Source organism: Lacerta agilis, chromosome 4 (assembly GCF_009819535.1).
Source record: "Lacerta agilis isolate rLacAgi1 chromosome 4, rLacAgi1.pri, whole genome shotgun sequence".
NCBI classification, from domain to species: domain Eukaryota; kingdom Metazoa; phylum Chordata; class Lepidosauria; order Squamata; family Lacertidae; genus Lacerta; species Lacerta agilis.
In genome coordinates this window covers 27,600,532-27,672,107 of record NC_046315.1, presented here as the reverse complement: position 1 = coordinate 27,672,107, position 71,576 = coordinate 27,600,532, and the positions used below count along the sequence as shown (strand labels likewise).

Genomic DNA, 71,576 nt, shown 5'->3' with positions numbered 1-71,576 from the left:
TGAGACATGTGATAAGGGGGAATAAAAATTATGTTACCCAATTGTGGACGTACTGAAGCGCGTGGCAAGGGCAGGTGTTTGTTTTCACAAGCGTGGTGACATTTTGCTGAGTGGCGTCTGTCACCACACCCACTACTTCCATGGGTCAGATGCACCTCTGGGCTACTGATGGGACCAGGTACGATACACATCTTTTAAAAATAAATAAATAAAATTAACCTGTTGTTTTGTGTAAGCTTGGAAAACTTGTATCTCAAAAGCAATTTTTAAAAAATTGGCTCGAAAAACATGTAAACAAATACCTGCCAGCATAGGCACAATGGGCCTAAGGTTTCCATAACTCTGGTCCTATTTCTGTAAACATAAACCTCCTCTAATTGACATAAACCTCTTCTAATTATGTAAGTTTAAGTGAAACAGAAAAGCTCTGCCCTGAATCTAATCAGCAGTGTGTGGAGCTGCTAACACAGCACAACAGCCCTTCTGGATCCGACCAATACTCCATCTCGTCCAGTTCTAAATGATATTTATCACAGTGGTCATCCCATGAAAGCAACTTCCCATGTTGTGTTTTATTTCTCCACCCCACTCCAATCATCTGCTTCTATAAGGGAGGAATAGAAATCAATTGCATAGCAGACAAATTCATAAAGGAAAAGCTGTACAGTAAGAAGTGTCACAATCGATTAAAAAAACGGACCAATGCATTTATTCTGCTTTCTTCCATTGCTCCTGCCATCTTCTAGATACATTATGAAAGCTTATAACCTTTCAACCTGGGGATATTTTAGGAACTTAATAATGGATTCCCCAGAATCTATGTCTGTTTGGGCCACAGTTATGTCTGAGAGTGACCAGTACCAGATGCTTTAGAAGATCTCCTGCAAGCTCCCTACAGCCAGCAGATGGGGAATAAATTGCTCTTACAAGGAGTCAGATCTTAATCTCTAGTAGTTAGAGATTGGATTTAGTCCTGAAGCATCTGTTTTTATATCCTTTTCAACATTTGGTAGCATTAAAACTCTAGTTGTCATTATTCATAGAGATGTCTCATACGTGTCCTTAAATCACAGTAAATTTTTGGCCTCAGCTGCATCCTGTGGCAATGAGTCCCAGAAACCATTTTATTTTATTTTATTGCTTTCTTAAGATGAAACTCCTACTAGAGGCCAGAGCTCTTAGCTAGGTATGGGAGATAAATTAAATTCAGTGCAGCTTCCCACTTTCTAAAACAATGCAAGGACTGAAACACAGTCCTCTCTTGAAATTCAGAGTTTTCTGAATTTTGCAATGCAGTTTGCTAGCCAAAATGCACATGCAGCTGTACCTTGGTTGTCAAACGGAATCCATTCCGGAAGTCCATTCGACTTCCAAGACATTTGGAAACAAAGGTGCAGCTTCTGATTGGCTGATTGGCCCCGGAAACAATGCCGACAGTTGAAACGGCTATTCGGCTTCCAAAAAATGTTTGCAAACCAGAACACTTACTTCCAGGTTTGTGGTGTTCAGGAGCCAAAATGTCCAAGTACTAAGACGTTTGGCAACCAAGGTATGACTGTGCTGGGTTAAAGTGTGCATATAAATGCACATATTAGTGAAAATAGCATATACAAAGATGCATTACGTCAGGGAAGATTGCTCTGCAAAAAAAAAAATGTATACAGTGGTACCTCAGGTTACAGACACCTTGTGTTACAAACACTTCAGGTTACAGACTCCGCTAACCCGGAAGTAGTACCTCGGGTTAAGAACTTTGCCCCAGGATGAGAACAGAAATCATGTGATGGCGGCACAGCAGCAGCAGGAGGCCCCATTAGCTGAAGTAGTACCTCAGGTTAAGAACGGTTTCAGTTTAAGAACAGACCTCCGGAACAAATTAAGTTTGTAACCAGAAGTACCACTGTATATTCAGAGACATTTGCACTAAAAATGATGGTGAATTTTCATGGCAACTTACAAAAAAATCACAAAATTATGTTGCTATTTAGAGAATTAAACTTAAGGATGGAAAAATGAGGAACTGATGAAACCTGAACTGGAAGATTTGCCCATCTCTATGCAGGTGGCACTGTGGGTTAAACCACAGAGCCTAGGGCTTGCTGATCAGAAGGTCAGCGGTTCGAATCCCTGTGACGGGGTGAGCTCCCATTGCTTGGTCCCTGCTCCTGCCAACCTAGCAGTTCGAAAGCATGTCAAAGTGCAAGTAGATAAATAGGTACCGCTCCAGCGGGAAGGTAAATGGCGTTTCCGTGCACTGCTCTGGTTTGCCAGAAGCGGCTTTGTCATGCTGGCCACATGATCCGGAAGCTGAACGCCGGCTCCCTCAGGCAGTAACGCGAGATGAGCGCCGCAACCCCTGAGTTGGACACGACTGGACCTAATGGTCAGGGTTCCCTTTACCTTTACCTTTTACTCCTCCTCAAGCTCTGCTTTGTGTTCCTTGTTCCAAAACATTTTCCAGCCTGTTGCTATTTTCAGGTTTCTAATTGAGGTTTTACATTTTAAGCTGATTTGGCATTCTTGCACAATACCGCCACCCACCCAAAAGAAAATCTGGAGGGCATCAGATTGGCAAAGGCTGCACTGTGGTTTTCACAAAACACACTTGACATCTCATTTGCCCTCTTTCTCATTTTATTACTTCTTCCTCTACATCAAAGCCTCCTAGCATGGCCACTGACCATCATGGAGCACCATTTTGGTGCCAGATTGATGGGCCAAGGAAGAAGAGCCACCACCCTTGTCAGCTGGTTCAGTGGAAGCTCCTTCCATTTTTCTTTCCTCCACCCTTCCCTCTCCCCTTTCACCCGCTCCCTGTGAGCAGCAGGGAACCTTTCCATTAAGAAAACAAACCCATCACATGTTGAAGACACAACGCCGGAGCAAGGAGGGAGGTGACGGGGGCCGAGACAATGTATTTTTAGTCGTTTTGATAAATTATGGAGACATGAAGCTGATAATTTATTGAAGAAGGGAAACGGGGGACTCTATGTAAATGTTTTCGGATGAATAATTAATGTGGCTTTCTAACATCAGGGGGTCTTTAATTAAGGCCTCTCCTCTGTTAAACAAGGCAAAGCAGACACACTTGGATATGTACGGCGGCTAATTGCACCTTTCCCATGTAAAGAAATGCGGCATCTTAGAAAGGAGGTGTGGTCTGCATCCAGAAAGCAAGACAGCTCCTACCCAGGGAGAAGGCTGTGATGCTCTTGTTTGGTCTGGTAGGCCCTGGGGTTGGCATTAAGTGTAACCTGCCTAGTGTTGGAAAGAGGCCACAGAGGAAGGCTGGGGAGGGGAGGGTTCTTTTGAGCACTGTTGGAAGTCAAGCAGGAATCTTTGCAACCCAGCATGTTATCTGAGCCTCTGCTGTTCCATCGCTGCTGGTCCCTGTGGATATTTCCCTGGTTTGACGGCTCCTCCTCATATTGACTCTGTCAGCACCTCCCTGTGCAGCGGCAAGGGAGGCAGATCCCATTAGGAGTGGATCACAAGGATAAGGCAGGACCCGGCAGTGGTGGCAAGAAAGGCAGGCCAGGCTGGCATTAAGTCTCTTCACAGAGCTACTGCAAACACTAGCTGAATACTTTCCGAAGTTCACTTGCTGAGGAAGTGATACTGTGCTGGCCCCAAGGGTTTGTCCATGAAGCGAGGTCCAAGTCCAGTCCTGGGTCTAGGGGTCCAAAGGAGGTCAATCCGGCGGGGAGCAAGGCAGGGAACAGGTCAAGGTCCAAGGCAGGTTCAGGCACAAGGTTGCAGGTTGAGCACACACTTGCAACTAAGTTGCTCACGCAACTTGGGCTGGGTCTGGCTGGCTTTTATCTGGCCCTATGCTTAGGGCGGTCCCGATCCTCCGGAGACTCGCCTCTCCTCCGGGCCTGGAGGCGAGCACTCCTCCTGCAGACACTTAACTCCCTTCGCCTCTCTGCCCTGAGCCTCTGTAGCTCAGGAGAGGCTGGTGGGTTACTGGACCCAGGGGATGCCTCAGCTTCCTCTGAAGAGGCTGGGAGTGGAGCACCTGCAGGCAATGGGTCCTCCCTCCCATCAGGAGCCAGAGCAGACTCTGCTGATGCCTGCACCTGGGGATCCAGCACAGGTGGGGATCCTTCAGGCTCAAGCCCTGGCCCCGGCTCAGCTGGTTCTGGAGGCGGGGAATCCTGTGCAGGCTGGGATCCCTCAGGTTCAGCATCAGAGTCTGACTCCCAGGCCATCACACCATCCCCCCTCCCAGGCCTCCCCCTCAACCGAGGGGCCGGACCAGGCTTGCTGGGGTAAGTTGCATGGAAATCACGGAGGCAGGCAGGTGCGTGGACGTTTCCCGCTGGTTCCCATGAACGATCCTCAGGCCCATACCCCTTCCAGTCGATGAGGTATTGGAGCTTCCCCCTGCGGTATCGTGAGTCGAGAATGCGCTCCACCTCGTACGCAGGCTCCCCCTCAACCAAAACTGGCTGCGGTCGTGGATTGTCCGGGTGGAACTCGTCGGGCGGGGCGACTGGACTAAGTAGGGACCGGTGGAATACTGGGTGAACCTTGAGCGATGGAGGTAACTGGAGGCGAAACGCCACCGGCGACACCTGCGCAGTGATGGTGAATGGGCCGGCAAACCGTGCATCCAGCTTTCGTGAGGGCCGAGAAGGATGCAGGTGATGGGTAGAGAGCCACACCCGATCACCAACATGGAGTTCTGGCCCCTCCTGACGATGTCGGTCAGCCTGGGCCTTGTATGCGTCCTTGGCCTGGCGCAGTTGCTCCATCAATAATTGTTGCTGGGACTGAAGCTCCTGAAGCCAGTCTGTCACTGCGGGGACCGCGGAAGCTGGCAGCACGTCCGGGAACAAACGTGGATGGTAGCCGTAGGAGGCCTGGAACGGGGTCTGCTGGGTGGAGGCGTTCACTGCATTGTTGTAGGCGAACTCCGCCAATGGCAAGTGATCGACCCAGTCATCCTGCTGAAAGCTGCAGTAACACCGGAGGTACTGCTCCAGCACCGCATTTGCCCTTTCCGTCTGGCCATCGGTCTGCGGGTGGTGGGCCGAAGATAGACAGACCCTCCCAAGGGTCTGGTGCAGGGCTCGCCAGAAGTGGGATGTGAACTGGACGCCGCGGTCAGAAACCACACGCTCGGGCAGGCCATGCAGGCGGAAGATGTGCTGCAAGTACAGCTGAGCCGTTTCCTTAGCTGTGGGTATGGACGGGCAGGGGGCACAGTGCACCATCTTAGTGAAATGGTCCGTGAAAACCAGGAGGCAGGTACAGTGACGAGATGGGGGCAAGTCCACCACAAAGTCCAGCGAGACCGTGTGCCAGGGACGCGGTGGGACTGGTAATGGCTGGAGCAGACCGGGGGGTCGCCCGGTAGGACCCTTGGCCCGCCGGCAGACGTCGCAACCAGCAACATAGCGTGCCACATCAGCCTTCAGGCGGGGCCACCAGAACTCCCGGCTTACCAGATGGGTGGTCCGGTACCGCCCAAAGTGCCCTGCTGCTGGGGCATCGTGGGACCTCTGGAGAACCTCAGCCCGCAATGGTCCTGGTGGGATGTATAGATGACCCTGGTGCAGCAGTAGGCCCTGGTGCAGGGCCAGCCCCGGATATCGAGGGCATGACCCGTCAGACAGTTCCCGGAGCCGTTCCTGTGCCCAAGCATCGACCCGTTGCTGTTCTCGCACCCGAGCCTGCAGCGGCTTGGCCTCCTGAGTGGCCAGGAATGCGGCTGGTGGTAAGATAGTCGTCGGTACTGCCTGCTGTACAGTGTCTGCGACGTCCTCAGGTTTCCGGGACAGGGCATCCGCTTTCCGGTTTTGGGAGCTAGGGATGTAGCGGATCCGGAACTGGAACCGGGAGAAAAACAGCGCCCACCGGATCTGCCTTTGGTTCAACTTGCGGGTGGTCTGGAGGTACTCCAGATTCCGGTGGTCCGTTCTCACTTCCACCGGGTGTCGTGCCCCCTCCAGATGATGGCGCCAGACCTCAAAGGCCACCTTGATGGCCAGTAGTTCCCGCTCCCACACGGTATAGTTACGCTCCGCCGGAAGGAGCTGCCGGGAGTAGTAAGCGCAGGGTAACAGTGGCGCATCGGGTCCGTGTTGCTGAGACAGGATGGCACCGAGAGCCGTACTGGAGGCATCAGTCTCCACCACGAAGGGACGAGAGGGATCAGGGTGCTGTAAAATAGGCGCCCTCTGGAAACAGGCTTTCAACCCCTGAAATGCCACTTCAGCCTCCTCATCCCAGGAGAAGGGTGTCTTGGGGCGCAGCAGTCGGGTTAATGGGGTGGTGCGATGAGCATAATCTGCAATGAAGGTCCGGTAATAGTTGGCGAACCCTAGGAACCGCTGTAAGTCCTTGCGGTTCCGGGGCGCTGCCCACTCTCGAACCGCAGCCACCTTCCCAGGGTCCATCTGCACCCCGTCAGGGGAGAGTCGGTGTCCAAGGAAGTCCACTGACCGCTGGTGGAACTCGCACTTGCTGAGCTTGGCGTACAGGCGGTGCTCCCGCAAGCGCTGCAACACGGACCGAACATGACTCTCGTGACGGGCTGGGTCACGGGAATAAATCAGAATATCATCTAGGTACACCACCACGTATTTGTCCAGCAAGTCCTGGAACACGTGGTTGATGTACCGTTGAAACACGGCGGGCGCGTTGCATAATCCGAACGGCATAACCAGGTATTCAAACTGCCCATACCGGGTCCCGAATGCAGTCTTCCACTCGTCCCCAGCACGGATCCGAATCAAGTTGTAGGCCCCTCGGAGGTCCAGTTTGGTGAACATCTGCGCCCCCTGCACCCGCTCCAGCAATTCTGCAATAAGGGGCAAGGGGTACCAGTCTGGGATGGTGATCTTATTCAGGGCCCGGTAGTCATGGCAGAGGCGAAGCTCCCCACACTTCTTCTTAACGAAGAGTACAGGAGCGGCAGTGGGTGAGGTAGAGGGTCTAATGAACCCACGTTCCAGGTTCTTGCGAAGGAAGTCCTGCAAGGCTTCACGCTCTGGCTCCGAAAGAGAATATAGGCGGCTCACAGGCAGGGGCGCCCCAGGCTGTAGGTCTATGCCGCAGTCGAAGGACCGATGAGGCGGCAGCTTGTCTGCTCCCTGTTCCTCGAACACGTCTAAATAGTCCTGGTACACGGCAGGGAGCGTTGACACAGCCTGCCCCATGGGGGCAGCCGCTACTAACTCGGACTGAGCACGGGAACCCGGGTCTGGGAAGCGTACAGTCCGATTGACCCAGTCGATCTGAACATTGTGTGACTCCAGCCAGTCCATCCCAAGCACCAGGGGAAACCGGGGCATGGTGGCAATGTCCAGGGTTCGCACCTCCCGGTGCTGCTGGTAGCACAGGACCAAGGGCTGGGTCTCCCGAGTAACAGCGCCCGAGCGTAGGAGCCGTCCGTCAATTGCCTCCACCTGTACTGGTTCCGGCTTGTTCTGAAGCGGCACCTGATGCTGAGTGGCGAAGGCAGAGTCCATATAGGAGCGGGTTGCCCCCGAATCCACCAGAGCGTGGGTGAGAATCCAGGGCCCACCGGGGGGGTATAGACGCACCGGTATCATGAGGTGTTGCAATTCCACTGGTGAGGGCCCATCATGCGATGCTTGGGTCCCCAGGTAGCCTGGGCCATCGGCTACTGGGGTTGGCCGTTTCACCTGCGGCTGGCGTTTCTCAGGGCAGGTTCGGGCGTAGTGTCCACTCCCACCGCAGTAGAGACACAGGTTCCCCTCCCGACGCCGAGTCTTTTCCGAGGGGGAGAGGCGAGGCCGCGCTGCCCCGAGCTGCATCGGCTCCTCCAATGACTCAGCTCTGGCCACGGAACTGCAGGGAAGCACCGGCGCCGGGAGCCCGGAGTGCCGGCGGCCCCGGGCCTGGCGACGGTCCTCCAACCGATCGTCTATCTGCAGACTCCGTTGGATGAGGGCATCCAGTGTGGCAGGGCGATCCAACGTGGCCAGCTGATCCAGTATCTCATCTGAAAGTCCCTCGAGATACTGGTCCCGCAGGGCAGAGTCGTTCCAGGTCAAGTCCTGCGCCAGCAGCCGAAATTCCGTGGCGTAGGTGGCCACTGTGGACTTGCCCTGTTTCAACCGCCGAATTGCCCGATTGGCTTGACTCCCCTTCTGAGGGTTGGCGAACGTGGTTTCCAGATGATTGCAAAACCCCGTATAGTCTGTCAGCAAGGGGGAGTCTTGCCGGAGCAGCGGCAACGCCCACTTGGCCGCCTGGTCCTTCAGCAAGCTGATCAGGAAGTGCACCTTGGTGCGGTCGTCAGGGAAATCCCGAGCTCGCCCCTGAATATACAGCTTGGCCTGGGCGAGAAACATGGGAAAGCTGGCTGGGGACCCATCAAATTTCTCTGGCAGGGCCACTGGGTACTTGCCAGGAGCTGGGGCGGCGGCCCCAGGAGCCGGTAGGGCATCCAAACGCTGCTGAAGCGCCGTAACCGCATTGCTTAGCTGCTGCACGGTGTGGGTCAAGGCCTGGTTCTCCTGGGCCAATGCCACTAGCGCAGCCGCCTGGTCAGCCATGGCTACTAGTTCCTCCCGAACGCACCCCAGCGAAGGGGGAGTGCGGGTGTGGCGTGAGCAAACTGTGCTGGCCCCAAGGGTTTGTCCATGAAGCGAGGTCCAAGTCCAGTCCTGGGTCTAGGGGTCCAAAGGAGGTCAATCCGGCGGGGAGCAAGGCAGGGAACAGGTCAAGGTCCAAGGCAGGTTCAGGCACAAGGTTGCAGGTTGAGCACACGCTTGCAACTAAGTTGCTCACGCAACTTGGGCTGGGTCTGACTGGCTTTTATCTGGCCCTATGCTTAGGGCGGTCCCGATCCTCCGGAGACTCGCCTCTCCTCCGGGCCTGGAGGCGAGCACTCCTCCTGCAGACACTTAACTCCCTTCGCCTCTCTGCCCTGAGCCTCTGTAGCTCAGGAGAGGCTGGTGGGTTACTGGACCCAGGGGATGCCTCAGCTTCCTCTGAAGAGGCTGGGAGTGGAGCACCTGCAGGCAATGGGTCCTCCCTCCCATCAGGAGCCAGAGCAGACTCTGCTGATGCCTGCACCTGGGGATCCAGCACAGGTGGGGATCCTTCAGGCTCAAGCCCTGGCCCCGGCTCAGCTGGTTCTGGAGGCGGGGAATCCTGTGCAGGCTGGGATCCCTCAGGTTCAGCATCAGAGTCTGACTCCCAGGCCATCACAGATACCTAGGACACGGAAGGTGTGGACAATTAGTGTTCTGGTTCCCGCAGCAAAAATGACAGTAGGTGCACCTACTTGTAAGTGTGAGGTACTTTATTAAAGCAGATTAACAGTGCAGACTCAGTGGCATGAAGAGTGTCAAATACAGGTCAGGGGCTCTTACAAGGCAAAGGGTTAACATGTGTAAGTCCAGTCTAGGACAAGGGTCAAAAATCAGAAGTCCATGATCAAACACAAGAAGGTCTGCGCAGGAGCTGCATAGTTGTTCCAATAAGTTTCCCTGCCTACTAGCCAAGCTTTTAAGCCAGGGGTCGGCAACCTGCGGCCCATGAAGACCGTTTTACCAGCCCATGAGCTGCCTGCAATCCGAGCCACCCGCTTGGCAAGTCTTCCACGCACTGCACTAAACCAGCGGAGTGCAGAGATTCGCCGAGTGGTGCTGGAAATGGCATCTGCGCATGCACAGATACCAGAAACCGTGTCTGTGCATGTCCAGACGCTAAAAATTGCTTCTGCGCAGGTGCAATTTTCAGCATCTGGGCATGTGCAGACGCAATTTCTGGCATTGCGCTGTGCCAGTCCGCCCCACGGACGATCTCCGTGGAAGTGATCCGGCCCATGGCCGGTAAACCTTGCCGACCCGTTTTAAGCAGAAGATGTAGAAATACTCACAACTGTCCATCTCCCTGTGGGAATTCCTGGCCTGAAGGTGGGGAATACGCCTCCTCTTTTCTTTTGATGTGCCACCTCTCCCTGGGAGACAACAGCAGCACATCAGGCTGTGCCCCAGAATGCCCATGTCCTCTGATGGAAGAGAGGCCTCCACGGTTTCTGGCAGCACCCTCTCTTTCATGGGCAGGGAAGAAGTTGCCTCAAGGACTCTTGCTTCTACAGCACAGTCAGACATGTCTGGAAGTGGCAGAGGGTCCCATCCACCAGGCTCTGCTCCATTAGCTCACCTCCCTCTTCTTCTTCACCCTCTTCCTCAGGTACCTGTCACTCCTGATCTAAATCCAAGTACCGGTACTCTGAGGGCAGATACCTATTTAGTCCAGGATCCTGTTTTCCACAACGGTCAACCAGATGCCTATGGTAATCCCACAAGCAGGACATGAGAAGAACTGCCTTCTCCTACTGTTGCTCCCTGACCGCTGGTATTCCAGGAACGTGTTGGATCCCAGAAAGAGCATACAGCTCTTTGTGACTAGAGGCCATTGATAGCTTATCCTCCATGAAATACTCTAGAACTACCCAAGTTGGTGGCCATAGCCACATATTGTGGCAGTGAATTCCATAGTTTATAGCTAGGTGGGTAAATACCGCCTATTGTCAGCCCCAAATTGCCCAGGGTTTTAGCATCATGTTCCTATCCAATTTCTTCACACTATAAGGTGAGAAAACGCAAATTCTTTCCTGATTCTTCCAGGCCTGTGCACAATGCTTCCTACCTATATTGTGGCAAAGGTGAATAAACAACAACAACAACAACAACAGGATGTAGCTGGCAGAGAAGTCATCTACAAACATACATGCCCTGTACTTGAGCATTTTCACACCTGGCCGGAGGCAGATCAACAGCAGGAATAGCCATCCCTGGCACTAAGCACATCTCATCACATGCTTTCACTTAACTAGACACACCATGAAGCTGCTATGCAGGAATAATTACATGGAGGAAACTATGATGGACCTTTCTATCAGGAAAGAAGCTGCTTTGGGGTGGGGTGATTATGAAAGAGGTGTGGGAACGGTGCCGCTTTTAAATAAACGGACATTTTTGCACCCCTGAATATTCTGGATTTCTGTTCTTGTTCGTTGTTTTCTTCAATGTGTGTTTAATGCCTGCATTTTTCAGAGATTTTTTTTTTACACCCATGCTTCACTCACAGACACACACACAGAGTGTAGCTGGACATGGGGTATAGAAAGGTGAGATTTTGGAGTGTTTGAAGATAGGGGTTTTTATATATATATAAAAGAACCAGAATGGCAAGTAGCTTTTATGACACTGCCCTGTGTCGAGCACATTTTTTTTACTACTGAAACATTTAAAAAAATCAAGACAGGAAGCTACAGGAACATGGCTCCTGTCAGTTTCAGTTCATTTCAAGCACAGCTCTTGGAAATAGTCCTGGCTAGAATAATGAGCATCTGCTGCTCTCTACCGGTGAGCTGGAATGATACAGCAAATGAAGTTACTATGGAAAAAGGTACGTTCAAACTCAGGTTAGTCAAGTAACCAGTCAAATATTCATATTGCCTTCCAAACATTGCTGGAGTAGAGTTGCCCCAGCCCCTGCTGGCTGGAGCTAATGGGAGTTGGAATCAAACAGCTTCTGGAGGGCTGCAGGTTAACCACCTCTGCTGTAGAACACCCCCAACAGAGACAAATGACACACCAGGTGAGGAAGATCTAACACCAAGTGTGATCTGGTTATGTGAAATGCCAAGCACCTTCAAATCTTTGTGATGCTTCAGCATGACTTCGCTCTATGACAGCATTGTGCCTCACCTGTCTTTCCCCTTTGTTCTACCACAGTGTTGTAGCCTTTCGAAATCTGAAAGGTACAGTACAGCCTGAGAGTTGGTGTGGCTGCTGAAGCTCTATACAATAATAGTTAGTGAAGCTGTTGGGAATTTGGTTAAGGTAATGATGACCCTCTCTTTCTCCTCCGCCTCCCCCCTCCTTGCTTTTGTTTTAGTTTCTTGGGAGGGGGGTGTTCCCCTGTGTTTTTTGTCCCATCCTCTCCATCTAAAAATCTGTCCTCAACCTTTGTGTTTCCCACGTCTATAAATGTTGTGCTTTAACCCCCAGAGACATCACACAACTCTTGCCCACAAGGCAATACTACTGAAATGGGTGGCACACGGTGTGTGTGTGTGGGGGGGGGGTGATCTCTGTGATGGCACATGAGCTTTTCACAGATATTCCTCACTCTCTCTCTTTCTGGTTACTACATGCAAGCCTAAAACTGATATTTCACACAGAGACATACTTGCTTTCCTGCCATGCAGAATCCTCTCTCTTTTTTTCAAACTGTGCCACATTCCCTACCATTCAGAGATCTAATTTTAAAAAATAATAATTCCCACCTAACCTATATAGTCCCCTAGAATCAACAGAATATAGTGATTGCAAGTAGGCCTAAGGTTACAATTCTAAACACCTTAAACACAACAAACGCCTTTTCACAAAACACTCTGGAACAATTTAAATTATTATAATGAAACAATGTTCCACTAAAACCTGGCACTCCCTCACCCACAAATCCAAGTTACTAGGGACTAAGCTCCACCACATGCAATCAGTGTGGTGTAGTGGTTAAGAGCGGTAGACTCGTAATCTGGGGAACCGGGTTCGTGTCTCCACTCCTCCACATGCAGCTGCTGGGTGACCTTGGGCTAGTCACACTTCTTTGAAGTCTATCAGCCCCACTCACCTCACAGAGTGTTTGTTGTGGGGGAGGAAGGGAAAGGAGAATGTTAGTCGCTTTGAGACTCCTTTGGGTAGTGAAAAGCGGGATATCAAATCCAAACTCTTCTTCTTCTTCTTCTACTCAAAAGAAAGCCCCACTGAATTCAGTGAGGCTTACTCCTAGGGTAGATGCCTAAGTTCACTGAGCTTTGTTCTTACAGAAATCAGTGTGGCTTTATTAATAACTAGCTTGACATCAGTGGGACCTCAGCTCAATGATGGCCTCATTTGCACTATACAGTTAAGGCACTATGCTACCACTGTAAACAGTCATGGCTTTCCCCAAAGCATCTTGGGAATAGCATCTTGTTTAGGGTGCTTAGAGTTGTTGTTAGGAGACACCCTGTTTTCCTTCACAGGGCTACAATTCCCCCAGTTCCCTGGGGAAAGGGATTGTTTTTTAAACCACTCTTCCTAGAACTGCAGTTCTGTGAGGGGAATGGGGAGTCTCCTAACAACTCTCAGCACCCTTAACAAACTAGTGTTTTAAATGTACAGTTGTACCTTGGATCCTGAATGCCTTGCGAGTCAAATGTTTTGGCTCTAGAATGCTGCAAACCAGAAAGTGAGTGTTCTGGTTTGCGAATGTTACTTGGAACCCGAACGTCCAATGCAGATTCCATGGATTCCAATTGAGTGCAGGAAACTCCTGCAGCCAATCGGAAGTTGTGCCTTGGTTTCCAAATATTTTGGAAGTCAAACGGACTTCCAGAACGGATTCCATTTGACTTCCAAGGTACCACTGTATAGTGCAGATTGGGTTTAACGGAGTCTAGATTCAACCCAGTGGCAACCTCCCTTATTTTCATATTAGACACAGTTAAACCTCACACTGTAGTATGGAGATGAACAAGGTTTCCCCCCCCCCCCGGGTGTCCCAATTCATTCCCTTTCAGTCATGAATTCATTTCATAGCCCTTTGCACCTCAGTATCTTTTCCATGCAAGTATCTCTCTCTGTCTCTCTCTCTCTCTCTCTCTCTCTCTCTCTCTCTCTCTCACACACACACACACAAAGCTTTGCATATCTGTAAGAGCTGAGGAAGAATGTCAAACCTCTGCACGCAGCAGTGTATAATAAAGCATACATTCAAACTCTGAACTCTGTTACTCCCACAAGCACAGAACAGGGATGGGACCCTGTACACAGTTAAAGCACATTTCTAGATATGGAGAAACTTACATGGTGACCACATGATTGGGCACAGAAATCTGGCATGGAAGATCTTGATGCTCCATAAATATTTAATTTTATCTATTTATTTTTTAAAATCACATTTCTATCCCACTTTTCCCCGAAGGAGCTCAGAGGCATATATATGGTTCTCTCCTACCACATTTTATCATCACAAATCTGTGAGGTAGTTTAGGCTGAGACACAGTGACTGGCCCACAGTCACCCAGCATGCTTCACGACAGTTTGGGGATTTGAACCCTGGTCTAAAAGTCCTGGCCCATCACTCTAACTGCTAACAGTTCACAATGTGGTATGGAGGTGAACTTATGAGTGGCAAAGCATGGCTGCTACATCAAAAGTGTAAATTGAATGTTCCAGTGCATGCCTACGCAGAAGTAGGTAGGTCCAACTGAGTTCAGTGGGGATTACTCCCAAGCAGCTGGATATTATAGTGACAGGATTGCAGGGTTAGACATGGGCTCCTCAATTCCTTCACCAGGAACAAGTACAGAAAGTCAGTTAATTCTAGGGTGCAGTATCGTAGCTAGAGTCCAGGCATATAGTTATGCAGGAGTGATATTGTTAAAGAGAACCTATTAAAAAAGGTAAAGGACCCCTGGATGATTAAGTCCAGTCAAAGGCGACTATAAGGTTGCAGCACTCATTTCGCTTTCAGGCCAAGGGAGCCAGCAATTGTTCACAGACAGCTTTCCAGGTAATGTGGCCAGCATGACTAAACCACTTCTGGTGCAACGGGACACCGTGACGGAAGCCAGAGCACACAGAAATGTGGTTTACCTTCCTGCCAGAGCGGTACCTATTTATCTACTTGCACAGAAGTGCTTTTGAACTGCTAGGTTGGCAGGAGCTGGGACAGAGCAATGAGAGCTCATGCAGATTCGAACCGCCTGTCTTCCAATCAGCAAACCCAAGAGGCTCAGTGGTTTAGACCACAGCGCCACCCTATAAGCAGGGGTGGATGATTCACTTTCAGTAAGCAAGTAGGAGGCAGTGTTTCACGTGAGACATTTCTTCTGAAATTCTCCCTCTCTCGCTTTCTCTGCACTTTACAGGGCACAAACCTACTTTCACTGCCTTTCATATTTAAAATGCTATACCTTTTAGCTTTCATCAAAATGACTACTCCATTCTTTTGTGTTCTGCCCCTAGATTTCTTCTCTCTGTAGGAGTATGAACACTATGACTTCAGACAGTTGGTTTTTATAATAACAAAGCAGTGCTTTTATCTCTGATCCTTTCATCTCTCTCTCTTCCTTTCAAAATGAAATTGGCAATCTGTTTACTCATGCCTTGTGAAGTAAACTGTCAGGGAGACAACTATCATCTCATCCCCCACCCAGACAAAGAAATATATTAGTTTAATAAATAAAATAGCTCAAGTATGGGTTTCTTCCCAGGCTTTAGCTACCAAAATGGCTTGTAACATAACACTACTAACAAATTTACTGCAGCATAACATGCAAGCAAGGGGCAACTGCTGCATGTTACACACCCAGAAATTGTGAGATTGATTGAGATCATATGTAAGGAGTAGGTTTAGGAAATGTACAACTAGAAAAACTAATTTGTGTTTCCTTTCTGATACCCCCAGCATTTCCCCCATTTAAATTTAGAAATCATTTGATTAACTTGGTCTTTTCTAAAGCTTACACTCTTTTTACAGGTTCCAGCTATTGACATTTCCTATCAGCCTTTTCTTAACGTTGGCTAAATGTTATAGAATTAACAAGAGTTCTGCTGAATCAGAACAAAGGCCTATATTGTCCCTAGCAGTGTGTTTTCCACAGCAACCAACCAGATGTTCACAAGCAAGACAACAGGGGGATAGCCCTTTCCCACTCTTGTTCTCCACAGAATGGGATTGAATTGTAAGGGGATCGGGCAACTGGACCTTGCCATTCAATAGCCTGCAACAAAACCCTTGACTCTGGGGCTGTTGCTAAAACCCTGAATTACTGGGCATTGTAACAGCTGATTAAGTATTCTATTCCTATAGTGCTCTCTCTCTCTCGCTCTCTCTCGCTCTCTGTGTATGTGTTTCACACACACACACACACACACACACACACATATATATATATATACACACTGTATATGAAAAGAGAGTTGAAAATTGTGCCTTCCAACTTAAATTTCACTCTCTCCTGGTACCAGCAGTGAGATTTTACTGTTGGGAGAGTAACAATAGGATACCATTTAATAGTTATACAGACCTGTTGCAGGTTACCCCATTTCCATAGGTAAACATGGTACCATCCTGAGCACTACTACTTTGTCTCCTATATGCTGTGCTGGATTGCCAGCTGCTTGAAATATTGGTATTTTGTCCTTTATTTTGTGTCTTTGGTTTATAATAATTGCAAAAAAAAAAAATGTTTTATAACACAGCATTCATGAACCTGGTGCCCCCCCCCCCCGATGTTTGGGTCTCAAAACAGCTGTGGAGAAGGGCACAAGGCTGGGGAAAGGTGCTTTGTAGGCACCACTGCATCACACAGTCCAGTCTGGTATGACACAGCTTCCCATGTTCCCTATGTAGCTGCAAAGCATATGCCCACATTATTTTTTACAGAAAACCTTCAGCCAAAATTTTATTTCTTAAAATGGCTACTACCATAAGCAGTAATTTAGAAGAGGGGTTTAGGTTTTGGTGACTGGGGCTGATGATGGGAGTTTCAGTCCAAAATATTTGGCAGGCACCAGGTTGGCGAAGATGCTTTTAGAACATTAGCAAATGCCCCTCCACGAAATAAACTGATCTACTGTTTTTACTTGACTAACAGACAAATTTAAAAAGTTAATAGCAAGTGCTCAAATTACAAGGGAACGTGGGGAGGGGACCCCTTTCTATTTTGCTGTGTCCTCCCTAGCTATTATTTTTAGCATTCCTACATTGCAGAGGGTTGGACTAGGTGACCATGGGCGGTCTCTTCCAATTCTACAATTCTAGGATGAAGCAGGAGGGCAGTGCTTGGAGGATGATCGAAAATGGGTAAGGTTTCAGAGACAAACTAATTCCCAGTCTTCCAGGGCAGCGCACTTCCACCCTCAAAAAATGTGGCCACCCTGTGTACCAACTGCCCGGTCGCCAATCAGCTGGCCCGCTCGGAATGCCCGCGCCTCCCTTCCGGCACGAGCGCGCAACCGAAAGGCCGAGGGGAGGGGAGGGGCGAGAGCAGCGCTTGGGGCGGTTGCCATGGTAGCTACGGCGCTCCCTCCGCTGCCTGTAGGGGACAGAACGCATAAGAAGCGCACGGAGCGCGCCGGGCAGCAAAGGATGCGACGCGCCTTGGCTCCAAGATGGCAGAGCAAGGGCCGGAGCAGGAGCGGGGCTCGCCGGAGGGGCAGGTGAGGGCGGCAGCCGGAAGCGCGAGAGGAAGGGAAACGGGAGCAGCCTGGAGAGGCCCCCTCCCCAAATGTGACCGGTGGATGGATTAACACGCTCCGTTTACAAAATTACCTGGGCTGCTTTGCTTAGAGGGACATTGGAAAAGCCGCCTTTCTCCGCTGTCCAGTATTCAGACACACTCGCCTCTTGGGTGGCCCCCATCCACACCTGCTCCGTGGTAGCTCAGGGGTCTGCAGTAGCTTCCCCACCCCAATAACTTATCGATATTTCACAAGTGAAATATTGGGGAAGGGGTCACTCTCCAACCCCCCCTTCCGTCTCCAAAGCTGGCCCTCCAGGTGTTGAGGGGACTACAGAACCCACCATCCCTGAGCGCTGGTCATTCTGACTGCAGCAGGAAGGCAGGAAATGTTGGACTGAAAACAAGACCCCCTGTGCATGATTTAAAGCACTCTGTTAATAGAATGCTTAATCTCACAGTGGATTCGGTTGCCCAGTGTTTGTTTCTTTAATTCACTTTACCCTGCTTTTGCTGGAGCTTGGGAAGCATGCATGGCACCCTCTCCCGCAGCTGTAAAGAAGACAAGAGGTTTGTTGAGAAAATGTGTGAAGTAGATTAGGCTAAGAGAGAAATGCTCACTCGCAGTGATCCAGGGAGTTTCAGCACTGAATAAGGTATTAACTGGAGCAGCTGGGATGAGGATGGATATAATTCAGTACAATGTTAATATTTTGAGCAGGTACTGGGTATCTGTATATTTACATGTATGTGCACTTGAGTTAAGATGCATTTACGTACCTCCCCTGTTTCGTCTTTGCTGTTCATGTGTGAACTCACTATAAGCGTTATGAGTTATTTCCATCGAAGTCTGGGAGACTGTGCAGAGTAGTAACTCCTCCAACCAAGCCACAACTCTGAGTCGGCTCTGTAAGAGCTGACTTCCTGCATCATAGCATTTTCTCTTAAAAGGGCCACATGTCAGATATTTAACTGATAATAGAAGATGAAGTGTTGGAAAAATTCAGTTACTAGATTGAATTGCGATAAAGAAATTTGATGCTGTCATTTAGGACTTTGTGTCCCCCCCCCCCCAGTCTGTGTAGGGTTAGCTCCTGTGCATTTGGCCTGCAATCCTATGCACATTGGCCCAATGGAAACTACAGAGGGAATTACTTCTGAATAGACATGCATAGGATTGCTCTGTAAACATATTTTCCCAGGGCCATTGAATGACTGATAAAGGGTCTCCAGTATTTCTTACCTTGGGTATTTGGATCCAGCATGCCTCTTTCCAAACTGATGAAAGTCAGTTGCCATGCTTTGTGCTTGACAGCCAACAAGGATCTTCTGTCTTTCATCTTGTAGCTTTACTGTCTCTGCCTTTTGTATTGTGCTCTGTGACAGGTTCTTAATGATAATATAGGTAAAGGTAAAGGGACCCCTGACCATTAGGTCCAGTCGTGTCCGACTCTGGGGTTGCGGCACTCATCTCGCGTTAGTGGCCGAGGGAGCCGACGTACAGCTTCCGGGTCATGTGGCCAGCATGACTAAGCCGCTTCTGGCGAACCAGAAACACCGTTTACCTTCCCACTGGAGCGGTACCTATTTATCTACTTGCACTTTGACGTGCTTTCGAACTGCTAGCTGGGCAGTAGCTGGGACCGAGCAACAGGAGCTCACCCCGTTATGGGGATTCGAACCACCAACCTTCTGATCAGCAAGCCCTAGGTTCTGTGGTTTAACCCACAGCGCCACCCGCGTCCCTTAATGATAATATACCAAGAACTAATAAACTGGGAGACAGGCTTGTGCTATTCCAAAAACGAACACACAAACTTAGTTTTATCTCTCAGCCTGTTCCAGCCTTTCACACCTCACATGCTCCTATCAGCTTGCTCCAACTCTGTAGTTCCCCAGTATCAAGCTTCTCGTAATGTGAATCCCTGACACTAAAATGCCACATCTTGGCATACACACCCTTTTCTGCTAGCAGAGACCACCTTTGTCTTCCAATGTTTAAAGCAACAGGTACCTATCTGGGTGTGTCGGAAATAACCCTTGAATATGTTGCAGTGAGCATAGCAACGCACAATTGTAAGAGATTCAGGCAGGTAGCCGTGTTGGTCTGACACAGACGATATATATATATATATATATATATATATATATATATATATATGAGAGAGAGAAATTGTCCAGTAGCACCTTAGAGACCAACTAAGTTTGTTCTGGGTATAAGCTTTCGTGTGCATACACACTTCTTCAGATACACTGAAACAGAAGTCACCAGACCCTTATATATAGTGGGAGGGTGGGGTGGGGTTTTTCTCAGGAGGGTAGTAGGAGATGGGTGATTGACTCAATGGGTATGGAAAACCTGTTGATGACTATTAACGACTACAATCAGTCCTACAGGAAAAAGCAAGGGATAGTGTGCAGATGATTAGCATATGTAATGAGACAGGAATCCAATATCTCTGTTAAGACCAGGTCTCTCCATAGTTTTCAGTTTAGTGATAAGTTGTAATTCAGCAACTTCTCTTTCAAGTCTATTTCTGAAATTCTTTTGTAATAAGACAGCTGCTTTGAGATCCTGTATTGAATGTCCTGGGAGAATGAAGTGTTCTCCTACTGGCTTCTCTGTCTTGTGATTCCTGATGTCAGATTTATGTCCATTTATCCTTTGGCATAGGGTTTGGCCTGTTTGTCCAACATAGAGAGCTGAAGGGCACTGTTGGCATCATCAATGCTGGCCATTCTCCTCCAGCTGTCCACATATTTGGCTTTCATGTGAAGGGATTTTATGTGTGTACAGCAGTTCATGTGTGGAGCCCCTTCACGAACTGGCCAAATGTAGTGTGTGGCAGTTTGGCAGCTGTGCTTACTGGCAAGGGAAAGGATTAACCTTTTCAGTCCCACAACTCTCCTCATGTATTTTTCCTCCAAGGGTAGGATTACATCTAAGGCCTACAGAGTGCAAGAACTATGTATGCATGTGCCTCTTTTCTGCATGGTAACGTCTTGCTTGTTATGTATTGTAGCTACAGCCAGAAAGAGTTTCGATTACTAAGGGGCAGGAGCATCCTGAACCACCACAATCTGTTGCTGAACCACAAAAGAGAAAACCCCAAATTCTTGAAGTGGTATTGTCCATGGATGAGACACAACAATCTATCATGGAGGAAACACCAGAACCTATCGTAGAGAAAGCACCTGAGCCTGCCGCGGAGATAGCAGCAGAATCTGACATGAGCAAGGCACCAGAAATTGCCACGGAGGAGACACCAGAACCTACCCATCCAGGATTTCATCCTGTTTCATCTTTGGAAAGTCTTGGCTCTATACTCACTCAGCAACATCAAAGGGGAATTGTATTTCCACATGGTTTGGTCAGATCAGCAGAAACCATCGTGATCCCTGAAGAATTGGCCTCTCAACAAGTACTGTCTCAGGAAATGGTGCCTCAACAAGTGGAACCTCCAATAATAGAAGAGCAGCCTGCCCCAACAGCTGTTCCTTCTGTGGACTTTTCCGAGGAGATGCCTGTTGTGTATCAAGATCCCTTTGAAGTTTCACTTAGGTACATGGAGAAGCATAATATTCTGCAGATATTTCAGGTGAACCACTCCCTTTTTGCCCTTTCTGTCAAAGCTGCCTTCACTTAGGCATAAGTGTGCACAGTGATTGTTCTGAACCAGGCTTCCACAAACTAAGGCCCACGGGCCGGCGACCCCCACCGCCTGCTGCTGCCTCCTGCTTTTACCGGTGCGGCACAGCTGCCCACTTTCGGGTCAGCGGAGCACCAGAAATAGCTTGTGCACATGCGCAAGCGTCATTTCTGGCGCACTTCCCGGTCAGTGGAGCGCCGGAAATAGCTTGTGCGGTGCGCACGGCCTGTGCAGACCCGAAAGTGCGTTGGAAATGACGCATGCGTGCGCACAAACTATTTCCGGCGCTCTGCGACCTGAAAGTGCGCTGGAAATTGCGCATGCTCCCCGCCTTCTGGTCCGCCACATGATTGGCGCTGGAGGAACTGACCTGAGGCCAGGTAAGTTTGGCGACCCCTGTTCTGAACCAACCCAGCCAGTTCCTTTATACACAGTTGTTTGAGGGAATCTCTTAGAATTTGGGGGACGTTACTAGCCCCTATCCTCTTTTGAGAGTACTCTGCATTATATTCCAGCCACAAGAATGATGGTGGAACGCTTTTGTCTCATAGATGCCTAACTGGGTTTTCTCAAGAGATTACAAGCTTCATATAGTGTCCCCTTCACATAGTGTCCCTCTCAAGATCTCTTGAGATCTATTCCTTGTCTTTAGGACATGTGAGATCTAGTCTCTGCCTTTAGGAATACAGTGACGGAGCATCTAGCTCAATGTTTCCCAAACGTGGGTCTCCAGCTGTTTTTGGTCTACAACTCCCATCATCCCTACCTAGCAAGACCAGTGGTCAGGGATGATGGGAACTGTAGTCTGAAAGCAGCTGGAGACCAACGTTTGGGAAACACTGATCTAGCCCTTCAGCTATTGTTGGACTCCAGCCATGAACAGCTCCAGCCAGCATGGCTAATGGTCAGGGATGATGGGAGTAGTAGCCCAGCAACCTCTTGAGGGCAACATCTTGGCTGTTCTTGACCTCGCCATTTGTGGTTTCCTTCCAGTGGGACCTGGAATATTGGTGGTGTTGCATTCCTAGTTGCTGTACCACATTCTGCTGCAGGGGTGGAGAAACTATGGCCCTCAGGATGTTGCTTGGTTACAGCCCCCATCATCCTGGACCATTGGCCATGCTGGCCAGGGCTGATGGGACTTGGAGATGAGCAGCATCTGGAGGGCCATGTGTTCTCAGCCTGCTGTACTGCATCACACACACACACACACACACACAGAGAGAGAGAGAGAGAGAGAGAATCTTATAAAATGACCCCTGTGAATTCACATAAGAAGATACTTATAAAATTTATAGGAATGGAACACATTCCAGTGGTGCGACAGGGGGTTGCTGCCACTAAGAAAAGAATAGAAAGTCTACCTTGTTGCATGAGTGCACATTTCCCCCCACACTTCTCTGTACAGGGGCATCTCTCTCTCTTTTCCTTGCTATTTTGGTGGTTTAGTAGTCCTAGTGCTGTTGCTTTTAAGTGCAATTGTGGTTTTTTTATTTAAAAAGAAAAGAAAAATGAAGAGATTGACCTAGAAACCATTCTGTACATCAGTGCAAACCAGTATGTCAAGTACAATAATTGGATTAGTTTCATCACAAAGAAATACAACAGTATCAATTTTACCAAATCTAATTCAACGTTTCTTTATTTTTAAATTCTTGGTTGCCTTTCCTGAGAGCAACCCAAAGGTAACATACAATGATACAAGACATAGAAGACCCACATTACAACATACACTAATACAAATGATAAAACACAGAGAAAAATGATCCAAACAGCAAAAAAGCCCCAAACACAACTATGCCAGGCATTGCAATCATCCTAGATGGCAGCAAACCAAAACCTAAACAAGCCTTTTCAGAATAAAATGCCTGAAGTGTTGGCCTGCAATGAAAAGAAGCAAATGGAAAAAGAGGAGTAATGCAAGTTAAAGATGCTCTGTTCTCCAAAGCAAAGCATGCATATTTGTGAAAACTGAAATATATTCTTGAAATGTAGTTGTTCCCAGCATAGTTTTCTTTGCAGAAATTCATATTCCTGTTCTCCAACTTTCCCTTTCAAAACAAAACAGCATTCTCAATTTTTAATGTCATTAACTGGTCTAGAAAAGCCAGCTATCGTATTTGGTAAGTTGGCAATTTATTGTCCAGAACATTGTCCATAACCCCCTTTTTAAAATGCTATCCTTGAAAATCAATTTTAAATACAAAAAAAAAAAATGAGAAAGATGCCCAGTTGCACTTCAGCTGTGGTATCTGCACCATTGGACACAAATCAGTCAAAAGTGTCCAGATATCCTTACATCTGCCAAGAATGGTATCTCTCCACCCATTTCTGTTGCATTGAATATAGCATATGGGCTCCTTGATGAATCATTTTGAAAGGCTCAGAGTTTGCATATACTGGATTTATTTTTGCTTATGGGCCTGTGATCTTGGTTAGTTCACTCAGTATAAACTCAAGTTCAGACATAACAGGGGACTCTGGTTTAATATAAGCCACCAGTGAAGCGCCAACAGAGGAGGAATGTGCGAGCCTGGCAATTTGGAAAATAGTTACAAGAGCAGGGAAAGGAAAGGAGGAAGAAACCACAGGACAGTGTCATTAATAATCACTGAACTGGTCTAGGACATATTTTCCCAGATTCATAAAACATGTCAGAAAAGATGATCCAAACCAGCTCAGTGACTGTGTACTGTATCCAGATAGGCTCTACTTGGAGTAGACCCGATGAAATGAAGGCACTTAAGTTAATTTCAGCAGGTCTGCTATGAGTATGACTGATATTGGACACAACCCATAGCACTGGGTTTGGGGTTTTTTTTGCCCTTGTGACTTTGGGTTGTTGTTTTTATGCTGTTGCTATGATAGTTATATCTGGTCTGCTTGATTGATAGTAGTTTTTCTAAAGTTGTAAGTCACTCTGGGGACCCTTGGAGTTGAAGACGCAGGATAAAAATAACTTAATAAATAATTACAGGCAATTAGATATACCGGTATATTAATATATTTCAACTTCCAAATGCAATGTGCTTACCATTATTGCTTGATATATTGCTTTTCTAAATATTCATCTTCTTAAACAGTTGTGCAATTGAGGAAAGCAATTGAAATTTGAAATAATCTGAAATGAATTGTGTAGATTTCTAAATACTGTGTTATTTTATCTATCTTTCTAAATAAATAAATTGCTCAATAAACAAATCCTATATTGGGCCCGTAATAGATGCACTATGTAACTTGCAACTTGCAGTTTTCATAGAAACATAGAATTGTAGAGTTGGAAGGGACTCTGAGGATCTTCTAACCCAACCCCCTGCAATGTAGGAATCTCAACTAAAGCATCCATGGCAGATGGCCATCCCACCTTTGCTTAAAAACCTCCAGTGCAGGAGAGTCCAGCATCTCCCAAGGGAGTCTGTTTCACTGCCAAACAGCTCTTACTGTCAAAATGTTCTTCCTGATGTTTAGTTGGAATCTCCTTTCTTACAACTTGAATCCATTGGTTCAAGTCCTACCCTCTGGAGCAGGAAGAAACAAGTTTACTCCATCTTCCATGTGGCAGCCCTTTAGATTGATTAGTTGAAGATGCCTATTATATCTCCTCTCAGTCTCCTCTTTACCAGAAGAGGAGCCCAGAACTGTGGCGCCCAGAACTGGACACTGTACTCCAGTTGTAGTCTGACCAAGGCAGAATAGAGTGGGACTATTAGTTCCACTGATTTGGGCACTATACTTCTGTTTATACAGGCTAGAATAGTATTAGCTTTTTTATTTTATTTGCTGCTGCATCATACTGCTGACCCATGTTAAGCTTGTGGTCCACTAAGACCCCTAGATCTTTTTTACATGTACTACTGGCAAGCCATGTGTCCCCCCCATCTTGCCTAAGTGCAGAACCTTACATTTGTCCCAGCTGAGTTTCACTTTGTTGGTTTGAGCTTAGTTCTCCAATCTGTTAATGTGGGAGTGTGTGAACATTTCAGGTTATCAAGCATATGTGTTAGAGCACCCAAGATTGTGCTGTACGGTAGACATTTTTCAGGAAAGATAAAATGACACATCATGTCTGTATTTGTAAATAATACATATTATGTATATCCCATACCTTTCCCATCCTTAAAAACAGACAAGCCATTCTTGCCTCTGGCAATATAATTTTGTATCTTTTCATTGTTTGCCTTCGGGAAAGAAGTGTAATGACTTCTGTTTTCTCACTCAGGAGATCACTGAAAATCTGGTGTATGAGAAGCCTGAGAGGCCATTAGAATTCATGTTGAGACAGGTATGTCTTCCCTGCAAGGCACACAGTGCTTGACAGTTACGCCTCTCTGAAGAAGCAGAAAAGGGGCATTGGAGCTGAGAAATATATTTTGCTTGCTTTAGGCTGGGAAAAGAGAGTGGGCAGTTACAGAAAATGAGAGCCATAAAACCCTAGTGCTTATAAGTACAGAATTGTGTTCTGGGAGGAAAAGGCACTGGGGGGTGGGGTGGAAGATGCTATAGAAGACATACCAGATGCCCCTCAGTTTAAAGAAGAGATGACTTGCTCTTTTGGGAAGATGGACCGCTCAGTAGCAGAGCACCTACTTTGCATGCATATGGTCTCAGGTTCAATCCCCAGCATCTCCTGGTAGGACTGGGAGAAATCCCTGCCTCAGTCTCTGCAGAGCTGCCACCATTCAGTGTAGACAATACACAGGTGATCCTGCAAGCTTGGTGAAACTTCCACAGAAGATGGCAGTATCTAAATGTACTATGCAAAACCACCTCCGCCACCAGCTCCCCTTGTCTTGTGCTTAGGTTTGGGGAGGTGAATCTTGTCTGGACTGCGACAGAAAGAAAGAGCGAGTTAAATTTCCCAGAGATTTAAATGGCCAAGGCTTCCCCCAGCAGTTATGCACATAACAAACATGGGCATTTGTTTTCATTCACATCTAATTTGGCCGTCAGTTGAGGATTGGGGTTAAAGATGTATATTTTTTAATTAAAAAATCATTAACATGCTGCAAGTAGCTAATACGCTCTCCGGATTCGTTTTTGGTTTTCGCTGCTTCCTTAGGTTCAGAATATGATAATGAGGCAGGCGTCTGAGAGACATAAACGGGATGACGACCCAGAGTAAAAGATGAAGACCCGAAAGCTCAATGAGCTGCTCTTGAACGCTGCCCTAGGTGGAACAAGTTCCAGTGCTGCCCTCCCACATGCTCTGTCTATGCAAATTCTATAGATTTGAATGCTGTCAGTGGTAGCTGATTTCTTCCAGTGTGGGTGATGTGATGGGTGATCTAGGATGATAGGAAGTACATAGTTGCACCAGAGTTCAGAATGTCACATGCCTTTTAGGAAGCCACCAAGGTACTCGCCATCCAGTACTAAGGCAGTAATCCTAAAACCCCTTTACACGCACTGACTGTCATAGTAAGAGCTGATTTACATATCCTGCAGAATCAGATCATGCTGTCTTTGCTGGATTGGCCCATCTCAGATTGCGGGGGGGGGGTACATTTTGAATGTGTTCCCATGGGGGGAGGAAACCAAGCTAAGGTTTGAGGAAGAATTCCTCTTTGGTAGTCTTTGCCCTGAGAGACCAGTTCCATATGTACAAATATAATTATTCCCCACCATACAGGAGCTTTCAGGTACATGATCCATCACTTGCAGACGAAAGTAGTACACTCTGGGGGAAATTGTATCACATGATGAAGCTGCATGTGTAAATCAACTGGAATATTTGTAAGTAAATAGTCTCAGGGTCAGTATGCAAGTCTCCCAACAGTCAAGCAACGTGGTTTCCTCACATTTAACTTAGATAAAAGTAATTAATTTGGGGGGGGGGAAGGGGGGCTATCTAGTAATGATGGTGATGAAACTACACTTAACTGAATTGTGAATTGTGATAACTTGGGGTGAAGCATTAATAATTTTAAACCAAGCTTAACTAAATATGAATTAATGTCTAGGTGTTAGAACGTATCTAGAATTCTGCTTGTTAGAAAAAAAAATATTTGCAACTTCTGGTTGTATGGTGCTCTAAATGAGAGCCCATTTATCTAATTCAATTTAATGCGACAGCTATGTATATAGCAGTGGGGAACAGCAGGGAGGGTTGACAGCTATGGCTGGCACCCCCCCCCAAAAAAAAAAATTATCTTGGGCACCTATTCAACTAAACAAGCTTACATTGCTTTTTCTGATATTAGTTGTTGAAAAAAAACTGATGGATGCTTGCAGTTGCCTAATTTGTAATATATCCCCCACTCTGGAGATTAAAGAGAGGGCAGTGTCTGTTGATTCTTTGCAGTAATTGGACTCAGAATTGGTGGTGTGTTGCTACAGTAGCCAAGACACCCGTTTTCCTGAAGTGGTCTCTTATGAATTACATAATTCTCTCTCAGTTCTGTAATTAGCAAGAGCCTATTGCCCTCCAACCATTGTTGGGCTCCATCTCCCATCAGCCCCAGCCAGCACGATCAAGGAAGGATGGCCACAGGATCACCACTTCTGCCTAGCTTAAAGTTTGCATATTCTAAATCCATAGGAATTCAGTTAAATCCAAGGTACTCCATTTCCTGCTTCTGCTGATGGAATTCATGCTTCAGAGAGACCTGTTTAGTTATTTGCTGATAGGGGGGAAAAGATTATTTTCCTATGTTCTCACAATGTACAGGAACCAAACAACTTATATTCCGATTTATTTGTTGTTAGCTTTTAGGTCAAGAATTGGTGGGTTGGTCTTTGCTAAAAAAATAAAATAAAGAATTTTAAATTGTTTTGGTTTTCTAAGCAATTTTCATCTATGTGCAACTACTGATCATGTGCAAGGCAAAGGCTCTGATTCCATTTAATAAATTTATTTTGCTACAGTTACCTTCTGTGTTTTATGCATTCGGTTCAATGTCCAATGCTTGTAAGATTCCCAGGTCCAAATCTTGAAGGCTCTTTTATACCTAACAGGTTGCAACCCACAGAACATCCATATACCTTTTTCATCCCCCCGTGCAGTGGGAGACAAGGCTGCTATGGCTTATTCTGGCCACTGTATCCATGGTCCTACTGTCTGTCCCTGCTAAGTGAGGAGGCACTGCTCCTGCCTGCTATCTCACTTCTCAAAAGTCATTGAAGTTGCAGGCACAATCTCTTGTGTATGGACCAGACAATGGTTACCATCGTTGCAAACACTAATAACAACCTCATTTCCCCAAGAATTAAATTTGCTTAAGTAGCCAAAATGGTACCACCTTTGTCCAAGAACGAGATAACACCAGACTTGAGGAGCCCTTTGGTTTGCAAGGTTTCAAAAAATAAAAATTTCAGGGGGGGTGTGTGTGTGGAGAAAACATTGGCGGTTGACCCTAGCCCTCACCCAAAATGAAGCACATCTCAACAAGGACTAAGCATGCTTAGTGACAACAGAATGCTAACTGTCTTGGGAAGGAATAGGAATGGAGGGTGGTAAAGTAAGCAATGGAATGAGATAGCTGGGATCCTGAACGGGTTGTAGATCCCGTGCAGATTCAACACTTAAGAAACAAAGGTGTAACTTTAGCATTTTTATTTGTGGCCACTAGGTAGCAGCAAGAGGTTGCAAAGTCCTCTTACTAATTGGTAGTGTGGCTATAAGGTACATAAACAAATGTGGCAGTTAACAAGGTTGCACATGTTGAAAAGCTGGCATGCCAAAGGGAAACACCTTCCTGGAACTGTGGTTGCTTCTGTTCAGTCTAAAATACAGGTGTCCTCCAGGGCTTAGGAAACTTTCAGCTGCAAAAACATCATGCTGATGTCCCCACTTTTTTAAAAAAATAATTTTTATTAGCTTTTTCATTTTATACTTTGTCACATGTCAACGAAATCAAAACACCACTTACATCTTTGCTCATCCTGAGCCTCGCCTCCCCCCCACTCCCCATATCAACATTAAAAAATATTTTAAGTAAAACCTGCAAACGTTTTCAAATGTTTACAATGTTTTTTCATATGTTGTATAAATTTACTCCAGTCCTTTTCAAACAGCTCATCACGCTGGTTCCGGATCTTCCCGGTCACCTTTGCCAGTTTTGCATATTCAATCATATTAGTCTGCCATTCTTCCAAAGTTGGAAGTTTTGCTGCTTCCATTTCTGAGCTAAAAGTGTCCTCGCAGCCGTAGTAGCATACATAAATAGAGTTATGTCTTTTTAAGGAATTTCTTCACCTATTATACCCAATAAAAACGCCTCTGGTTTTTTAATAAAAATATTTTTGAAAACCTTTTTCAATTCGTTATATATTGATGTCCCTGCTTTTAATGTCTTCTAAACTGCTCAGAAAATAAAACTGGGTTGAAGTTTCTATTTAAAAAAGCACAAAACTATTATTAAAATGAAGCATTGACATGGTGCTTTCTAGTTTTCAAAATGCCTCACATTTCACCTATGACAATATTGTTATCCATACAAATGAAACTCCTCAGCACTTCAAAAAAGAAGAGCATTTTCCTTATGATTTATTAAGGTGTCGTTTTACAATCGGTATCTGCTTCTGAACATTTGCTGTCACAGAACTGCATCCTCAAATTCAAGGAACTGGATTTCATAGTAGCATTTTCTCTTCTTTTTGGTGGGGCAGTAGTTAAGTCTACTTGACTGGGCCTTAGGAGAACAGGGTTCAAATCCCAACTCAGCCACACAGCGCACACCTCTGGGTGTGTCTTGCCATGCCCAATGACACCAATGTTCATGTAAGGATGTCATGCTTTGCCTATTGACTCCTATATTCCTCTGGGTGTGTCATGTCATGTCCCTTGGCTTCTATGCCATATTTAGGGGATTCCAATTTCTCTCACAGGTCTACAATTCCCAGAGTGGTTTAACAATCAATCTCCCTTGCCAGGGAACTTTGGAATTGTAGCTCTGAGATGAATAGGGACCTCTTAACCACTCTCAGCACTCTTAGCAAACAATAGTTCCCAGGATTCTTTGAGGCAAAACAACAGCTGCCTAAAGTAGTGTGATATCTTGCCCTGGTATCTACTGATGAAGGCAGGTAATAAACATCACCATCACCACCACCATCAATATTAAAGTCCACTCCGTGTCCTCTTGAGGTTTGCCAGCTTCCATGTGGGAGAGCTCCATGCTACTTATCCTTCCGTGCTCTGTGGCATCCTGGTCCAGCTTTGGCATGGCTAGGTCTTGGCAAGACTGATCATGGCCATTTTAAACAACAGCCACCTGGCCTGGAAATACGTGAATCCCAGTAGTCCCCCCACCCCAGATAGCCATCTGCTTGCTACAGTTTAGGCAAAAGCTTCTGAACTGCCTTCAAGGGTAGCCCCATGTACAGCAGACAAGAGAAGTCAAGTTGAAGTGCTGCACCATAGGATCAGCCAATGCGGATAACATGTGCCTAAGGCCACCAGTCTTAATCTGGCCAACCAGGAGGATGCCCAGATCCAGGAGCACTCCTAAGCCACAAATGCCACAAGAATGCCACAATAAATCCTTAAGATGGCACATGACTCTTCATTCCTTTCCTCAACAGTCTTCTGTACAATTTCTATTGAGAGAAGGCTGTTTTTTTTGGCAGGGTCCACTTCTAGCTAGCACCAGTAAAACATGGCCCTGCAGCAGCAGCAGCTGCTTAAAATGCATTGGCTTATTATGCAGGCATTGAAAAAAATTGATTAATTATAATGACTATCATTTCAAAGTCACTGAAAATGGGTGATGCTATCTCCTGTTTCTCCTACTGTGGGAATACCAACTATCAATGCATCCTTAGTTGTCTCTCAGACTGAGAGAAGCAATGCAGGGGAAGAACACTGCCAAGTTCACTCACCCATTGTGGGGAAGTGTAGTATTCAAATTGACTGCTGGATGAGTTTCTAGTCTCCTCTGTTGCTTTTCTCCTTTTCTCTTGCCTGCATTCATTTACCTTACTGTCTTCTGCCTCATCTGTGCCGCATCTTCCACACAACCAGTCAAATCTGTTTTGTGCTTGACCTATGCCCTGCATCACATCATTTATAATCTGTATCATTATCATGGTCTTTATTGGTAGGTTTAGCTAGATAAATGGAAACGTGAAACAAGGGTAGAAGAGTGTGCTGATCTGTTTGCTGTTCGGGGGATCCTGAAAGGTAAGTTTCCTACTGTGGTGTAACTCATGTCAAGTTATTCTGCAACCAACCTGCCAATCACTCTGGATGGTGTTGCTTGAAGCTGAAGTTCCACACATAGTTCTTTTAGCTGCAAATTGTGTATGTTACTCAGATAGCCATGTGAGTGGGCAGGGCAGGCATAGATCTACATGTCTGGCATCAATCACCTTTGTGGATGGCTACATTACTTTTTGACACTCATTGAAAGTTATTTTTGAGAGTATCGTGACTAAGTTGGCACAGCACACCAGCATGAAGCATGCTGTGCTCAGATCATTGGCTCGTAGGGCGAGGCCTGCCCTATGAAACCAATGTGCTGAGTGTGCCAGAAAAGCCACTTTCTCCCTCTCTGCCTTTGTCTAATTGTCTGTAATCCTAAAACCCTTTCAAATCCACTGTCATTCATAGTAAGAGGTGATCTACACATACAGCAGAATGAAATCATGCTGTCTTTTTTGGATTAGCCCAGTTCAGAGTGCAAGCATACATGTTGAAAGCTTTCCCCAAGAAAAACAAGCCCTCCCTACACGTAGATTGGATCGCCCCATTTCAGCTTGCATAATTGCCTGCCTACTTTTGTGTGCTTTCATAGCACCTGACAGAAAAGTGGGGGGGGAGGGAACTCAACCTGTGAGGTTGGAGTCAACTGATTGACAGTCAAAAGCCCTTGTCAAGATGAAGGGCCTTCTACCACACCTTTCATTCATCTCCATAAAATAGGACTGTTGTCTCTGATGTAGGCAGTATGCCTCCAAAGGCATCACAACTGGGGAGTGTGCTCTTTCAGACTCCCCAGAGGCAACTGGCCTCTACACAAACAGTTGCACATATGAAGGCCCATCTCTGCATATGTTTACACTATAGAGAGGGCCAGCATCTTGGAGGGATTTAAAATATGAATAGACAAAGCATTTGATTTGATGACTTCAGTGGCCCTGAAGGTCCTTGCTTATAGGGCCTGAAACCTATGGATGTCTGCTGCTTTCCTAGTTTACTGCAGAGACAGATTTAGGGCAGTGCAACTGGTTTCCCCGCACTGGGTGCCAAGCCAAGTGGGGCACTTCGGGGTGTCACAACTAGGACGTAGTGCATGCACAGAATGGAAAGTGAGGGGGGACCCCCAAATTTTGGCCTCACACAGGACACTGCTGAAATTTGAAAGACCAGAGTCTGTTTATCGTATGGGTGTGAAGATTACTTAAAAAAAGGAAATTGACTCAGAATTCACCCAACCAAATTATGGACGAATTTTTGAAAGGGACTTCACTCTTCTAGCTTTGTGCTCAGGCAGTGAGTTGGTGCACAGAATGCTTCAGCAGGTCCATGGCCTAATCCTCACACAGCTGAGGTACGCATGAGGGGGGAGAGAGTGCCATGACTAAGTTCGTGCAGCACGCAAGCCTCAGGTGTGTTCTGCTCAAGTCATTGGCTCATAGGGCGAGGCCTGCCCCATGAAACCAATGAGCCCTGGGCAAAATATGTCACTCTCTTTCTCTCCGTATGTCTAACTGCTTGACTACTTGTGCGCTTTCATAGCACCTGACAGAAAAGAACAGGCGTGGAAAAGGGAGGGGAGGGGACGCAGAAATAGACCTGTGAGGGACATACTAGCCAAGCTTGAGAAATTGCCTCCAGGCATGATTAGTGTTATGATTATCTAAAGCTAAGTTTTGAGGTTGGGCAGCATCAAGAGCCAACTCCAGCTCTATGAATAAAATGGTCAGCTTTCACAGCCAGTTTTAGAAATCACTGACAAACCTTTCACAATCTCTATCAGGGCAGGAGGAGCACAGGGACATGGAAACTGCTTCATATGTCCAAGTGAGGCAATGGGCCCATTAATTTAGTATTGTCAACAGCACTGACTGGCCTACCCAAGGTTTCAGGCAAGGGCCTCTTCCGGCCCTCCCTAAAGATGCCAGGAGCTGCAGCTTAGCACAGGGAACCTGTACTTTTATTGTCCTCATAAGGTCTCGTGACACCAACATGGTACTCCTATTTGGGTGCTCGTCTTTTTGTAAAACAATTATTTTCCTTCAGAACTGGGTGTGCAGAGCTGAAGTCACCCTCTACTCTCCGGGTAGCTTCATTTTGCTGCCATCCCTTACCTTATTGCAGGGAATAATTGTACACCTGTTCATATTGTTGCATGCGCACACACCAGTTATCAGCCTTCATCAAGATCAAGGGTCTTTTGCCACACTTTTCATTCATCTCCATATAACAGGACATTTGTCTCTGATGGAGGGAGGTCACATATTACTTACAACTACACAAAACCCAGTCAATGAGGTAAGAGTTTCTTCTCTGAAATGACAGGTGATGCTCAGCTGCAGGAATATGCATACCTGAGGGTGTTCAAAACACAAACAAACAAAACAAGTAGACACAGAAAACTGCCATTTGAAGGAGATGATTGTTGAAGGTGGGGGGAGGATGTCTTTTTTAAAACACAAGGGGCCCATAGCCCATCTAGTCCAGCATCCTGTTCTCACAGTGGCCAACCAGTTGCCTAGGGGAATGTGGAAGCAGCACTCCCCAGTTACAATTCCAAGCAACTGGAATTCAGAGACATACTGCCTACAAGACTGGAGATGAAACATAGCCATAAGGGCTAGTTTCTCTCCAAGAAACTGGTTCAAGTAAGGAAGCCGTTCCACAGATGTACAGCAAAATCCTTGCTCAAAAAGTACTGTAAATCCTATTGAATTCAATTGGGCTTACTACCAGCCAGGTAAGTATTCTTTACAGTCCTGTTTAGGGAAGTTTAATGCTGTATTGTGTTTTTAACATTCGGTTGGGAGCCTCCCAGAGGGGCTGGGGAAACCCAGCCAGATGGGCGGGGTTGTTGTTGTTGTTGTTCAGTCGTTCAGTCGTGTCCGACTCTTCGTGACCCCATGGACCAGAGCACGCCAGGCACACCTATCCTCCCACAGTTTGGCCAAACTCATGTTAGTAGCTTCGAGAACACTGTCCAACCACCTCATCCTCTGTCGTCCCCTTCTCCTTGTGCCCTCCATCTTTCCCAACATCAGGGTCTTTTCCAGGGAGTCTTCTCTTCTCATGAGGTGGCCAAAGTACTGGAGCCTCAACTTCAGGATCTGTCCTTCTAGTGAGCACTCAGGGCCGATTTCCTTGAGATTGGATAGGTTTGATCTTCTTGCAGTCCATGGGACTCTCAAGAGTCTCCTCCAGCACCATAATTCAAAAGCATCAATTCTTCAGCGATCAGCCTTCTTGATGGTCCAGCTCTCACTTCCGTACATTACTACTGGGAAAACCATAGCTTTAACTATACGGACCTTTGTCGGTAAGGTGATGTCTTTGCTTTTTAAGATGCTGTCTAGGGCGGGGTATAAATAAATTATTATTATTATTATTATTATTATTATTATTATTATTATTATTAAGTGGAGTTTGGACTGCAGCCTTAGGGAATGAGTAGTTTAAAGGGGGCCATAGCTCAGTGGTATATCTAAGTGGGTGAAGAGTAGGAAGGATAGATGTCATTCAGAATGTCCCGGTTTCTATCCTTGACATTTCCAGTTTAAAATGTATTAGGTGAACAGCAGATGTGAAAACCTCTGCTTGAAATCCGCTGCTAGTAGACAATATGGGGATTGGTGGACAAGAAATCTGATGCCATATAACAGGCATGCCCAACAGGTAGATCGTGATCTACCAGTAGATCACTGGACGTCTGAGGTAGATCACTGGTAGATCATTGGCTCCCCCCAAAGAAACTGAACAACTGTGGCTCCCCTAAAAAAAGCTCAACATTTTACCTCCTCCCTGAAAAAAACTCAACAACTTTACCTAAAAAAGGTCACTGCCAGTTTTTAACTCTGTGAGTAGATCACAGTCTCTTGGGAGTAGGCCACCCCTGCCATATAAAATGGCTTACAATGAATATGCCTGATTTATTTGGCATGTGTTTTCATAGCTAGCAGCCCACAGACTGTATTAGAAACACATAAAAAGAGATAGCAAGCCTGCTTCCCTCTCTTAAACAAAAGTATTTTTTTTAATCATTGCTTGCTTTGTGAACCTGGGCTTCTCCATTCATCTGGCCAAGCCATCACACTGCCTTCCTGTCAAGCCAGTTTGGCAGAACACGCTCTCTTGCCAAGCAACACTGGTGGCAGCTGAAGAGCAAATTCCATTCCATCTTCCACACCCTGCTCCGCTCTGCTCGTGGAGGGGATTAATTCTGAAACCCATCTAAAACTACTTGAATATTATTAGACCAGCAGCTAATCCTGAGAATTAGCTAGGATTCCTTTTTGTATTGGCAATCAAACCACATAGTCATCATGAGTCACTGCTTCAGAATCAATGAAGTGACCAATGACTGGTAGTATCAGCACTGCAGGGCCAAGTTAGTCACAGACTTGGACTCTCCACCATTCCTTTTGCCTGGGTTTCAGAAACTGTATTTGTGCATCAGCTGGATCCTTAAAAGTTGGTTATTTCACCTGTTTTGCAGGGAAAAGTTTGCATTCAACCAGATATACTACTTGAGATATTGTTTGTTGAATTGTGGATATTGAATTCCAATAGATAAATTCATGGAGAGCTATCAATGGCTACTAGCCATAATAGCTATATTCCACCTCCACTGTTGAGGCAGCATGCCTTTGAATACCAGTTACAGGGAACTGCAGGTAAGAAAAATGCTACTGCACTCAGGTCCTGCTTTTGGACTTCCTATGGACATCAAATTGACCACTGTGGGAAAAGGATGCTGGGCTAGATGGCCTTTGGCTTCTCATAGATGCCACTAGCTGTACAGCTCAATTTTGCATTAAACCAGGCTTCCTCAAACTCAGCCCTCCAGATGTTTTGAGACTACAATTCACTGGTCCTGCTAGCTAGGGATCATGGGAGTTGTAGGCCAAAAACATCTGGAGGGCCAAGGTTGAGGAAGCCTGCATTAAACAAACCAACAAACCTGAAAGGGGAATTGATGAGCTGAAACATGGGCAATTCAACAGGCAGTTATCACTGCCCCCCCATCTATGCTGATCAGAAAGCAATAAAAAGGTTTAACCCACAAAGAGGATTCTTAAAATTAACATTTCTGGTAACTTTCTCTGAATGGCATTTAGTACGAGTGAACATTATAAGAGGATCTTAATCTTGTCTGTACTCTGTTTGCTTTAACTTTTATTTCTTAAAGTCAATATTTTAAGCAAACATTATAGGAGGATCTTAGCCATGGGTAAAATGCAATGCTGGTTAATTTAGCACTATATTAAGTGTCGAGACTCTGTTTTAATTCTAGCAGAAAAGGACTCTGATCTGGAAGCAACCTTAGTTTAGCCTCTGGTCTAAAATCATCTTACATGGCTGCCACATGTCACATAGTAGCTGCTATTTATATCTACTCCTTCATCACAATTTCTCTACAATATATATTGCATGGAGAATCAGAGTAGCAATGCCAACTTTTCCCCCCAGCAGAGGTTGTGAGCCTTTAATACCTATGCTTCATGGCAAACAGAAATTTAGCAGGTAAAACTTTGCACAGATGGCAAAGAGGGTTCATGCCAGAAAAAAGTTGGCAACCCTCCCTTGCCCCATTTACCTACCTGGCTATCCCTTTCATATAAGGAAACCATATAGACCCAATCTGCTTGTAGATTAAGAATTGCATCCAACACAGTGTAATGATGATTTCTGCCTGTACAACAGGACTGCACCATCCTCCCCAAATCTGTTCCTTAGGGTTCCTCCAACGCTCTGGAGAAAATAGGGGAGCGTGGGTGTGGGAAAAGGGAGAGGAGACCCAAGGCACAGGTGGAAGTCCTTGTGCCAGCAGGACAACTTTGTTAGATATGGCCCTATGTCTTGAGTGTGCAGACGTCCACATAATCTACACAAAGTTTTCTTGCACATAAATGATATTTGGGTCACCATTTCTTTTATCAGCCTCTGTACCATGGCTTTTAACAGCCAGTGTGGTAGGAGTCAGTGTGATATAGTGGTTTGACTGTCGGACTAGGACCTGGGCGACCAGGGTTCAAATCCCCACATAAAGCTCACCCAATGACCTTGAGCCATCAGTCACTCACTCTCAGCCTAAACTAGCTCACATGTTTTTGCAAGAATGAAAAGAGGAAGGTGGAGAACTAGTTACACCATATTGAGCAACTTGGAAGAAAGCTGAGATATAAATGTAAGAAGCTATTAAAAAAAGTTGATCAGCAGATGTATTTTATTTTATTTTATTTTATTTATTAAACTTATTAGTCACTTGTCACCAAGAAGCTGTCCAAGTAACTTAAAGAAAAATATACAATATAATAATAATATAATAATAATTTATTATTTGTACCCTGCCCATCTGGCTGGGTCTCCCCAGCCACTCTGGGCAGCTTCCACCAAACATTAAAATACATTTAAAATATCACAGTTTAAAAACTTCCCTAAACAGGGCTGCCTACAATACATGATACCATGGCAGGGGAAAGGGAGGATCATATAATACACAAATATTTCATATAACATAGCATTTATGGAAAAAAACCAAACCAACACACCAGCAATATAATAGCAGCAAACATTATTAACAATACTCAAATAATAAAGTGATACTTCCAACCACTAACTAGCAAATAAACAAAAGCCATTCACATCAAACTAACAGTTTCCTCCCTTAACCTCTCCATCCCACCCAGAAGTGTGGTGCCACAGCCAGCTGTTGCAAATCAGCGGTAGGTAGGTCCAGTGCTGTCCAGGGATGGTTCAGTGTCTCTCTTCTCCTGTCAGCAGGGGAGCAACAGTTAGTAGAACATGCTACTTCCCATGCTGTAAAAAAAAAATCAAATACCAATTTCTCAGGTGCAGCATCAGACAGCTGGTGCCTCGGAGCAGTTGCCAATGGTCTGAGCCTTCAGAAGGGCTCGCCACCCAACTTGCTGTCAAATGCTGCCCAGGTTTCAGTGACCACCCAAGCACCAGAGACCGGGCAGCTGTGAAGAAATTCAGCCTATTAAAACAATCATATGACTCCTCTCCAAAATATTTGGAGGGAAGGAATTAAGTTCCCCCATTCTCTTGCTGCTTTTTATGGAGAGTCACCATATTGGTTATTTGACATTTGGGGGGGGGGGCAAGACTCTGTCTCAGGCGCCAACATATCTTGAGCTCCTCCTGAAATCGGATTTGCCCTGTTTTCTCCTCACACTTCCTAGAACTCCAGCAACACTACTCCATATTTTTTTTTAAATCATTTCCATTTCTTTTAATTAAAAACAGTTGGACAGGTTTAAAAAAAAAAAGTTCCCCCCACCAATAACACATAGTCGATGTGGAGTCATCACTGAATTTGCTGCACACTTGTTAGACATATCCGAAGTGTAGGCTGTGTGACCTTTTGCAGAGTTTTGCTGCAGTACATGTGGAGGAGGCGACGGAAAAGAAATGTGTTGAGGACATTTTCTGCGCTGGCTTTCAAAGTGCCAGATTCAGCTTCATTCATTCCTTCCCCTCATGAATGCACAGCCATGTTAGGAAAGGCTAGACCTGTTGGAGTTCTGCCTGTCATGTTAAAGATAGTGATATCCGAGGACCTCCTCCACATCCCCCAACCCGCTGCCCCCCCAAATAGCAACAAATACTGTTCCAGAATGACTAAAGTCCAGAAAACAACTCATTTTAGGAAGTCTACATTCTGCAGTGCTTCTCCTTTATAAGATGTGAACTGCCCTGCCCCCACACCTGTGACCCCTCCCCCTTTACCAAGACAGGTAAAGACCTTGATTGGTCTAAGCCACAGTCCAGGGCCAGCACAGCCTCACCTGATCCAGATGTAGCAGAGATTAAAAAATGATGCCCCAGACATTTAAAACACCCTTATGCCACTTTGATGGTCATGGCTTTGATGGTCATAATCTTGGGGAGTATACCGGTAGTTTGTTAAGGTTGCTGAGAGCTGTTATGAGATCCTCCAGTGGGCTACAAATCCCAGTGCCCTCAACGAACTACAATTCCCAGGATTCTTTGGGAGGAGCCACCACAAGTTAAAGTGGCACAAGAGTGCTTTAAATGTATGGGAAGGATGTGACCATAGAGCTGAGTGCCACTGGTGTACTAATGACATCCCACCCCAAAAACTCACAATGGCTGCTCCCAGTAGCTTCATTGAGATGCTAAGAAGCATTGGTGGTAAAAAAAATAACGCCCCACTCTGGCATACCGTAACATGTGCACCCAGTTAATGCCACTTGCTGGACTGGACCTTGGAGGTAGGATTGGAACACACTGCTGTACAGCACAGTTTTTACTAACAAAACTACTATACGCCTCATAGGGTTGCTGGTTACTGTGGCCTGTTCCTTTAACAGCTTGGGTATCAAGGAATCAGCAGGTGAAGCTTTTCAAAGCATGGAGAAGAGCATCATGAAAGCTACTGCTTCTCCCCGGATCTGCTGTCATTTCAGGATAGAAATCTGTAGACCTCTTAATGCCTTGTATTGCTAGAAAGAGTGAGGCACATTGACTATTAAACAGGAAACTTTTCCTACACCCTGAGTACTGGGAACAACATAAGGCTGAGTGGGTAAGGAAACCTTACTCATAACCACATGCTTTCAGGCTTGCAATAAAATGTTGCAGTATGTGGCTTTCCTAAAAGGAGTTGTTTTCTGGACTTTAGCCAGTCTGGAACAGAAGCCCTTAAGTTCTCTTGGAGATAGGGAGTTTCCAGCCCCATCGTTCAGCCCAGACACTGAGGTCCAGCGCCGAGGGCCTTCTGGCACTTCTCTCACTGCAAGAAGTGAGGTTACAGGGAACCAGGGAGAGGACCTTCTCAGTAGTGGTGCCCACCCTGTGGAACACCCTCCCATCAGATGTCAAGGAAATAAATAGAAGACATCTGAAGGCAACCCTGTTTAGGGAAGTTTTTAATGTTTGATGTTTTATTGTGTTTTTAATATTCTGTTGGGAGCTGCCCAGAGTGGCTGGGGAAACTCAGCCAGATGGGCAGGGTATAAAAATAGATTATTATTATTATTATTATTATTATTATTATTATTATTATTATTTGCTGGTGTGTCCTTCCTCAAGGAATGCTCCCTTCAGATTGCCAGCCAAATTTTCCAAGTGTTTTGCTTTGCTTTTCCAACTGTACCACATTCCATAGCTACTGAACAGTCCTTATTAGAGTGCATTTGGCATTTTTTATGGTTGTTGTTGTTGCCGTTTTAGCTGTTAAAAAACAACTTTTGTCCTACTGCTGTAAACTTGAGGTTCCCCCAAAAGCTTGCTGATACACCGGTCTTGTTGCTCAGGTGTCCCATTTTGGTTCTAGTCCCGTCGGCACTCACAGCCTGGGTTTGCTATTAGAAGAAATGATGTTGGAACATATATTCTTATCTCCTTGCATTGAGGTGTTAAAGGCAGAAAGGGAAGAAGAGATCGATTGGTGGTGATTGGAAATCCCTGCTCCCTATTCAGGATTCTGCAATAGAAGAATATCTCTTCACCATAACTTAGTGGTAATTCTTCCTCTTGACCCTGTAGTAGAACAGTAATTGAAAGGTTATCTCCACTATAAAGTATAGTCCTTTTACTTACGGAAGCAGGAGAAAAGGTATTCAGGCAATGCTTAACCCAATTGCTCATTAATACAGGGAAGGCTTCAATCCTAAACATAATGACGATGGAGCAAGCCCTGCTAGAGACATTGGGGCTTCTAAAAAAAACAACACTGTGCTGTAAGTGACTTTAAACACAGTTCTTTATATTCTGCATTTATTCCCTGCTTCCTTCAACCACCTCTGCTGAATTTCTGACTGACTGCCATTCTCATGGCATAGGAGCCTGCCCGGGGGCATGGGGTGTAGACCAGATAGCCATTTTCAGGCATCCATTTGAATGATTATTAACAAGCTGACAGACTCCAATGAGAGGTTGTGGACTCTCCTTCCTTGGAAGTTTTTAGGCAGAGGTTGGATGGCCACCTGTCATGTACAATCTACCGTAGTTGAGATTCCTGCATTGTAGGGAGTTGAACTAGACGATCCTTGGGGTACTTTCCAATTCTATGATTCTGAGATTTAATACAGGATTTTATTTCGTTATGACCTGTTCTTTTGGAACCTCAATAGTCTCACCTCTCCCCAATTGGACCTTCTTGCTCACAGTGCAACTACAAATTCAAGGACTTTGTTTATATAAAGCCTAAACATCTCTGAATTGTGTCAGGACGCATACAACTGATTTCAGCTGGAGAGGGAGAGAGAACTTCAGCTGAGATACATGAACATTTTGAAGGAGGCAGGGAGAAGAAATCTTAAACAAAATTTTTAAAAACCATCTTGCCTCTAGGCAAAACATTTTTTTTTAAAAAAAAAAAAATCTGTTTTCTTATCTTTTCCATGACAATGTGCACTTTTTTCTTCATGTATGCTTAGTAACAATGTTAACATCCCTTTGCGCGTCTTTGTACATTATTTTTATTTGCCTATCCACTTTAAAGATTGCACATGGATGAGTCACCTGGCCTGGTCACGCTTGACAGAATGCAATAACAGAAACACCACCAGCTTTGGTGAATGGGTTTGTGCGCAACATTCCAGTACAATCGGAGGATCTTGGGTCCTCTTGCAATCGAAGAACAGGTCTAGCCAGATCAAGGGCCATCTCATGTGATATGTGCGCTCACCAATCATAGGCGATTTTACTTTTTTGCCTTGGGCTCTTTTAAAGAGTGATTGAGAGGGGATTTTCCTCAATACTGTAGGTGTGTTTGGGGATCCAGCAGTGGAAGAAGGAGAGTGCAAGGTGAGTTTTCTGTGTCCATGAATTGCATTCCTTTTATGTCTTTGAATGCTAAGGTCCTTTATTTTAAAAATATTTTGTTGTTGTTCAGTCGTTCAGTCGTGTCTGACTCTTCGTGACCCCATGGACCAGAGCACGCCAGGCACGCCTATTCTTCACTGCCTCTCGCAGTTTGGCCAAACTCATGTTAGTAGCTTCGAGAACATTTAATATTTATTAAGTCAATAGACATTCAGACCTGGTGCTTATTATATTAACAATCCATCATCTCTTTGCTGCTGTTTTCTGATAAATGCTTACTAAGTTGCAATTCTCTGCATGGTTAGATTGAATTTCATGGGATTTGAACAGTTTATGCACAGGGTGAGAGTTTGGAACTTGTCATCTGTTTCCTACAATGATGATACCATTCTGTGTATCACTGCTTAATGCTGATACCAAGTTAGGTTGCACTCATAACACCACTTACCTGGGAGAAAATCTGATGAATTTGATAGGACTTACTTCTGAGTAGAGTTGGTTGGGATTGCACTGTTAAGAGGCAGCAAAGCAGTACAGTTGAAGGATTTGCATTTCCCGTGAACAAGCACAAGATAAAAAAGGATTAGTTTCTCCCAGTTCAGTTCAGTTAATCAAAAATTGGTATACACACACATGCTCTGGCTTTCTGCCTAGTTAACTCTTCATAAAGTTCTTGTAAGGATTGTTTCAGCTTTTTCTTTGTAGTATTTTGAGCAGCCAGCAAAACAGCTTTCAGAAAGGAGTCTTTAGTGCATTGAGAAGCTTTGAGCTATTTAACTAGGTTCATTGCAATCTTCTGACCTGTATGGCGAATCTGTGTTGTCTCGAGATGAGCCTCTTGTTTTGCTTGTGATATCTATGTTGATGAATCATAAAGGGAAACCCAGAGTGTAAATTTTTCAGATACTCGTTATCTTTTTTTGGAAGCCCCCCTGAATATTATGGGGCTTGCTCCAAGTAAGTGTGTGTCAGATTTCAGGTTAGCAAACTGTGCTATGACACAGCTTCGCTCTGATCATACACCCCACCCCATATGGTTCATTCCTATTTTCTAAAATGTGTTTGAGCACTGTTATTTCTACTATATAATCTGCTTGTCTAGCAAGCCTGCTCTTATTTATATAATAGCATTGTGTGGATGGATAGCTGTAATGCTATGTTTAAAAGAAAAAAAGATGTTCGAAAGCATGGGGGTGTTCAACTAAGTTTTACAAAGAGTAGAACCATTGAAATTAATGGATCTCACTTAGTCATGTTCTTTAATTTCAGTGTCTCTACTCTGTGCAAAACTTGGCTGAATGCCACCTCCACGACTCCACCTATTTAAAAGGGTTGTATTTAAGGGAGTGTTGTTAACTCTTGCAATTATGTTGCAAAAGTTCAGATGTGCTCTCTTAAAATCAAGAAAACCCCATCCTTTTCAAGGCAGTGTCGATGGTCTTTGAAGGACCTCAAAATCTTGTTTGAAGTGTATTTGTGTGTCTGTGTGTTGCTGTGTTGGGGTGTGCGTGTGTTTATATATAAAATGAGATAATATGTAATTATAGCACAATGGAGAAGTAGTATAATCAATTCCCCAAAACAGAACTGCCAAACCATCAGTGTTTGGGCATCATTTCCACTTGAGGAGGACAGAATAACCACAAGAAGGCATTCGACCATGTGCCCTCTGAAACCCCACCCATCCTAGCTGATTGAAGCTGGTCAGAGGAGGGTGGCAAGGTTGCTCCAAGGTGTTATGAATGCATTTTTGCATTTTGGGTGCCAGCCACCCTCAAGGAGGCAGTGGAGTGCCTGTACCTACTCTTTAAAAAGTGCAACCATGATCCAAAATGGTGCAATGACTACCAACCAGTCTCCAGTAGGGTTGAGGGAGAGACTTGATTCTATTCTCATTTAAACACCAGCCTGCCTAATTTGCACTTTCGGGGGTGGGGGTGGGGAGTGAGCATAGAAACACAGCTATCCTTCCAAATTTGCAGCTTTCTGAATTCTGCACACAGTTCTCCAGCCAATAATCATGCACAAAAATTACATATACCTATGCTGGTGAAGATAGTATATGAAAATGCATTCTACTGTGAGATATTGCTCTGTAAAAAAAAATGTATATAGTAGACAAACTTGCATGCAAATGTGTATATTAGGAGAAGTTCATATGGAAATGCCAGTGAATATTCATGGCGACTTTTTAAAATTACAAACTGCTGTGGAAATGTGAAGAACTGAGCTTAACTGTGGGAAAAAAGAGAAAGTGAGATAACCCAAAATGTACAAAATCACCCACATCTGGTCATACTTCTTTTGGAAAGAAAGCTGTGACGCAGCAACTGCCTGTGTTCCTGGATAACTCTGATTTCTGGACCCACTTCAATCTGGATTTTGGCCTGGTTTCAGGACTGAATCAGCCTTGGTTGCCTTGATGTATGACCTTTAGCAAAAGTGGGAGAGGGAGAGTTGTGTTGATCTCTCAGAGGTCTTTGACCACCATTTCTTCCTAGATGGGGTGTGTGAAATGAGTTATCAGAGGCACAGTATTACATGCCTACCTGTGCAGTTGAGTCCAGATAGTAACACTGGTGGAGTGCTCCTCATCCTGTGGCACTTGTGCTGTAGTGCTCCATGGGGCACCACTGTGTCTCCAGTAGATATGTAACATATTTATGAAATCATTGGAAGTGGTCATTGGGAGTTTTGTAGCATGGGGACCTCAGCGTGCTGATGACAGACAGCTCTGCTTCTCTGTAACCTCTAAATCAGTTGAAGCTGTGCAAGCCGTGATTAAGTGGATGAAGGACAATAAGCTGTGTCTGAATCCTAGAAAGGTGGAGGCTCTGTGGATAGGTGGTTTCTGTGTCTGGAAGACAGGCCAGTTGCCTGTTCTGGGTGGGGTTGTGTTCCCTCTAAAGGGGCCGGAATAAAGCTTGGGGATACTCTTGGATATGTATTTGTCATTGGAAGAGCAAGAGACCTATGTGGCTAGGAATACCTTTCACCAGCTTCATTGGGCATACAAGCTACAGCCATTTCCGGATCAGGACCATTTGACCACTTTAGTCCATGCACTGGTAACTTCAGGACTGAATTACGGCAATGTACAGTATGTGGTGGGGACCCAGGTGGTGCTGTGGGTTAAACCACAGTCTAGGGCTTGCTGATCAGAAGGTCGGCAGTTTGAATCCCTGCCACGGGGTGAGCTCCCGTTGCTCGGTCCCAGCTCCTGCCCACCTAGCAGTTCGAAATCACATCAAAGTGCAAGTAGATAAATAGGGACCGCTCCAGCGGGAAGGTAAACGGCGTTTCCGTTCGCTGCTCTGGTTCGCCAGAAGCGGCTTAGTCATGCTGGCCACATGACCCGGAAGCTGTCTGTGGACAAACGCCGGCTCCCTTGGCCTATAGAGGGAGATGAGCGCTGCAACCCCAGAGTCAGACACAACTGGACCTGATGGTCAGGGGTCCCTTTACCTTTACCTTTTTACAGTATGTGGTGCTGCCCGTGGGCTCGATATGGAAGCTCCAGTTGGTGCTGAATGCAGTGGCTAGACTGCTGATGTGGACAGTCCACAGACCACAGGCAATACCTCTGCTAAAATATCTGCACTGGTTGCCCCTATGCTACCAGGCAGAACCTGCCTGCCCATGAGGCAAGGTGAGGCAGTTGCCTCAGGTGGCAGATCCGGCCTCTGAAGAGTATACTACCACTGCGTTTCTGTGCCCGCTTGCCACCACCCACTCCTCCTCAACTTACTTTTCTTCCCCCACCACCATCAGTATGGGGGATGGGGGAACACAGAGGAGAAACTCATAGTGGGGGTTGATTTGGTGTTTTGTCTGAAGTGGCAAAATGTCCTGGGCCAGGTTGGCTAGCGGGCTGCGTTCAAGGCTCTTGTGATGATATACAAAGTCATGAACAACTTGAGTCCAGGTTACATTAAGGACTGCTTGAGCCCTTAGTTCCCAGTTCAGTCACTGAGATCATCTGGAGGAGAGCTGTTAGTCGTTCCCCATGTCACAGAGGCCAGACTGGAACACACTTTCAGCAGGGAATCGGCAGCCATACTCACTTTTAGCATTTGTTGAAAATCTTTTTTTGCAGCTGCTTAAAACATTACTGTTGAGCCAGTCACTTTGTTGATAATTTTGATACTACTTTTAACAGTATGGTATGTTTTAATGATGTATGTGGCGGAATAATGCCTGGTTCATCATGGGTTAACCTATCACTCTCATGTTAGGTAGGTGTTCCCTGGGAGGCGGAGCTAGTTGGCATTCTAAAATGAGGGGGAACAACCTTGAAAGGCAGTTGGGGGTTTGGCAGTTGGGTGTGGAGGTTTAGAAAGAGAAACTGCGAGGTTAGGCTTTGGGGAATGGGAGGAAAGGTCATTACCATGGCTAAAGGGATGCAGGAAATATTATAACTAAGCTGAATTACATGTGAAGAAGATTTGTACCAGTAATAACCCGAGACCTCTATGTTTGCAAGTTACCTAATAAAGTTAAATGTGCTTAAACGTTCGCTGACTGTGGCAGTGTATCAGTACCTTAAGAGGTGTGACTAAGAGGAGAGAACAAAGCTTTCCTGTGGAAGAGGAAACTGTTTGCTTATTCTCCTGTCATACAGAGGGCTGGACAGTGAAGCCAAGAGTGCCACGTAGTTGCCATAAAGGGAAGGCAAACTGCAGTAGTTGGGAACCCTAGGAGGGAGATCCCATAGGTGACAAGAGGTTTTCAAACGTAAAGCCCTGAGGTACCCCAGAGACAACTCCCATATGAACACTGAGGGATTCATCCTAGTTGTCAGTGAAACCTAGGGAGAGTCACTGTTGGGGAAGTATCGAAAGGGGAGGGAATAGTATCCCTCACATTGTACACTGCCCTGGTGTTTTATGATGCAGCAATATATAAATACTTTTATAAATAAAACCATTGCTGGTGCACAGTGCTACTTTTCTAGAAAAAGAGGTACTGGAATTTACCATGAACTCTTAGACTGAAGAACCCTTGTTCTCTTGGAATGGTAATGGCGCCCACCTGAGAGGTGCCAGAACTGAGTTCCAGCAAGTTTTGGCTGGGGGGGGGGGAGCCCTGCTGGTGTATAACGTCTTTGTGAATACCTACACCATTGATACAATTTATGGAGCCATACTTTGAAGCCTGTTTTGGCATTAAGATGCATATATAATCTGAATGATTGACTTTCTCACTGCCACACTCCCACTGCTTTTGTAATAAAAGGTCCACAGTGACAAATTGAAATTGACATGTGGAAATGCTAAATATGACTATGAAACTGATTAATGATGCCATAGATAAAAGTGAAGTGTCTCCCATTTCCCTAGATATAGATATGGCACTTACCTTCACCTGCGTGTCATGGAGCCTTGGGGCAATGCATTCTCTACCATCAGATGAAAAATAGTTAGAACATTGTATAGGGTTCACTGAAGAAACAGAGGTGTGGTCCTCATGAAATGGCTTGAGGACATGTTACGGCATGGATGCGTCATGTCTTGGGCGGGTGCACAGGGTAGGAGAGCACTTTGCCAATCTTGAGAAATTTTCTATTTCTTTTATTTTATGCTTCAATTCCTCTCAGTAGGCATATTGTATTATCTGGTGTGCCAATGTCCTGCCCTGAAAATTGGTTAGCAGTGAGGTGAAACGGAGAACTTCAGCAAGCGCTGTTCTTGAACCAACAATCCTGTGGCAAAAGCTTTGGCAGACTATCTGAGAAAGAGTGAAAAGTATTGATAAGGGTGAAATTCAACCCCTGGCTATGAAACTCCTGTAGAGGAACACCAATAGCTGAATATTATATCTTAAGGCAGCAATACATACATACTGGGAAGAAAGCACCACTAAATGTAATTTATTTCCTTCTGAGTAAACTTGCAGAAGAGCGTGCTATAAAAGCGTTTCCAGGACCTGCAAAGGCTATAGAAAAAAGCCTTTAAAAATAAAAACAAAAAGCTACATTTATTTTGAATGGACTCTTTATGTAAAACACATAGAATATCACCAGATGCAACAAAATGTGTCTCTTCCATATTGGTCTCTACAGCCACACTGTAACCTTCAAACACTTTTACTTTACTCCCAAAGGCTCACTCCTTCATTGTCTCCCAAGACAGATGGAATATCTTAGACTCTTGTAGATACCGTATAATCTCTCTTGAAGGGGTGATGTCTGGACCACATATACCATGGCAGCTATTCATGCTTCTAATCTAATATAAACCTGGAACTGTCCTTCAGTGCTATCACTGTACATGGCAATTAGACTGATATGACACTCAAAAGACAAACCCCTTCCTATAGGAGCTTACAGTCTCTAAATTGTTAATGGAGAATGACACAGGGTGACCTGAGAAAGGGAGAGGCATGAGTAATGAGGACTTACCTTTTATTTGGATGGCAATGCATCTCTCACCTGGTAGTCTAATATGAGCAAGTATAGCTCTGTGAACTTCCACAAGTGGCACACATACCTGACACTATTTTTTAAAAAATTATAAACTGCTGGATCAAAAACTTCTCCATCCTCTGGGCTGCCACCTGGTTCACTTGTTTAGACTGTGCATTCCATGAATCCACAGGCAGGCATAAGAGGGTTCGATTTCCCATCTTGCTCATAACCATTCAGGACAGTTGTCAATATGGAAGCCGCCTAATGCTGCTTTTCCCTAGATGTGGTTTAATGTGCATCAAGATCATGCCACAGAATTCACCCATTATACACACCCACATGTCCAATAAACCCAACTGTTCCTCTTAGAATTTACAAAAATGAAATAGGTCAGTCTTCCCAGACCTGATGCCCTCTAAATCTTTCAGACAGACTTACCTCTCTCGTGATCTCTGACCATGACCCATGATGATGTGAATTGTAATCCAAAACATCTGGGCTGTGCTCAGTTTGGCAGCGCTGGTATAGGCTGTGGCAGGGGATGTCAACCTTCTTGGGCCAGTGGACTCCTTTGGATTTGGATTTTGGATTTGATATCCCGCTTTATCACTACCCGAAGGAGTCTCAAAGCGGCTAACATTCTCCTTTCCCTTCCTCCCCCACAACAAACACTCTGTGAGGTGAGTGAAGCTGAGAGACTTCAGAGAAGTGTGACTAGCCCAAGGTCACCCAGCAGCTGCATGTGGAGGAGTGGGGAATCGAACCCGGTTCACCAGATTACGAGTCCACCGCTCTTAACCACTGCACCACACTTTGCGATTTTGAGTAATTTCTGTTGGTGCCAGTCACAAAATGGCTGCCATGGAGGCATGTAAGAGAGACTGATCAATCCAAACAGCTACTGAGCAGAGAGAGCCAGCTGTCTTTCGTGCTTTGTGGATTTTCAAGGGGATGTGACCTTTCATATGACAGGTACATTTGGTGCCCGTGGGTGCTGTGTTGGTGACACCTGGGCTTTGGCTACCCTTTTCTTCACCATGGCACCCTGTTGTACTTTTACATTCTACTTTTTATTTCGTACCAGCTGCTTTCTTAATACATGCGTGGCTTCGTTTCGTTTTCTGCACTAGACCTGGGCAAATAGCTGAAAGCAAATCAGAGCTCCAGTTCTGAAAGCAAGCTTCCTGTGGATTTTTTTTTTTTTAGGACAATAAATACATAAACTAACATGATATTAGTTCTGAGAGAAAGATAAAGAAGCCTGTTCAGCTGGCTGAGGAACTGGTCTAAGCAGGGGCATTCCAGCCTCTGTGGCACGAAGGAAACTATTATCTGATCTCAATAGTTCTAAGGGCAGTGGAGGCGGTGCAGATTTCACTTGCTTAGGGAAGAGTAGGAAGTTAGACATTTTAAAATTAAAGATTATGATCCCATGTATTACTACTACTTCACAGTAACTGTGTTATTCAGTAGGCCTTTTGTCTGTCTATACATTTGTGGATTTGGAGTGAAACCTGTCTTAGCCATCCTATAATGAAAGCATTCATACATAATGGTAAAGCATGGTTTAGCATTTCAAGAAAGACCCTCAGGTCTGTCTTTCTTCCCTACCCTCTCTTCCTCTAGTATCATAGTGAGGATACTGGAAACTTCCATTTCTGCTTTAGATTCACCACGATGTTGAATTAACTTTAAACTTTAAACCATTGCTGTGTTGAAATAACTTTGAACTATGGTTAAACTTAACAATGGTTTGTGAAAACAAGCTGGCTTCTAAACTATGGTTTGAAGTTGGCTTGTTTTCACTAATCATGGTTAAGATTAACCAGTTTATCTGGGCTTGGACAATACATCAAGTTGCTCTTCATTCTAAATGGAACCAAAGCTTCTGACCGCCTCATGGCCAGAAAATAGTTGCTGTGAACAGAAAACTCTAAATATAATCAGAATATTCAAATCATAGCAATTATTTCTAAATTCACACCTGTAAAATAGCATGTGAAAATTTTGTGCAGATCTTCTACCCTCTTTTTGTGTGATGAATTTTCTCTTTTTGACAGCGGGGGACAAGTGTAAGTGGACACTCTACCTGTAGGTAGAGAACTGGGGACAAATACAATTCACTTATCATTTTAAAGGCAAATCTACCAAATTCAAACTTTCCAAAACAATCTGTGAACCCAAACACAGCCATCTTTCAAAATCTGTACTTCTACGAATTGTGCAATGGAGTTTTATAGCCAAATATTGTTTATAGAAATGCATAGTTGAGTAATGCATGCATAAATAAGTTTGCAATAGTGAAAATTGTACACAAAACATCATATTAGTGCAAAGGTGTGCATTAGACACAGTTATGTAAAAATGTGACGATTGGGGAAATAGTATTAAAATGCTGGTGAACTTTCATGATAACCTTTTTAATAAAAAGATTGCAAAGTGATGTGGAAATGTGGAGTACTGAACTCGAGACTGGAAACTTGAGAAACCAAGAGAAATGGAAATGGACAGATTTTCCCTTACCTACCTGTGCAGCAACCTTTTTAGGGCATGCCTACTCTTCTTCATTAAAAGTGAGAACTGAATTGGTAGCGATGAAACAGCCTTCTCCAAATGTCTTCTACACGTTGTCAAAGACTGGCTTGGATGCTCTTACTCCAATAACACTTTTTTTTTGCACTCCCCATCTTGTTATTCAATATCTCTGTTGACATTAACCCTACTGCAGGGTTTCCCAAACTTGGGTCTCCAGCTGGCCTACTGGACCACTGAGCCTCTTAGATATACCCTGCAACGTACTTCATTCACAGTATCCCTACTTCCAGTTACAGGTGGGTAGCCGTGTTGGTCTGCCATAGTCAAAACAAAATCGAAAATTCTTTCTAGTAGCACCTTAGAGACCAACTGAAGAAGTGTGCATGCACACGAAAGCTCATACCAGGAACAAACTCAGTTGGTCTCTAAGGTGCTACTAGAAAGAATTTTCGATTTTGTTTTGAGTATCCCTACTATTTTAGTAGACCGGGTGATTGAGACCACAGTGGGAGTTGTGGCATTAGGGCTGTTGGTTTGATTTAATGGAAAAGAGGATCTGTATACAACAAGATCAGCAGAAATTTGACAGGGGCAGCCCCCCCTGCCCCCCATAATTGTGTGTACTGGAATGGCTTCACCTATTGATTTCAGCCTGTGGTTCAGGTTCTCCATTGCTGATGTTCAAACACTATACACAAAGGACTATGGGATCCAGCTGTCCAGAACATGAAGGAGGAGCTTGTCTTGCCCCTGTCTGTAGCATGTCAGAGTTCTGTGTTGAGGGTATTTGAATTCCGTTAAGAATTCATGGGGTGCCCAGTCGAGAGGCTCAGAACTTTCAAAAATGCAACTGGAATGTGACTCTTCTGGTCTCTCATGTTCTAGCTACAACTGGCTCTTCACATTATCTTCCTGTGCCTCTTTTGTCACGGATGCTGAAGCATAGTTTTAGTGTCTCACATGGGTGTGACTTTCTCCCTGGGAAGGTTGGGTCAGACTTGCTGCAGGCAATCTGCTGTGAAATGGGCAATGACATTTTCGGCTATGCAGCAGAACCCATAGCCCAAGGTAGAAGGCGCCTCCTAGACTGGAAACGGGTGTGACAAGTTTATGAAAACACTTCACGCATGATGCAGCTTTAGACTTCACAGAAGTGGGAGGATGTACAAGCATTGTATTTTATTTTTATTTTTTAGAAGGTGACTGTAAATTGAAGCAAGACTACATCTTTCCCTCTTGTTTCTGATGTTTGGGTATGAGTACCAATGCTTATTTAGTCAAAATTCCACCATTTATTATTTATTATTTATTTATTGACTTTATATACCACCCTATACCTGGGGGTCTCAGGGCAGTTCACAGAATAATATGCACAAAAGTGGGGTACCAGCAGGCTTGGGGAAACTCCAAGTTTTGAAGAAGTACAAAAAAGATATTTAGGAAACAAACCTAAAGCCACACACGTGGGCTCATTTGGTGGCTACAGAATGCTGACCAGGGTGGGGGAGATGGCAAACCAGATGGAAAGGGTAACGGAATGGAGTGTCCCAATAGAGGGCATGGACCACTGACTAGAACACTGAACAAGGCTATTCCACACTGCAACGTTTTGTGTATTTGTGTATCCTGTGTATTTGTGTGTGTGTGTAATCTTCCAAATGTGGTATTGCAGTAAATATAATCAGTCTGAACCTGCATTTGTAGATCACTACACATTTACAACATCTGTGCTGCTGACTCTCAAACTTTGGGAATATACACACACAAAAACAATTAATTTGAATTGTGCAACTCAAATTGGTTGTACTAGACCCAACATTTTTAAGCAATGTGGACTAAAGTCGCTTCTGGGCACCATCTGGGATTAGGGCCTCCAGAAGCTCAAGCTTCATTAGTTTCATAGTAGATCGGCCCCTGGTCCTACTGAACAGTTCTACTCAAAGGGCACCTTGGTGGTTGCAGCATCAGGTATAGCCAGATGCATTTTGTCTATTCTCTTCCTTCTGTACCTGGCCATTTAGATAATTGAGGATACCTGTGGGATTCATGAAACTTTCTTTTCCTAGGTATGGTTTATACCAGGGATGGGAAGCTATGGCTCTCCATGTGTTCATGGGCTCCAATTCCCATCAGTCTCAGCCAGCATGTCCAATGGTTTTTAATAATCTGGAAGCCCTCTCATTTCCCATCCCTGGTTTACACTGCAATTCATGTGTGTTCCGTTTACTCTGCTTGCCCTTCTAGATAACTTTGAACAGCCTTTGGTCCAATAAAAGATATATCCTCTGTTTGCTCTGTCTTCTACTTTTTTATCAGTTCTCAAATGATCTCTGAGTTACCTTTTAAATTCCACAAATGTATACATATATCATATATATCTGTGATGAAACTTTCCATTTTCCATGGGTAGGTATCGAAAGAATGTACAGACCGGCTTACAGGTACATCAAATAAAAAGTTATGTGGATAGTTTGTTCTGATGTAATTTCTGAGGCTTCTTTCTCAATATATCATAGTAGTTTGTGTGTGCTTGCTCTTGCTTTCAAGGGCAGAGGTGGGAGGGCAGGCAGAATGCTTTTGGGAGAACCTACAGCGCTGATAAATCCCTAATTTGCTTCTAGGTTGCACAGCAAACTGAAAATGGCAAAAGGTGATACTGGTGCACGATGTTTCCAAGGCCTTCTCATCATGGGGAATGTCGTCATGGGGGTAAGTGGAAATGTAGAGTATGGGGGTTGGCTACTTCAGGGATGCAGTCCCTCATAGATTAATTAAACGTACTTCTAGAGGAAAGCACTTTTCCAGTGATATGTATGTCTCTTGAAATTATCCCATCAATACATATGCATTTGTGTAGTAGAAGGTATCATGATTATGGCTGCAAATACAGATGAAACTATAGATCCACATTTTTTTATCCCCAATAGCCTTGTCACATTTGAAGTACCACTGTATTCCCTCCTCTGAGGATTGTAAATGCAATTTTATGTATGTGTGTATGTGTATATATATGTATATATGTATGTATATATATATATATATATATATATATATATATATATATATATATATATATATATATATTCAATGAATAAATATATTTTTGTTGGCAAGGCAAGAAGGGTTGTCGAAAAAACCTTGAAGGCACCTCTCTCATTTCACTCTTCAAAGAAGTAAAAGGAAAAGAATAGCAAGGTGTTTGTGTAGGACAGAGGTCAGCAAAGTCTGGTATATGTCAGGTGGGGGGAGATGCTGGCACAAGAGGCATCAAGTAGCATTTAACTCAAACACAAGCAATGGACAATATGAGAAAACTATTGCCATGTTAACATTGCCTAACTTCTTTGCAAATAAATCTAAGATGGAGAATTAGCTGCGGCAGGTCATGTGGCAGAAGTGTAGATAGCAATGTGTGGTTCTTGCAATGACAAATTTGTACAAGCATTGGGTGATGTGGGGTGCCCTTAGTAGTAGGTGAGTGAGCCAAACGTTTGAATTGTGTGTTCAATATGTGCTCAAGTTTTTGTCTTCAGGTCAAGCAAACACCCTTGGGTTGACAGTCACATGTCTTTTTGGTTGTGTCTTCTCAGTGTTGTGGCCTTGCACTCATGGCAGAGTGTATATTCTTCGTGTCAGATCAGCCAACACTTTATCCATTGCTGGAAGCTACCGACAATGACGACATCTATGGTGCTGCCTGGATTGGGATCTTCACTGGCTTCTCTTTCTTTTGTATGGCAGTCCTTGGTATTGTTGGTGTCGTGAAGTCAAATAGGACAATGCTATTGGTGGTAAGTTGGATAGTCACCAAGAGTATTCAGCATTCTCTAAGAGGTTGGTCAGTATATTTCTGACTTTTTGCACACAAAGGAATTTCCTAAACGGGAAAAAGGGTGTTGGAGAGAATATTTCCTTGGCAACTTAGTCATTACTATGTGTGCAGAGTCCCAGAAAATGGAATAATCATGAGAGTCAGGGACATTGTGCACAAATGAAACTTAATGTTTTGTCTTCCATTCTGTTGCAGTTCTAGCACAGAAGAAGCAGAAACTTATTCAATTATAGATATGTGTGCATAGTTTGCTGTCAATCATTGTGAAAGATATGGCAGAAAAAGTGAGAGACATATTATTCTGAGTAGATATCTTGCATTATCATTCCACCAAGCACAACTGCAAAAAAGAAATGTATACAAAGGATGTCACTGTAGGAATTGTATCCATGAGTCTCTAATCTGAGAGGAAAAATATTCCAGTTCACTATGATTGAAATCTTAATGTAGTGTAAAGCAGTTTTCTTCAACCTTAGCCCCCAGATACTGTCTATCTGCAACACCTGTCATCCATGCCCATGGCTAAATTGACTTATGATGATGGAAGTTGTCATGAGACAATATCTGGGGTCCCCAAGTTGAAGGACACTTGTGTAAGGAAACATCTCTTTTTAAAGGGATGATGTAGCTATTATAATCCATGAATTCATTCTTGTTTAGGAGGAACTGTTGTTTGTTTGTTTGCTTTTAATACCCCAAACGGATCTTACTATTAAAGACAGAGTGGGCATAAGGTGGAAATTACTTTGCAGTATAGAGTCAAGATTTACAACTTTCTGCTATAGGACTGAAGGAAAGAAAGATCTTACAGAGCAAAGGACCACCTAACCCCTTATATGCCCAACAGATCACTGAGATCTTTGTGGGAGTCACTGTAGGTGGTCTCCTATGACTTGGAGGCGTGGCTCATTTGCACCAGGAATCGTGCACTCAGAATTGGGGGCCCAATTTTTATGAAACTTCCTTCCAGCTGAGCTCAATCAGGGTCCCTCCCAGCACCTGCTGAAGGCATATTTTTTATTTATTTTTTTATTCCAGCAGGTGTTTTAATTTTTACCTTTCCTCTAGTGTATTTTCTATACACTGCTTGGAAGCAGTTGTAGCTAAGCAGCATATAAATTGTTTAAGTAAATAATGAGTGCCTCCACTCTTGGAGGCAGTATGCCACTGAATGCCAGTGGGGATTAGGCTGGGGTATGGGGTGGTGGGGTGGTGGTGCTCTTTTGCTCCAGTCCTGCTTTGGGGGTTCCTGTAGTCATTTGGTTGGTTGTTGAGATAAAAGGCAAGCTGCTCTTAAACTACCTTTTCAGAAGGAAAAAGTAGAAGCTTAGCAACCTACCCCAAGAATCATGTGTTCCTTTTCATCTCAAGGATCTAAACCTGACGGCTAAGTGTACGTAGCATTCTTTGTTGTCATGGTGTTGTGTTTTTGGTTTTTTTTCAGTATATCATCCTGCTGATGGTAGTCTTTGCCTTTGAAGTTGCCTCCAGCATCACAGCAGCTGTGCATCGAGACTTTGTAAGTACTCTGCACAAGTATGTTTAAATGGAAAAGAGAGCTTCCTGACCCCACCTGTGGCCTCAAAAGTATTATTAGGTTTTATTAAATTATATAAATTGTTAGATTATAAAGCAATTTGGAGATACATAATTTTAGTATTTTGGCCATTTGCTAACAAAAGTTTAGGCAGCAATGAATGGCAAACTGTTCATTTCCTTGAACTTTCCTCATGATCTAATCCTCTGTCAAAGTCTGGTCAAGGGTATCTCTGCATTTACACAGCAGTTTATTCCATTTCCCTACTAATTCCCGCATTATATTTGAGCTTTCACAGCACGTAAAAGCCATCCTGGAAATCAAGTGGAAGATAGTGCAAGTTTTGTTCTCATTCCCCTGTTGGATGTTTGCTTCTTCTTCTTCTTCTTCTTCTTCTTCTTCTTCTTCTTCTTCTTCTTCTTCTTCTTCTTCTTCTTCTTCCTCATTTTTTTTAAAAAAACATTTGCAAGCCTCGAAACCTGGAAAATCAGGGGAGTTTTGCAAAGGGCTGTTGACTGGATTCAGCTAAGGCCTTACAGGATCACCCCCTCCCCCCAACAGCTGCTGAAAGGAGGTGGCAATCCCAATTTCTAATGTTCCTTTCACACTGTAGTAACCTACTGGTGTGAATAAGATTTAATGTGACATGGTGTGGTATACAGGTTCTGCAGTGCGAAAGAAATGTTAGAAATTGGGACAAGAGGTGCTACCATTATACTTAGTAAAACAAACACAATAAATACCATGTCTGAATAATAATAATAATAATAATAATAATAATAATAATAACAACAACAACAACAATAATATAAATATAAATAAATAAATAACTTATACCCCGCCCACTCTGGGCTGCTTCCAACAGGAGATTAATACATTAAAACATCAGTCATTAAAAAACTTCCCTAAACAGGGCTGCCTTCAGATGTTTTCTAAACATCAGATAGTTGTTTATTTGTTTGACATCTGATGGGAGGGCATTCCGCAGGGAATGCAGCCTCTGTTGGTTATTGCTGGGATGGAGGCTTCGGTCCTATTGAGAGTCTTTTTTTTCTCCCAAAAGAAATCTTGCTGACATTCCTACGCCCCTTTCTCATTGTCATGCAGCTCACCCCCAATCTCTTCTTGAAGCAAATGCTGGAGAAATACCAGAATCCAGACCCCATCAACAATGATGACAAATGGAAGAGTGAAGGTATCACCAGGACATGGGATCGGCTCATGCTGCAGGTAATGATGAGGGGTGCATTTTTGTATGGCACTGCAAATCTTTGCTCCAGCCTTAAGAATACAGCTCTAAATATTGTCAGACTCTCTAGTGTGATGCTTCTGCAGGTACATCTATCCTCTGTCCTGTGAGCAAGCAAGTTTTTGCTAGACGGTTCCTACGTTTTGTATGCATATTAATAATGAAATGTTGTTAAGTCCCTTCTAAGGCTTCTGTTGGATTTCTTAAGTGTATTTGTTTATTCTTACTTTTATGTTACTGTGCACACTTCCTTTGGGGAAGGCAAAGGGTTGTGTTTTTGAGAGTGGTCAGTGTATTAACAATGACTTTCCACATCTTGCTACTGCCCAGTATTAGAAGCACCACCTTTCAACACTTCTTAAACTCATATTATCCAACTTCCATATGTCAGCCCAGCTGTACTGATACACATTCAGATTTTCTTCAGATATAAAAGTAATAGGTGGAACTCAGAGTCGTGCTAAGGTGATTCTTCCACCATCACAGTAATTTCTTCTTACAAGACAGAACAATCTCCACTCTCCTCCCCCTGCATGCTGCCATTGGGGTTGTCTTGACCCTCCCAAGCAGTTGTGGGAAGCAAAGTCCCATTGTGCTAGCAGGAAACGTTAAGCTGTCTTCTGCTAACCCAACAACTTAGATTAATCTGGGCCAATGAACATTGGTACTGTGGTATACAATGTTAATAACTTTGTTTAGCACAGTAGTAGCTAAACTTGGCTAAAACTGTAATCCTGGGATGATTAACCCAGCTGAACTCAGGTGGATGTGGTTGCAAGTATACTCTCCAGGTATAGGATGGGATATAAATTTAATAATAATAATAATAATAATAGCAATAATAATAATAATAATAATAATAATAATAATAATAATAATAATAATAATAATAATAAATGTATTGGATTTGAACTGGCCTATGAATGGCTTGGAGTAGTCACCTCTGTTTAAAACTGCTTGAGATATTTTACTGCTCCATCTACTTCTCCTGGAACGATTCACAGTCTTTCCACACATGAATGCAATTATCTTGATCCAGATTTAATTATCCTGATCCAGATTGAATAGTTGGGAATAATATAGGCCAGCTTTATTTTAAGCACACCTTCCATGCGGATCCCACTCAGACGAATAGAATTATGAAAAGGATTCATCCAAGACCTGAAGGGCTTTAGAATGCAATGTATGGTTAGGTTCCTTTTGTTTGCAACTGTGTGATTCCGTTATGTTTTAGGTAAGCCAGTTTAGGATGGCATCTGTGACCTGGAAAGGTGGCCTAGAAATATAAAAAAATATTTGATATCTACAGGTGAATTTACAGGATTTACTAGTCAAGCTGTAATAAACATAGCCATTGATGTGGTACTCACAATATGTTCTTATAATTTATATAACTATATTATTATTATTTTATTAATATAATATAATATAATATAATATAATATAATATAATATAATATAATATAATATGTAACGTAACATAGGACAGGGACCAGGGTGGCGCTGTGGGTTAAACCACAGAGCCAGGGCTTGCCAATCAGAAAGTCGGCAGTTGGAATCCCCGCGACGGGGTGAGCTCCCATTGCTCGGTCCCTGCTCCTGCCAACCTAGCAGTTCGAAAGCACATCAAAGTACCAGTAGATAAATAGGTACCGCTCTGGCAGAAAGGTAAACAGTGTTTCCATGCGCTGCTCTGGTTCACCAGAAGCGGCTTAGTCATGCTGGCCACATGACCTGGAAGCTGTACACCAGCTCCCTCAGCCAGTAAAGCCAGATGAGCACTGCAACCCCACAGTCATCCGCGACTGGACCTAATAGTCAAGGGTCCCTTTACCTTTACCTTTAACATAGGACAGTCTTTAGGTGACGAAGGCTGCAATCTACCCCCAACTTCATGCCAGGGCTTTGTGAAGGTGGCACTGTTGCCAGGTCAGAAGGTTAAGGCAGTGAGCTCACTACATCAATTCAGAGCTGGTGCAGCCATATGGTCCAAAGCTTTTGCGCAATGGCACTGAAGCTGTCAGGTTCTCAGTGTGGCTCAGCCCTTCCCAGTTTCAAGGCATTCCACCAGCGGAAGTCTTGCCCACACTATTGGTAGCCAGCTTAGCTGGGAAAGCTGATTGGAGGGACATCTCTGTCCACATCAGCTCCACCCACCATCCAACCCAGTGCCATGGGGGGTTGGATTGCTCAGTTACAATCACGTTTTAAAATCATTAAAAACAACCATGGCGGAGGTGGGAAGAAAAATTTCAACAACTTAATATATGAAACATAAAATGCCAGCTTCCACCTGGGTAAGGGGAATGTTCTGGGTCTTTTCAGCAGCCTATAGTGCAGCACTAACATAAAGCCTTGAATCAGCTGGATGAAATTCTGTGAAATACCCAAAGGGAAGGAGAAAGTCTTAAGCTGGTGTTGGAGCCAGGCAGGCCTCACTTGGGAGGGCAGGAGACCACAGCTGAAGATTCCAGCAATATTCTAGTAGTTTCACTATTTGTGGAGCATGGGGTCCCTAACTGAATATCAGCCTATCCTACATTAAGTTACATTCCTTTCCTTCTCAGCAAAGTTCTCTCTAGTTTTTGATTGTCGCACGAGGTGCTTAATTGCCTTAACCCTGACAAGCAACTTTCTCTCTCCTTCTTAAACCCAGAATCATTGCTGTGGTGTGGTTGGCCCATCAGACTGGCAAACATATAACTCTGTATTTAGAAAAAGCAACCAAGATGCAGATTTTCCTTGGCCACGCCAGTGCTGCGAAATGGATCTTCTAGGAAAGTCAAAGAACGTGGATGCCTGCAAACTGGGGGTGGATGGCTATTACCATAAAGATGTAAGAATGCCTTCTTCGTCTTACTTTTGGGGTGATTGAAATGCTTATATCAATTTTACTTCCCAAAATGTCGGTGAAGTGCTGAAAACCAAAAGTGTTATAAAAGGCTGAAGCCCTGCGGATGCAAAATAATAATAATAATAATAATAATAATAATAATAATAATAATAATAATCTCTTCCTGCTCTCTATTTCGGGTGGGGCAATAGAAAGCACAGGGGCGGGGGAATAGGATGGTGCCACCTGGGAAAGGGGCCTGGCTGGCCTGATCAGGAGCACTCCACATGGCAACATTTTGTCCCATTTATACCATTCTATTACTTGGGAAGTGGCACTTGAACACAAGTTGTTAGCAGAGAGGTGGCAAGATGGCAGGCCAACAAATTGTGACTTTGGAATCAATTTGGAATCAATTCCAATCTGTTACCTCCTAGGGTGTGGACAGGCTGCTTGGGTGAGTGAAACCAACCACCTGTCTCCTTGATCCTTGCCCATCCTGGCTCATAAAGCGAGCCAGGAAGGGCTGGGCGATGGGCTCTGCAGGGTGGTGAATGCTTCCCTCTGTGAGGGAGCCTTCCCAGACCTGCTGAAAGTGGCGGTCATTAAACCGCTTCTTAAAAAAAAAATCTTTAGACCCAGCCAATATGGCCAACTATCACCCAGTCTCAAATCTTCCATTCTTGGGTAAGGTGATTGAGCCAGTGGTTGCTGAACAACTCTAGGCACGCCTGGAGGATGCAGACCATTTGGATCCCTTCCAGATGGGATTCAGGCCTCATCATGGGACTGAAACTGCCTTGGTCGCACTGGTTGATGATCTCCAGCGGGCTAGGGACACAGGTAAGAGCTGTTTCCTAGTTCTGCTGGTTTTCTCAGCAGCCTTTGATACCATCGACCATAACATCCTTCTGGACCGCCTTGAGGAGCTGGGGGCACTGTTATACAGTGGTTCCGCTCCTTCCTCCTGGGCCATGTCCAGAAAGTGTTGTTGGGGGATGAGTGTTCAGACCCCTGGGCCCTCACTTGTGGGGTGCCTCAGGGTTCCGTCCTCTCCTCCATGCTTTTTAACATCTACATGTAGTCGCTGGGAGAGATCATCAGGGAGGTTGGGCTGGGTGTTCATCAGTATGCAGATGATACCCAGCTCTACCTCTCTTTTAAATCGGAACCAGTGAAGGCAGTGAAGGTCCTGTGTGAGTGCCTGGAGGTGGTAGGAGGATGGATGGCGGTTAACGGATTGGGGTTGAATTTCGACAAGACAGAAGTACTGTTTTGGGGGGACAGGAGGCGGGTGGGTGTGGGGGACTCCCTGGTCCTCAATGGGGCAACTGTGCCCCTGAAGGAGCAGGTGTGCAGCCTGGGAGTCATTTTGCACTCAAAGCTGTCCATGGAGGCGCAGGTCAATTCTGTGTCCAGGGCAGCTGTCTACCAGCTCCATCTGGTATGCAGGCTGAGACCCTACCTGCCCGCAGACTGTCACGCCAGAGTGGTGCATGCTCTAGTTATCTCCCACTTGGACTACTGCAATGTGCTCTATGTAGGACTACTTTTGAAGCTGACCCGGAAACTACAACTAATCCAGAATGCGGCAACTAGGCTGGTGACTGGGAGAAGCTGCCAAGACCACTTGAAAGATCTACTTTGGTTCCCTGTACATTTACGAGCACAATTCAAAGTGTTGGTGCTGACCTTTAAAGCCCTACACAGCCTCGGCCCAGTATACTTGAAGGAGCGTCTCCACCCCCATTGTTCTGCCCAGACACTGAGGTCCAGCGCCAAGGGTCTTCTGGTGGTTCCCTCACTGCGAAAAGCAAAGTTATAGGGAACCAGGCAGAGGGCCTTCTTGGTAGTGGCGTCCGCCCTGTAGAACGCCCTCCCATCAGATGTCAAAGAAATAAACAACTATCTGACGTTTAGGAGGCATCTGAGGACAGCCCTGTTTAGGGAAGTTTTTAATGACTGATGTTTTAATGTATTTTTAATCTCTTGTTGGAAGCCGCCCAGAGTGGCTGGGTAAACCCTGTCAGATGGGCAGGGTATAAGTAATAAATTATTGTTGTTGTTATTATTTGTGGCTGATTCATGTACAGTGGTGTCATTTGTCAACACACTAATGTGCACAGAAGCTGGGAGACATAGCAGCAAAGCTGTGTGAGTGCTAATAAGTTTATTTTTGTGTGTGACTAAGTGGGCCCTGAAAGCATGTTTGGACTTCAGGTTGACTGCCGCAGTCCTCGTTTGAAGGGTTAATACTGGAAACAGTGAGCTAACCTGAGGCTGTAGAGGTTCTGAACAACCTCACCAACTCTAAGCTAAAGCCTGTGGTGTCTGGAATGATGCCTTGGTTGCCTGAAACTGATTCTCTTGTTGGTTTGTTCTGATTACTTTAGGGCTGCTATCCAATCATCTCTGGCCCAATGGACAGACATGCTTGGGGTGTTGCCTGGTTTGGTTTCGCCATTCTGTGCTGGACTGTGAGTATCTAATCGTAATGTCTTGCATGTTGGGTAAGATACCTCTTATTTAGTGAAAGCATGAAACTTGTTCTGTATCTGTTGGGGACTCTCTGAGTTCAGAATGGTGCAATGTCTGAGTTTTAATTGTTTTAACCTGCCCTGGGACCTTGGGGTGAAGGACGCACAAATCATCATCACTATCACCTTCCTCTCCCCCACCCACTGGCTTTTAAAAATCAAGTTCCTGGACATTTGGACTTATTAAAATCCACAGTTGTTTTTTACTGAAATGACAAAAATTAAGTTATTTTTTGCTAATTGAGCTCATGCCTTTGCTTCCAAGTTTCCAATCATACATTCACTTCAGTTTCCTAAGAAAGCTTTAACTGCCATGAATGACATATTTGAACTAATACCGATGGTGTCAGAACCTGATGACGTTTTGTCAGGTCTGCGTTAGGGTTGCTCACGAGTAATCAGCCATGAGTCTCAACTGTCTTTTAACAGTGTATTGGTGCAGACTACGTGAAAACATGACCGTCCTAGTCGCTCGCAGAATCCGGGAGTGCCGGTTTCCGGCTGCGACCCCAACATAAGAATTTTGGCACCCCAAAGTGCCGCCTCCCTGTCTCCTTTTGACCCCTCTGCACAACTGGGGCGACAGAAGTGGCATGCTCCCCTCAGAGCGAATCTCATGAGGTGTGCTGGGGCTCTCAGCAGCATCTCCAAGCCCTTGTCTCGCCTGGCTGTTTCCAGCCCGCCCCTCCCCACTGGAGGAGGTGCCGCTCTTTCCTCTTGAGGAGGTCTCACTACTGAGGAGGTGTCTGGGCTCTCGGTACATTGACAAGACCTCCCGCCCTGCCAAGGGCAGTTCCCTTACACTTTTATAATATGTTGAATGCAGCAGTTTATGAAGATTGTTCTTCATTATACACAGTTGTTCTAGAACTATACTGTAGCTCCTAGTTTTCGCTATTGGTAGAAATCAGTTGGCAGGATTTTTACCTTCAACGACAGTATGTTGGTGATTATTGCCAAAGAGACACAAACACACACCACAAAGCACAGTAGGTCCCTGCACAGACACAGCAGCTAAGAGGAGGCACGTCAACTCCTTATTACTCATTCCCCTTTGAAACTAGTTCATCCCTTGTATACCCTGGCTGCTCTTCCACCCTCCTGCCATTTTAGAACTTGATTGTAAGCTACTTGAGGCAGAGACCTGTCTCTTTCTTCATATTATTCTGTACACTAGTGCTGTATAGCCAATGCCACTTGGTTATCAATGAATTATATATAAATAATATGGCTTGATTACGTGAAAGACATTGCTGGAAGAACTCTTAAAAATTTCTTCCTGTTTTGGATTGATCAGTACTAAGCTTTTTGAGCCAGCTTAAGGTCAAATAAGCCTTTTGCACCCAGGAAAACTTGTTTCAAGTACCCAGTTTGTTTGGACTATCCTTCCAGGACACTTGCAATAGCAACCCATATTTACATAGTGCCTAAACTGGTGTAACCAGCAGCAGTGTAAATGTGAAATGACCTCTAGGGGGACAGTAAAATGACTGTGAATAAACCCGGGAGACAGGTTATTGCCTAATTACAGGCATGTGGACAGCACAGACTGTTCTACACGTAATACAAAAAACATGGAATCTAGCACAGCTGAAAGGAAGAGACTGGAAGTTTCTGCTACCAATTTTGAGTAGCTTTTCACTCAAACCCCAGATTGTAGTTCAGCTCAACTATGTTTTGTTAACAATAATGGTTTGAAGTTGGATTTTTTTAAAGCAAACCATAGTTTAACCCCAGTTTGTTGTGTTCAGATAACATGGCAAGACTTGGTTAATCTACAATAGAAGTGGAAGCTTTAGGATTCATCAGTGCAACCATAACAGAGGGGGAAGTGGGAGTTTGTGAGCCCTAAGGGTAGTTAAGATAGTTCTCATAAGATTAAATTATAGCTTAGCAAATATTTGCACCACCCATGGGGTATACAAATCACCTAAATGAGGGGTGAAGAACTTTTTTTTGGTCAGATCTTTATTAGATCCTATCAGATCATGGGAGCCCACTTGTCAATCACCTGACATCACATATGTTGTCGGATGGGTGTGTTCTGATGAACCCCCTCGTGGGCCAAGTTTGGTGCAAGGACCACAGGTTCCCCACCCCATCCTAAATTATAAGCACAGAGAAATAAAATTGTGAAATGACCAATGTGGGATTGGGGGTGGAGAGATCAGGGCTGAGCAGGAATATGGACCCGCAAATTAATTACTAGCTTCTGGCAAGTAGAATAGTCTCTCTCTCTCTCTCTCTCAAATATTGTAGGATAGGGATCTAGCAGGAATTGGGCCAGGGTGTCTGTGTGGTAGAAGGCACCAACAAAGAAGTACCCTTCCGGCACAATATCTTCTCTTCCCCACCCCCACTCTAAAAGGAATGGGTCAGTGGGAAAGCACCTCAATCTTTTGTTCCCTCCTTTTTGTCTTATCCAATGGGAAATGTCTTGAATGTTCTGAAAATAGATTGTAGCTATGCTGCAACAAGGGACAGATAGTTTTTCTGCTTTGGATGGAAACAGTACTAAAATGTTAACATTATTAGAAGATGAACAGAATTGTAAAAAATATATTTTTTTTTAAAATAGCCTGGGAGTCTTGGTAGGCCTTCTGTGAAAACCTCTTGCTGCTGCTGCTTGTCTCCTTCTTTTTAATTCCAGTGCATTGGTTTTCATCTGTATTTCTCCATTGTGGTCAAACATCCCACAGAAACTGGGCCTCAGGGTCAAATATAGTAGATGCAGCCCAGAGTTACTTCCATTCCACATAATTATGTTGTTTGTTCAGACTGACTTCAGGCTGTCCCTCTGGCTGGTAGAGTTTTGGGGTGGGAAATCTGGGCAAGCTGCGCAAGTAAGCTGTTGCAATGGCATAAGGTGTGGTCCTTCCTGAGTTGTTGTTTCCTTTTCCCCTTGCAGACTTGGGTCCTTCTTTGTACCATGTTCTACTGGAGCAGAATCGAGTATTAAAGAAGCAGAATCCTACCAACCTGTCCTCCTTGGAGTTGACACTTTCTTTTCTTTAAAATGTGATGTCTATGTAATATATTTCTCTCTATGGAAGTTCTGACGACCTTGATCTCTCCTTCTCTTCATCACAATGCTCCCCACCCCCCACCCCCATTTCAAACACAGCAGGTCTAATACCTGCAAGATGAAAAACGGGTAGTTGCCTTTTAATTTGCTCTGTATTCCAAAACTTTGGGTACATTAAAACATCATTGGATGGGTATGCTACTCCCAGAAAGAGCAAAAGACGAGGAAATGGCTCCAAATGCATCAACCAATCTGAAGCCAGTTGTCTGGAACAAGTAGGTTTCAAGATGTAATGCTCCATCAAGTATTATAATTTCCTCTGCTTTGTGTGTCAGATCTTATTTTTTTTTGTAATGTTTTGAACTATTTTAATGGACCTCCTTACATGTATACAGCAAACAACTTTATCCATAAAATGATGTATGTCGAGCTAGTTGGATATCAGCCTTTCACTATAAAGATTGAATTGGGTTAGCCTGCCTTGCTGTGGTGATCAGTAAACTACCGGTATGTGTGTGATGCTATTTTCATAGCTACCTATTTCAACGGATCGCTGGTATTCACACCTTTCCCGTGGTTCCTACCTCAACCAGCCCATGTAATATTTGTTGTCACTTTAGCTTTGGAGAGCTTTATTTTTAAAGCAGCAGAACCTGGCAGTGGAAGAATCTAACATTTTCTTCTCCTCTTGAATTAAATATATTGTTCATGGAGTTCACTAGAAGGCTAAGCTTACTAACGTGACATGAGGGCAAAACTGGTTTTACAAGGAATATTTTTGAACTGGTCCATTCTGATACTTTGTTCTACATTCATCAAGTTTTGCTCCTTTTTTGTGATATTTTGTTCCTTGTACAGAATGTTCTAAGATGAAAACTTCCTCTCTTCCCCCCACCCCATCCACATGTAAGCTCCAAGAACATACCACCTGCCCTGTTTCATGTATATTTTATTCTTCAAATCTTTAATAATAAAGTGGAGTTAAAAGATAAGAAAGGCAGAAATGTTTAGGACAAATGGAGCTTTCTTTCACATATGATCCAAGTATATTGGTTTTGTGTTCAAAAGCTGAAAAATGAGAACAAATAAAAGTTTATGCTGGAGGAAAACGTTCAAGGACAAAACTGACTAGTTAATCCCAACGAAACTTCTGCAACTTCACATTCTTGTGATGAAAATGATAGCATCCTTCCACAGTGGGATTCTCAAGCAGCAGGACCTGACTTTGAATATAATTTTAATGTTGATATTTCAGCACTCAACACTGCCCACACGAGAAAAGTGAACTGCAGATTTAACAGCTCAATTGGTAACTTACAAATGAAATAGCAAGTCTGTAAGGCAGCCCTGATATGAAAACTTAAGCAGCTATTATTACTGGGGACTTATCTAAAATGAGGTTGCTTTAGACCCTTTGTCTACTGCTGGAAAATAATGGGGGAAATGTGCCCTTCTTAATAACATACACAAACAAACAAACAAACAAACAAACAAACAAACTTCCCATCGCTGTGTGCACGCGAATGTTTGCTTCTCAATATTCCACCTTCACAATATCTGATCAACAACACAAGCTGTTTCTCTTCATTGCTGAGTAAAAACAGCTATACTGCATTTTTCCAGCAGCTTAAACAAGGTGGTGTGGTATTTGACTAAGCAGCCAAGTATGTGGTTGTCATTCTGCATAACTGGATTTTGTTATAAATCCTCAATGGTCATGTCACTTCTCTACCAGCTTAGTTCTTAACAAAGTTCACGATCTAATGGCATGTTGGCATAATAGAACAAGAATGGGTCAGTGCCCAATCCAACCTGTATGGCATCACATTCTGACGTGTGCCCCAGTAACACCTGGACTTTCTAGCTGGAATCAGTTTGGAGTGTTTTTCATCAGCGTTGCAAGTAGGCAGAAGAGTGCAAACATTTAGGATCAGATTGCCAATCATCTTAATCTGAGGCAAGGACAAATGGTTACTTCCTGCCAGAGAATTACTAGGCTTAGTAGTGCTGTTTTTTAACAGTCAAGTTATGTGTACTTTTCCCAAAGAGAGTTGCTGTTTATCACAGAACACATACCAAAGCACAGTCCATTCTATGGCCGAAGAATGGACTGGTGGCAGAATGCTGCCAGACAGGCTTGCCTGGAGTTTGCACTGCTGGTTCTGGTTTCCTGACCCCTGGAGTTATCACATTTCAGTCTTTATTGTCGTGTAAGCTGCTTCTACTCCTCTGCTGACTGTGGCTGTTGGCGATTCCAACACAGGGTGGGTAAAGGTCAGAGGAGCAGTTGCAGAAAAAGGAAAGGGAGAAGCAGTAAGGAGATCAACATGCTCATGTGAGATAAATGAAGTTCCTCCTGGAAGGCAAATCTGCCATACCTGTGGTGCTTGTTTTGAGGCAGAAGCCAGGTCTGAATCAGTCAACGTGACTTGCAGTATGCAGACAGTAATAGTTTTGAAGCAGACCACTACAGTGTCCTTTATGAACACAAGCTTGGCATCAGCTAGCCTTTATTTGGTGATCTGCAGCTCTAGATCTGCTTAGCTTTAGCAAAATTGTGGCATCATGTGCCTTTAAACCAGGGTTTCCAAAACTTGAGTCTCCGGTTGTTTTAGGACTACAATCCCCATCATCCCTGACCACTGGTCCTGCTAGCTAGGGATTATGGGAGTTTTGGTCCAAAAACAAGTTTGGGAACCCTGTTTTAGCCTAAGGGTGAGGGGAATTTAGATGCTGTTGGACTCCAACACCCAACAGCCCCAGCCATCATGGCCAATAGTCAAGGATGATGCAGTCCAGCAACATCTGGGGAGCCACAGGTATGGATAGGGGAAAAGTTAGATTCAGTTCACATTCAAAACCAAGCCTAATACAAACTTTCTGAAACACCATGCACACTTCTCTGAATTTTGCCGTAACAATACGTTTTAAATGAATATGCTGCGATAAAGGGTGCATAAAGATGAGGGTGTTGGTGAAAATAGCATATAAAATGCATTGTGTTAGAGAAACTTTCTTTGCAAAAATGTGTATATTGGAAGAAATTTTGCACTAAAATGCTGAATGTTCATGTTGCTCTTTTGGGCAGGGGAGCAAACTAATGTGAAAATGTGGAGAACTGAACTTAGTACTGAGAAAATGATAAGCTGAAAGAAACTGTAACTGACAACTTCACCCTAGCAACAGGTTCCTGGCATAGTCACTCCAACTCTATTGGTTATAATGCCATGCTTTCCACCACAGAAGCATTTCTGAACAGGTCATCCAGGACATCAGATCTTTTCATTAAGAAAATGAGATTTGCTGGATTAGACCAAAGGCCCTTCTAGTTCAGCATCCTGTTCTCACAGTGGATTGTCAATAGCAGGTGTGAGTCAGCAGGCTCTGACTGTGGAGGAAGAAACAGAGAGTGGGGGGCTGAATTGTTGGAAATGGGGTTGGAGGAGGGGGTTCTCCACTTTCCAACCCAACAGTCTCTTTGGAAGGGGTAGCAGTGACCCCGATTCCATCCCCCAACCTCTCTGTGGAGAGAAGAGCCTCAGTGAAGGCCAGGGAGGGTTTGATCAGCTGGAGGAGGCTGAACAGGAGGCAGAGGCAGCAACTGAATGGGAGCCTGAGCAGAAAGGTGCAGTCTTGTTGCCTAGAATTGGGTGCTACATTTGCAGATGGGAGCAGAACCACCCACCCCAATGCAGAACTTACTTACAATCATGATAATCCCACAAGGCGAGAGAGTCTTGTGGGTGAGCTCGCCATAACACGTCTTTTAATTGTTTGGTGGGAGGGGCGGGGAAACTTGTTGGGACATCTTTGGTGCTTCCATCCAGTTTTGAGCCTCCTGCCCTGCTCCTGAACTCCTGAATTGTGACCCCTGAACTCTTTGTCTGCTGCTGAGCCTACACTGTTACTTGCCTGAATAAAAACAAAACCATTTCTTGCTTTCAAGTACTACTCTGTGTCTGCATGTGTCCCTCGAAGCTTACTTATTACCTTGACACTTCACCACTGGGACATCAGCTGGGACTCCTCTCTTGCTTGTGGATGGGTCAGAACCTGTAACCTCCCAGATGTTCTGCTCCAACTCCCATCAGCCCTTGTCACCATGGCCAATGGCTAAGGATGATAGGACTCAAAGGCCAGCAACAAGTAGAGGGCATCAGATCCCTAACCTTCCTTTACCTGGAGATTCTGGAGACTGAACCTGGGCACAGTATGCTTTCTATCCCTGTGTTATGCACTCTCTTCAGAAGCATCATTTCTTCCTTGCCAATTAAGTCTTTCAAGCTGCAAACAAGGCCATGCTTGCTTCAGCCCTTCTCACAAGCATTTGAGTTGGGGCTCTCACAACATCCCCACCTTTGCTCCACCAGCACCTGAGGGTATTAGAGAGTCCCAGACTCCTAGTTCATCATGACTTACATCCAGGACATTTCACAAATGAATTTTGCAGCAGTAGCAGCTGATCCACTGAGGCAAAGCTGGACCCCAAATTTCCCTGTGAGCTCAATCCCACTCGGAAGTCGTATCCTCTGTAACAATTAAGCAAAGCCTCTCTGAAAGGTGTGGTATGTGTTCCATGGAGAAAATCCTCTGCAAAATCTCTGATCTGAAGCATCTTTCTCAGCCACCAGGAAACTGGTTGGAAGATGCTAGGCTGGGTTTCTGAGTGGGGCATGAAGGCTTGTAGAAAGACTGGAAGGGGCTGGACAGCCTGTAACAGAGGCTCAGGTACCTGGTTGAAGCTGCAGGCACTCTAGGACACGTTGAAAAACATAAGGGCTCAATTGTGAGCATTTTTCTCATTGCAAAATTCCTAAGAACTGCAGTTGCCTCAGGCAACAGTAATGAGATACACTGAACCTTGAATGCTGTATATGCTTTTAATTCTTCTTTTTTTTAAAGAGCCTTCTTTTCAGGTTCTCTGGATATTTCAGAATGAATTCAGCATCTGCTTTTTGTTTGCTCGCTTAAGCTTTGGCTTTCAGAAACGGCTCCTTGTTCAGGCAACTTCAGCAACCTTAGTTTATCCCCCCTGCCCCTGCCTTTAATCCCATGGTTTATTCTTAAGAAGCTGCTGTATTTTCTTTGAAGTTCTAAGGTCTTTTCCTATGGACAGAATTAAATATTTCTGGATCAGAGATTTGCTAAAACCAAGAGAATGTGTTGCAGTCCCTTGGTTTGTCAGCGTCACTGAGGTTCTATCGGAGAAAATTAGCTTAACTATTGTGGCTAAGCATTAGGGACCTAACAGCCAAGGCTGAGTTCTTTTTTTTCCAAAACAAAATAAAATAAAAAAATTCCTTCCAGTAGCACCTTAGAGACCAGCTAAGTTTGTTCTTGGTATGAGCTTTCTTGTTTCCTAGCTGTTGTTTCCATTTTTGCTTTACAAATTCCATACCTGAAACTTTCAACTTAATTTCTTCCTAATCAAATCAAATTGCAACTTAGAATGTGCTGAAGCTTTTGCCCTGAACCATATGACAGCTGATATAATAGCAATGGCAAAGCCAGCACATTTATCTCCTACAGCTTGTCATCTTGTCAGGCACTTTCTTTTGCACCTGGAGCTACTGTAAACATGAGATGCTATTTTGAGCAGGAAAATGGTAGACACACTACAAAACCCTGCATCTGTTTGCTTTTGTGTCTCATGTCAGGATTTCCAAGCACAAGAGAGAGGATTACTTGCGTAAAAGGGAAGAACTGCAGCTGGTATAACCTCTTTCACCAATGCATTTGTGGCATTTCCCCTTGTGTGTACCCAGGAAAGGAGGTGTTGATAGCCTATGCATGAC

General features: G+C 44.7%; 2 protein-coding genes across 3 annotated transcripts; both read left to right on the top strand.

Annotated features, from left to right (window-relative positions):
- Positions 1-16,999: 16,999 nt before the first annotated feature.
- On the top strand, positions 17,000-26,703 carry TEX55 (testis expressed 55). 2 transcript variants are annotated; one of them, XM_033146531.1, is made up of 4 exons: positions 17,000-17,210; positions 20,254-20,792; positions 25,100-25,162; positions 25,940-25,977. In XM_033146531.1, the coding sequence occupies exons 1-3, from the start codon at positions 17,163-17,165 to the stop codon at positions 25,143-25,145; spliced, it is 633 nt and encodes a 210-aa protein (XP_033002422.1). In that variant the 5' UTR covers positions 17,000-17,162; the 3' UTR covers positions 25,146-25,162; positions 25,940-25,977. The 2 variants fall into 2 exon arrangements, with proteins under 2 accessions (XP_033002422.1, XP_033002421.1); XM_033146530.1 differs by having other exon boundaries at positions 17,008-17,210; positions 20,254-20,829; positions 25,940-26,703.
- Positions 26,704-40,719: 14,016 nt separating this feature from the next.
- UPK1B (uroplakin 1B) lies at positions 40,720-66,153 on the top strand. Its single transcript, XM_033146529.1, has 8 exons — positions 40,720-40,740; positions 53,390-53,477; positions 54,359-54,559; positions 56,045-56,119; positions 57,245-57,367; positions 60,043-60,222; positions 62,613-62,696; positions 65,665-66,153. Exons 2-8 carry the CDS (start codon positions 53,409-53,411, stop codon positions 65,713-65,715), a joined length of 783 nt encoding a protein of 260 aa, XP_033002420.1. The 5' UTR covers positions 40,720-40,740; positions 53,390-53,408; the 3' UTR covers positions 65,716-66,153.
- The last annotated feature ends 5,423 nt before the right edge of the window (positions 66,154-71,576 follow it).

Coding starts and splice junctions, on each gene's coding strand:
- TEX55 (XM_033146530.1), top strand. CDS start 17,163: ATGGCAGAGCAAGGGCCGGAGCAGGAGCGGGGCTCGCCGGAGGGGCAG. Junction 17,211..20,253: donor GGGGCTCGCCGGAGGGGCAG/GTGAGGGCGGCA, acceptor TATGTATTGTAG/CTACAGCCAGAAAGAGTTTC. Junction 20,830..25,099: donor ATATTCTGCAGATATTTCAG/GTGAACCACTCC, acceptor TTTCTCACTCAG/GAGATCACTGAAAATCTGGT.
- UPK1B (XM_033146529.1), top strand. CDS start 53,409: ATGGCAAAAGGTGATACTGGTGCACGATGTTTCCAAGGCCTTCTCATC. Junction 57,368..60,042: donor GGGATCGGCTCATGCTGCAG/GTAATGATGAGG, acceptor TCTTAAACCCAG/AATCATTGCTGTGGTGTGGT. Junction 62,697..65,664: donor TCGCCATTCTGTGCTGGACT/GTGAGTATCTAA, acceptor TTCCCCTTGCAG/ACTTGGGTCCTTCTTTGTAC.